The 72,089-nt window shown below is 45.7% G+C and overlaps 1 protein-coding gene across 1 annotated transcript; it reads left to right on the top strand.

Annotated features, from left to right (window-relative positions):
• The first annotated feature begins 29,949 nt into the window (after window positions 1–29,949).
• On the top strand, window positions 29,950–55,306 carry MATN1 (matrilin 1). Its single transcript, XM_053268174.1, has 8 exons — window positions 29,950–30,047; window positions 32,225–32,571; window positions 43,437–43,659; window positions 47,259–47,384; window positions 49,858–50,265; window positions 52,187–52,339; window positions 54,125–54,205; window positions 55,015–55,306. Exons 1-8 carry the CDS (start codon window positions 29,960–29,962, stop codon window positions 55,065–55,067), a joined length of 1,479 nt encoding a protein of 492 aa, XP_053124149.1. The 5' UTR covers window positions 29,950–29,959; the 3' UTR covers window positions 55,068–55,306.
• The last annotated feature ends 16,783 nt before the right edge of the window (window positions 55,307–72,089 follow it).

Genomic DNA, 72,089 nt, shown 5'->3' with positions numbered 1-72,089 from the left:
AAATTCTCATTGACCCCAAATCGGATCCTTTATTTGGGGGGTGATTCGATTCAAGAGCAAATCCTCTATCCCCCCTCCCCCAATTCATCCTGAATCAATTTGAGGTAGACTCAAATTGCACACCCCTCGTGTATAGTAGGTTTTTGTTTTTTAGAAACGTTTTAATGCACCATTGCAAATTGGGCTGCTGCAGGCCTGAGGGCCAGGACAATAAAAGCATGATAAATACTGAAAGTCTTGCAACATTATCACCTATTTTCCATCTCTAGGGGTGTTGATCTTGTGAAAAATCGCATTTGCCCCCCCACCGATGGTACCGACAACCCAACCAGACTCATGTACTAATCTAGTCTACTCTCTTGCTCAGTGCTGAACATCCAGAGCTCGAGCCTCTCCTGGTCGATTCCTAACCAGCTTCTGCTTGAAGATCTTCAGTGAGGGAGAGCCCACCACCTACCTAGACCCTGGGTTCTATTGTCCAACTGCTGAAGCTGTCATTTTTCAGGATATAATAGCTCCCTCCCCAGAGTCTCTAGACATTCCGTCTCTGAGTAGGGAGTGTAAGCACCTTGTTTCTCATGCACATGGATATAAATATATGCACATGAACACTAACAGAACTAGGCAGTAGGCCATCTACCATTCCTCCCACTGCAGCTGCTGAGGTATATTTGGAACTGTTGTCAATGCAGTCTAGGACGATTATGCTTATACTAATGATATACCAAAAACACACACATCCTCCTGGCTTTTAAATCACCTCATGATGGGTAGTTGCAGAGTAAATGAATCTTGCGTACAGAATATGGAATAGAGTCTTCAGCAACGTGTAATCGTATCTGAGGTTGGGGCAGTGATTCTTACATGACAATTGGGCCGTTATGTTCATGTTTCTGTTCGCATCTGTAAAATATCGGAGCATATCCTACCTTCTTGTCTTCTTTTGCACATTTGCTTTCGCTTTGCTTCCATCTTAGACGGGAATAACAAACTTTCCCTGAGAGGATGTTTGTTTCTTCAATCGACCACAGTTTATTATTTTTTAAAATTAAATTTATATCCTCTAGGGAAGGTAGAGTTCTTCTCCAGCCTACACGGGGATGAAACCATTATGGAAGGGCTGCACAACTTCAGCCCCATGGCAGACGTTGGTCTATCACTTCCATCATCCCTGATTATTGGCCACTGTGGCTGAGGATGATGGGAGTTGTAGTCCAACAGCTGGAGGGCCAACGTTGTGCAGACTTCCACTATGGCCTCAAGGCAGCCATGTGAAGTAGTTTAGTGTGAGAGACAGTGAAGGAGTTGGGGATGTCGCTCAGAGATAATTGGCAGTTGAGAGGTCCCATGTTCATCCTTGGCATCTTTACGTAGGGCTGGAAGGGAAAGACTCTGGCCTGAAACCTGAAGAGCCATTGCCAGTTAGTGCAGACAACATTGTGCCTCAGATACATGATTTATCAGCAAGAACCTGCATTTCCCACTGATTTAAGAATATAGGAAGCTGACATATACATAGTCAGACCATTGGTCCATCTAGATCAGTATTGTCCACACCATGGCTGTTCAACTTCAGTCCTCCTGCAGATGTTGGCCTACAGCTCCCATAATCCCTGGCTATTGGCCACTGTGGCTGAGGATTATGGGAGCTGTAGTCCATAAACAGCTGATGGGGGCAAGGTTGAGCAGGACTGGTCTACACAGACTGTCAGCAGCTTCTCCAAGGTTGTAAGCAGGAGTCTCTCTAAGCCCTATCTTGGAGATGCCAGGGAAGGAACTTGGGACCTTCTGCATGCAAGCAGGCAGGTGCTCTTCCCAGAGTGGCCCCATCCCCTAAAGGGGGGATGCTCACAAATGCTCACAAATGTAAAGTAAAGGTAAAGTGTGCTGTCAAGTTGATTTCGACACAGAGCCCTGTGGTTTTCTTTGCTAGAATACAGGAGGGGTTGACCATTGCCTCCTCCCACGTAGTATGAGATGATGCCTTTCAGCATCTTTCTATATTGCTGCTGCCCGATATAGTACCAGTGGGAATTCGAACTGGCAATCTTCTGCTTGTTAGTCAAGCATTTCCCTGCTGCACCACTTAGCCTCCCATTACTATGCAAACCAGGGTAGATCTTGCTTAGCAAAGGGGACAATTCATGCTTACTACCACAAGACCGGTTCTTATGTTCTCATGCACCATGCAAACTTCCTCTGCAGTTTTAAGTTAGGAAGTAACGTACAATGCAAAGTAAGCCTGGTGATGCAACGTACTGAGGATCGTGGGGCTGATTGTGGACGGTAAAAACCATGAGAAATGCAGGAGCTTGAGGCAAAGGCAGAGGCAAATGCTCCCTTTCCTAAGAGGTCTGGTTTTGTTCTCTTCCCGGCTTGACTGCTTTTGCTGCGAGCTCTTCCTAACTGCTACAAAAAGTGAATGTTGCTGAAACATACTTGGCCTGAATTAACCCTGGCCAAAGATAATCAGAGCGAAAAGACTTACACCAATGAAACTCTTCACCCCATCCTCAAGAAATGAGAGAACCAGGCAAGGTGCCAGGATCCTTGAGAAACTGGCCCCATTGAGCTGGCTAAAAAGGAGGGTTGTTGTTGTTTTTGCTTGCATTTCTCCCATGCTTGACTCGTGCTTTTGAAACCATTTGCTTGATTCTGGTCTACTGACTGCAGTAAATGAATGTTCGCTTGAGATTTTATTTAATCTCCATCCTAATTTTATCCCCACAATACTAAAAATGAAGAAAACCATAGAACAGAACCTAGGAAGCTGCCTTCTACCAAGTCAGACCCTTTTCCCATCTTGCTCAGAATTGTATACACTGACTGGCAGCAGCTTCTCCAAAGTTTCAGGCAGGAGTCTTTCACAGCCCTACCTGGAGATGCTGCTAGGGATTGAACCTGGGACCTTCAGCATACCCCTTGCTAACTGAGCAAAGAGGCACCTGTTCAAGTGGCGATTCTCTTGTATTTGGCAGGGGGAGAGCAACTGGCCCTATCCAACCCCAGCACAGCATCCCTCCAGTGGTTATTGTTGTGTCTACCTTATATGTCTAGCTTATGTTTAATTTCAGATGATGAGCCCTTTTTGGGGGACTGGGAGCCATCTTATCTATTTATATAATTATTTAAATGTAAACTGTTTGGTGAATTTGTGTTGAAAAAGTGTGGTGTACATATCCATCGTAGTAGCAGCATGCAACCAGATGCTCTGCCACTGAGCTATGGCCCCATCCCTGAAGGAGAATATCTTGCAGCAGGCAAGGCTCACATGTAGTCACTCATCCAAATGCAAACCAAGGTGACCCCTGCTTAGCAAAGGTGGCAATTCACATTCGCTACCTCAAGACCCGCTCTCAGACTTAAGCGCTTGATTAGAAAGAAAAGTACTGCAACCTTTGCAAGGGGGATGTAGCAGTCCCAAACTCTACTGGGGCGAGGTCTTGATTTCAGAGTGGACTCCACAAAAGCCCCCATACAAACTAGGGATGTGCACGAACCTGTTCGGCATTTTATTCCTAGAATGCCGAACAGGTTCGGAACCCTGCATTTGAACTGATTCAAACACTTGAGCCATGACCTAGGAAAACTAACCCCTGATTTGTATCTCTGGACAAATGCTTTCCCACTCATAACCTTGTAATATTTATAAGACACACACAACACAAATACTGTAATTCAGATGTAAGGAAAAGAACAACCTTCAAAACTCCAGGTCTTTTAAAAATTATATCTCTATACTGCCCCATCTAGTATCCTTGGGTAGTTTGTTTACATCTTGATCATGTTTCTGGATTCTTGAGGTCAAACTACACACTATGAGAAGTGCAATATAGGTCCTTCTGTTTGCTTTTTCCCTCATAAGCTGCAGTCAAATCACTATCCCATAACTTAGGACTGCAGTCGTCCCAGTGTTTACTCCAGTTTAGTAGACTTAGGGCTTTTTCAGACATAAGTTTATGGCATGCTTTTTCAAGTTTCCTCAGTAGTTATGGATTCTAACACACATTTTAAATGCCTGTACTGTACGGTCTTTTGTAGAGTTGCAAGCACTATCCAGCAGGTGGCGCTGTGAAAATAGCACAAGGGCTGTGCTCACTGAAACATGCTAAAGGGAGCATGATGTTTCAATGGTCTGGTTCAGTGAGCACAGCCCCTGTGCTATTTTCACAGTGCCACATGCTGGATAGTACTTGCAGCTCCATCCCTTTTTATTACTACTTTTCACCACCAGCTCTGGACAGCAGGTTGTGCTGCAAAAATAGCACAAGAGCCATGATCTATATATGAGCAGGCCGCTGAAACTTACTAAGAGGGAGCATGAAAATCTACAGATAATGCAAGCATCTGGACTGTGTGAGAGCCTGTAAATAACCACTGAGGAAGCTTTAAAAACCCCGCAATAAACTTATATCTGGAAAAGCCTTTAGGCTTAGTTATGGTAAGCTATCGTTGGGACAGAGGAATGATACCAATGCAGTAAGAGAAGAACTCTCTTACAAGAGAACAGAAAGAGAGAAGAGACAGCATCTTACAGGATTTCTGGGAGGATGTTCCAGGCATATGGAGCAGCAAGGGAGAAAGGGCAGAATATATTCCTTTAATTAGATGTTCTCCCTTCCCTTTATTCCAATTTCGGAAACAGTTTGGGGCAACATATTTTTTAGGAATGAATACAGAAAAAACCCAGGAGGATTCCTCCTCTTGGACCTAGAATCCAAAGGCTTTGGTCTAAGAACATGACGTTGTTCTCTGAGTTGGCCATATATCACTGGAAGGAAGTCAACTTAAACTGGAAGATTCCCCAACATGTACCAGATCACAACGTTTCCTGTAATGTAGTGCCCAAGGAGAATGTAAATGCTATATTTTGCCTTTGGGTACAATCCTAGAGCATTGTTGAGCATAAATGGTACGTTACAATCTGTCTTCCAATGAGGCTGGCTCAGGCTTGGAAGTGTCTCTTTATGTTACATTGTGTGGTGGTGCATTTATTTAGCTGCACAAGGACTTTGACAGCAGTTGCATTCAGAAATCCCCCAAATTTATTAGGAGACACTGAAAAAGTGGAGCGCTTCCTACAAAACACTTGGCAGAACATACTGTATGAATACCTGACTGCACTTCCAAATAATGAGGCATGTATGAAGTCTTGTTTGAAGGCTGCCCCTTGCTGCTCCGTTCTGGCGCAAACTTTCAAACCAGAAGTGATAAATTCATGTAAAGGCACTAAACATGCCTCTCTCTTGCTTTTTCTCACTTTCAATAGGCTGACACTGCCAACCATAACTGGAGAGGAATAGTAAAATATACACAAACATTTCTGCTCAGATCCTCATATGATATTCCCTGTACTTAGGGAATATCAACTGGGGAGTCTGATTCATGAGGTTAGTTCACACGATCGTTATTTGGGTAGGACAAGCATCCTACCCATGTTTGAGAGCTATGTGTGTGCCCACTTTGTGACTGTATGCTTGTAAAAGGCAAGGTAGGAGGCGAGAAAGTCTGTGAGGTTTCTGCTGGGTAGGAGGGCTTTTCTTCCTATCTCATTAAACAGCTGGGTACAGCTGCTGGGTAGCAAGGAGCCCTCCTACCCAGTGGGAGCCTTCCACATGATCACTTCCCCCGTATTTCCTATCGTGCTTTTTACAAGCATACAGTCATAAAATAGGAGCATGCACAGCTCCTGAACTTGGGTAGGATGCTTGCCCTACTTCATTGATGGTCATGAGAACCAGCCTATTCTTTATACAACCAATATGACGAATATTTATATACCACTTTTCAACAAAAGTTCCCAAAGCGGTTTACAAAGAGAAATGAAAATAAATAAAATGGCTATCCTGTCCCCAAAAGGCTCACAATCTAAAAAACAAACATTAGGCAGACAGCAGCAACAGCCACTGGAGGGATGCTGTGCTGGGGGTGGATAGGGCCAGTTGCTCTCCCCCTGCTCAATAAAGTGAATCAGCACTTCAAAAAGGTTTCTCTTTGCTGAGTCAGCAGGGGTTATGTCCTGAATGTGGGAAGAGGGGAGATGCACTGCACCCTCTGCAAAATCTGCTTCTGAACAACATGGTGGCGTCCCAAAGGGGAAAGAGATCACTATAGCTTGAAGTTGTAGTGATCACAACCATTCCATCCAGCCCTTTTGGATGAATCTGTAAGGCTATTCACATGTGTGTGCAAAACCAGGCTAAGGGAGCCCAGACCGGTTTTGCATGCACATGTGAACCACTGGGATCTGGCCGATCTCAGCAGCACCACGGCGGCAAACCCGCCTAAGTAGCTTCCCTTCAAAATGAGGTTGTCCTGATCGTCCTGATCGTCTGTTTACCACACCTTTCCTCCCTCAAACAAGTTTTTCTAGAGTCACCACTAGTAAGGAGTAATGAATCTGTTCCACATCTTTCAAAGCATTTTGGGCCAAAAAATGGATAGTCTTTGGGGGCCTATTAGGCTTTGGCCCAATTCATGCAAACTGTCCTGAGCCAGTTTTGAATAGGCGATATATAAATGAAATATAAAATATATAAATGGTCAGATCATTTTTTAAAATGGTACAGAATTTCCTTGCCCAACCATTGGAAGGAGAACTGGTCTGATGGAAGCAAGCATGAATTGTCCCCTTTGCTAAGCAGAGTCCATCTTGGCTTAACCAAGGTGGACCCCTGGGCATTAATTAAGCCCTGGTCTTACCACAAGTAGGGGAAAAGATTATTTCATTTTCAAGCAATGGGTGCCTCATCAAGCAAGTTCAAGGATCCCACAGAAATGTTACAAACTGAAAAGAATGTCAATTAGTGGCCACCAGAAATGCTTCTCCTCAAACTTCGGCTTACTTTCCATACTGTTCACTGTGTTAAATGTTGTTTCACCTGCAGATGTTTAACGGGACGGTTTATTTTGGCTCACGCTGGCATGACAAGGCGGGGCAGGAGGTGTTTTGCGTGTGACGCTGTGTGAACAGCAAGTAAGCTGTTTTAAATATTTAGGTGTGGTTTTTCAGGCCAATGGGAAGAAAACTGTGCAAGTGAAATAGGCTTCTTGGTTGGCTCAGAGAAATGCTGCGGCTATGTTGAGATTTTATCGTACTCAGGGAGGAAGTTTCCTTCCCACGGCCATTAAACTGATTACTGCCAAGTCACTTGCTCAACTTTTATATGGAGCTCAGTTGGGCTCATATTCTAATTTTGGCCCACTTGAAAGAATTTAATCAGGTTTTCTCTTTTTACTACACCCAGATGCTCTGCAAAGGCTGCATTCTGAATGGAGGCAGGTATGATTAGAATGGAAGCCAGGACGGCTACCATTAATATCAAACTTAGATGTAATCTTACCCCAACAGGATTGACACATCTCATTAGGCGTGGAGCGAGGCTGGTGGCGGCCCCCTGGCCCTGGCCCCGTATCTGATGTCAGATGTGGGGTGTGGTCTCCCTCCCAAATGGGGCTGCACAGCCCCGTTTTGAAGGGAGATCGGTCCATGCTGCATTGGGCAGCACGGGCCAGAGCAACTCTCCCTTCCTTTAAAGGCAGGGAGTGCCATTCCAACCATGCTGCTAATGCAGCGCAGGCTGATCTCCCTCCCAAACGGGGCTGCATGGCCCCGTTTGGGAGGGAGATCAGCCCCACTGCATTGGCAGTGAGGCCAGGAGCGGCTCTCCCTGCCTTTAAAGGGAGAGAGAGTTGCTCCAGCCCACGTTGCCAATGTAGCATGGGCTGATTTCATTTCCAAATGGAGCTGGGCAACCCCGTTTGGGAGCAAAATAACATTCCCCGTGTCTGAAGTCAGATGTGGGGTGAGTGTCAGGGCTGCAAAGCATGGCCCCTGATTGGCAGCGGCCCGGGTTCTTTGAACCCGTTCGCCCAATGGTGGCTCCACCCCTGCCTCTAATCACATGGGTGTGTACCAGTGCTGTCCTTCATCTGGAAGCAGGACTTCTTAAAGTAGAGGCCAGAGCATGGATCAATATCTTCAAATTCTGGCTGAAGCTGGTTTTCCACCCTGCAGGTCTAGATCCACTTGTGATAACTGGAAAAGATGAAGAAGAGGGCAACCAAGATGATCAGGGGCCTAGAGTACCTTTCTTATAAGGCAAGACTACAACACCTGGGGCTTTTTAGTTTAGAAAAAAGACGACTACGGGGAGACATGACAGGATGCATTCCATCCCCAACCATCCATCAGGGGAGAAATGAGGGATTGTGTGTGGGGAGGTAAGTGTCAGCAGCATTCCTCCCCATGCTCCCTCGAGCCCTTTCTCACAGATCATGAGAGAGGGCTCTGTAAGTGCTTTTGGAGGGATGCTCTGCTGGGATGAATAGGGATAGTGGCTCTCCCTCCGAGGTTGCAGGCAGGAGTCTCTCTCAGCCCTATCTTGGAGATGCTGCCAGGGAGGGAACTTGAAACCTGATGCTCTTTCCAGAGTGGCCGCATCCCCTAAGGGGAATATCTTACAGTGCTCACACATGTAGTCTCCAATTCAATTTCAAACCAAGGCAGACCCTGCTTAGTAAAGAGGGCCATCCATGCCCCCCACAAGCCCAGCTCTGCTACTGCCTTTTCTTTCCCCTCAAAATTGAGCAAAGAATGCTTCTACCCCACTGCCTGCCTTGACAGCATAATCTGTGAGTCGTTGCAGACCCTTAGGGGATGGGGCCATAACTGCATCTGCTTTGCATGCAGAAGATCCCCAGTTCATTTGCTGGCATCTACAGGTAGGGCTGGGAAAGATCCTGCCTGAAACCTTTGGAGAGTTGCTGCCAGCCAGGGTAGATGATACTGAGCTAGATGGACCAAGAGTCTGACTCAGTATAAAGCACCTGCCTATGTTCTTATGGAAAAGAATCAGTCAAGCACTTATAGAACCCTCACAGCCCCATTCATTCTGCTGCTGGGCCAAACATGTGAGTGAAGGGAAAAAACAGTGATGAAGGGGAAAAGACTCATCTCCATGTCCTAATTCAGAACACCATGTCCAGAACACACGGGAGAGAATGGAGCCCTGTGTTTCACTGTGTTTATGCCTTCTGATGCTGAGGACAGGAATTCTTTACACAAGGTAGGTTAAGAACATAAGAACATAAGATAAACCCTGCTGGATCAGGCCCAAGGCCCATCTAGTCAAGCCTCCTGTTTCACACAGTGGCCCACCAGATGCCACTGGAAGCCTACAGGCAAGAGTTGAGGGCATGCCCTCTCTCCTGCTGTTACTCCCCTGCAACTGGTATCCAGAGGCATCCTGCCTTTGAGGCTGGAAGTGGCCTTTAGCCTTCCAGCCTGTAGCCAATGATTGACCTCTCCTCCATGAAGTGATCCAAACCCCTCTTAAAGCCATCCAGGTTGTTGTCTGTCACCACATCTTGTGGCAGAGAATTCCACAAGCCAATTATGTGTTGTGTGAAAAAGTACTTCTGTTTGCTGGTCCTAGATTTCTTGGCAATCAAATGCATAGGATGACCCCTGGTTCTAGTGTTATGGGAGAGGGAGAAGAATTTCTCTCTATCCACTTTCTCCACTCCATGCATGATTTTATAGACCTCTATCATGTCTCCCTGCAGTCGTCTTTTTTCTAAACTAAATAGCCTCAGGTGTTGTAGCCTTGCTTCATAAGGAAGCTGCTCTAGGCCCCTGATCATCTTGGTTGCCCTCTTCTGCACCTTTTCCAGTTCTACAATGTCCTTTTTTAGATGTGGTGACCAGAAGTGTACACAGTACTCCAGGTGTTCCCCAGGTCCTTAGCTCTGGATACGCCTCCAGCTACCTGACAGCCTTGAAATGAGCCCCCTTACCTTTTTTTCCTTTGACACCGTGTCATGATCTATCAGCAGTTTCTCCATGGCAGGTGAAAGGGGGTAGAATGCAGAGGTGAGGGTTAAGGTGATCTGGGGGGAATGGAAATAATCTCAAGAGAAGATGTCCATGGCTGGCCCAGGTATTTCAGTGCCTGAGGCACGGGAGGAGAGTTGGTTTTGTGGCCGTGAGCATGAATGGTCTCCTGTGCTAATCAGGATCTACTTTGGTTTGAATTTGGATGGGTGAAAACATGGGAGTGTTGTAAGATATTCCCCTTAGGGTATGGGGCCATAGCTCAGTGGAAGAGCATCTGCTTGCATGCAAGAAGATTACAGTTTTACATCCTGGCATCTCCAGATAGGGCTGAGAGAGACTCCTGCTTGAAACCTTGGAGAAGCCGCTTCCAGTCAGTGTAGACAATACGGAATAGATGTGCCAATGGTCTGACTCAGTAGCAGCACCTTCAGATATTCCCATGTCCACCTTGGGAAGAACTCTTCAATTCTTTGCAAATTTCCCTTTAGGGAATGCTTAGGGATGGAGCCATAGCTCAATGGAAGAGCATCAGATAGCATGCAGAAGGTCCCGGGTTCAAGGTACCAGGTTCAAAGTTAGATTTTTGTTTTGGAATGGTGCTTCCCCCTGCTGGTGAATTTGTGCAAGGCAGCCGAGATTTTTTTTTTAAATTTAAAGGCCATCACTTCAACCCCCACCCCCGTGACTCCATTGGCCCAAATGCAACAGGAGAAGGGGCAGATAAATGTGTTTCAAGGAGAATATGGACACCTCCTGCCTGGAAAACACGTTGCTGTGGACAGAAAATATGAATGGCCACCATCCTACAACAAAGCATTGAACAACCCTTAACTCTCAGTTTGAAATTGTTGCACTATTCTGTTGCACTTTGCAAGGCTTTAACACATCTCGTATTCCAGAAAACACCCAGGTAGGGCTGGGAGAGACTCCTGCCTGAAATCTTGGAGAGCTGCTGCCAGTCAGTGTAGACAATACTGAATGATATGAACCAATAGTGTGACTCAGTACAAGGCAGCTTCCTATGCCCCAAGGTTGCAGATGGTGCCTTGCCTCATGCCCTGGTGGAGGACAGACCCCTTTCAAAGCCAACCCTTGCAAGTGTTGAAAGTGGTGCAGATGGTGGGAAGGAGGGAAGCTTTCAAGCATCTCCCTCTTCTCTCATGCTTCACATCAGCCACTAAGTATAAATCAATGTACATTGGGACAAAATTTCTAGCTTCACATGTACACGGATGGGATACAAATTGGCCATTGTAAAGGTGGCACTGCATTGTCACAATCATGGTGATCCTGGCTAAAGTTAAGCAGAATTGCTGAGCCCTGTAGATGGAGTTGTGAGAATGTAACTTTCCCAGGCAATCCTGATCAAACCACTGTGGTTAAATCATATTTAACCAGGATAGATAACCAGGTTAACTCTCTAACCAGGATCACTCTGATTGTGAGAATGCAGCCCAGGACAGGGATTTTGGGATTGTTGTGGACAATGAAAACCTCAGCTTATGACCAAACTACACATTCAGCCCATTCGCATGTAATGCGAATCCGGAGTTGAATGGGGCCTCAGGTTGAAATTTTTGTACGCCCAGCATTACGTCTGAACACTGTACCACAGTTCCACTCTGCTGCAACCAGAGTTGAGGGATGAAGCTCCTCCCTTGGTCCGGATGCAATTGGTTGCCATGACACCTGAATAATAACTGCGAGAAACTACATTTCTGGTTTAACCAAATGAAGGACAAAGTCTATGTTCACTCCGACTGCAAAACCAGTTTGATAACTTAATTGCTGATTGTGTGACATGAAAGGCCTTGGGTGCTCTCTCTGAGTGGAAAGGTGGGATTAAAAAACAACAACTGCTAATAAGTAAATAAATAAACCTAAATCTATTTACAACAAGGCTGCTTTGAAATACTTGGTTTCGGCTCCAATTTGGAACACCTTTTTTGCTCACTGTTTGTTCACAGAATCTGATCCTCTGCATCAAAAAAGGCTTTCAATATCTTGCTTTCACTGAGCGGTAGCACCATTTATATCCGTTGACCCACTTTTATTTAAGATTTCCTGAAAAATAAACCCAAACTCGCTGTGCAGGAGCATTGTCCATAGCAAATCCTCCCGAGGGCTGGGGTGGGAGGGAGAAATAATATACTTAAATATTTTCCACATAACTGCGGTTGAAATTCTAGGGTGGGCCGGCACTCTCGGTTTCAGACTCCCGGGGACCAGGTATCAGACTTCACTTGACACTCAGGCATGAAAATGGGCCTTGAGGTCTGGCTCAAGCCCAAGCTGGCAACCACAGTATGAAGCCATCGCAGAGATCTGGATCTGCTAGTGAGAGGTACCTGGGGGTGTTACCAATAAAGAATGAGGCACATTATGGGAGACTGCTTTGCACCTGATGATGGTGGGCTGCTGAAGAAAGATGCAATTTGCAGCAAAATTTTTACATGGGGCCTAAATTTTTAGCCCAGCCGAGACTGAGGCACTTCACACAACATGTGTGTAGCACGTGACGGGGTTCTGCGGGGAGAGCAGGCTTAGCCGAGCAGCTAAGGAGCACAGAGCCGGCGGGGTCTGCGGTGATCAGGGGCCATGTGGCCTAGGAGAGACCCCCGAGCCCTGGACGCTACTCGCAGCCTCCCGGTCAGGGGTCTACTACTTGTGTGTTGCCACATACCGCAGCGACACACAAGCACAAAAACAATGTTAATGGAGTGATTGCTCTGTTAACCTCATTTAAGGGGAGGGGGATTCATCGTGGTTAGCTGCCGGAAGCCTCACTGCTCCCGTTGCAGCACACGATCACCACAAAGTGGGCTGGGCTCCCTTAGCCCGCTTTTGGGCGATTGTGGGAATAGCCACACTGTGTCAAATGAGGAAATGGATTTCTCTCTTGGATGCTGGTCTTGTGGTAGCAAGCATGACTTGCTAAGCAGGGTCCACCCTGGTTTGCATTTGAATGGGAGACATGCTTGAACACTGTAAGACATTCCCCTCAGGTGATAGGGCCGCTCTGGGAATAGCAGCTGGGTCCTTCCATGCAGAAGGTTCTAAGTTCCTTCCCTGGCATCTCCAAGACAGGGCTGGAAAAGATTCCTGCCTACAGCCTTGGAGAAGCCACCAGATGGATTTTATGGGAGGAGAGCTGGTCTTCTGGTAGCAAGCATAAATTGTCCCCATTGCACCAGATGACTGTTCAAGGTGCTTGAGGGACACACAGAACAGAACGAGGTAGTAGGGTCCAGAGGTGGACTGTACTACTTCTACCAAAGGGGTGCATACACCATATTTTTCAGGACATGAGAAAAACCTTGCAAATAGAAAAACTGGCACCACACGGGATAGGTCTTGCTACAATTTCTCTCTCTGATATGCCATCTTGGCTTGTGGGATTTGTTTTCTATGGGACACCATTCAACAATAGTGCTCCTATTTGTAGTTAGAATCCACTCTACCATCTTAGGATGGTCACCATCTCATTTTGCTGAATGGGTGGACCACACGTCTGGAGAGGCTAGGTATTAAATGTTCTTCTTGTGACAGCCAGGTCTATAATTTCCCAAGAAGGTATGGACACTGAGCCTTTCACACAGATGGATCTTTTCTTGGTGTGGACAGGCAGAACTACCATTGACCAGACAGGTTCAAGGGACCTGGGCCACCACCCTTCAGGGGCTGCATCTGGAGCCCCAAACACACACCCCACGTCTGATGTCAGATGCGAGGTGTGTGATTTAGCTCCCAAACTAAATTGTCCCCATTTGGGACATAAACCATGCCCCCGCATCTGACATCAGATGGGCGGAGCTAAATGCTCCCAGCATCTGATGCAGGGGACAGGGTTAAAGGGCAATGACGGCAGCAGAACCCGGGTCACCGCTGGCCTCCCTCCACCCCTGAGTGTAGAAATACAAAAATGGAAAGAGCCTTACCTGGCAATTTCTCCCAGAGGGAGAACTCTAGGCCAAGGTCCAGGGCCTCCACAGCCCCTGAGAGGGCCCCAAATCCTCTTTTGTCTGTCCGGGGTGGTGTGGTTGCCTGGCTGAACATGATGATGCTTAATTTGCAGGGGAGGGGGGCCTCTCCGAAGGCCTTTAGGTCCAGGCTCCAAAATTACCTAGGCGTGCCTCTGCTGTCACACAACCCAAGACTGAAACCTCTGTTCTTAACAAGGTTAGAACTTTTCATGGGAGAAGAGTGCCTCTGGTTTTGTAATGCTATTTTTTTTGGCCAGTAAAAAAAATAAATTGCTCTGTGAAATGTGATGTTGGATTTGGAAAAGAGGTTCTGTCCAATGTGAACTTTTGCTCTGGAGTTGCGCCATCAGCTGGTCGAATTTGCTACCACAGCTCCAATTTTCAAAAAGCATAATCAAACCCTGAGACTTAAACATTAAAGAGTTGTATTTAAGTTAAAAGAGCTCAATTAAAAAGTTGAAGAACAATTAAAGAGTTTAGTAGAGAGCCCACCATTTGGCAAACGGCCACACAAAAAGGGTGTCTCTGTGTTAGAGAAGTTAATGGATTAAAAGCTGGGGAAATGGTTGGAGATGCTGCTCTGGAGGGCATCGACTCTTAGCACCAGCAACCCTATTGACTGCTGGGGCATTAGGGAAAAGAGATAGTGAGGAAGGGAATCCCCTCTCTGGCAACACTTTCTCTTCTCTGGAATACGAATACAACGGATATTTATATACTACTTTTCAACAGAAGTTCCCAAAGCGGTTTACATAACAAACAAACAAATAAAATGGCCCCCTGCCCCCAGAGGGCTCACAATCTTAAAAAGAAACATAAGACAGACACCAGCAACAGCCACTGGAGGGATGCTGTGCTGGGGCTGGATAGGGCCAGCTGCTCCCCACTGCTTAATATAAAGAATCACCACTTTGAAAGGTGCCTCTTTTCCCAGTTTGCAGGGCAAATGTCTCACCATTATCAATTTTAATCTTGCATGTATCCTTAGGTCAGGGCTGCACAACATCAGCCCCTCAGCTGTTTTTGGACTACAGTTCCTATCATCCCCAGCCACAGTAGCCAATAGTCAGGTATGATGGGAGCTGTAGTCCAGTGTTTGCAGGAAGGCTGAAGTTTTGCAGCCCTGAGTTAGATTATTGACTTGGGCTTGGATAAATGTGACGCCTACATGGATTCCTTTCATGAATGGTTAATTTGCCCGAGCAGAGGATTTACCAAAGTGAAATTTAAGTTGCTCCACGAGATGGCGACACTCTCCTTGACCATGCAAAGGAAGCAGTTCTCTAGAAGGAACAGGATTCATTTGAGTTTTGAGCCATGCTATACATTTCAACATATGATCTAATGTATGAGTTATTGGCTGACATCCTGCAGACAGGTGTTGTTAGAACTGTGGGAGCTGTTGTGTGCATGTAAAAAAGCATTAATGCAGTTGTAGTAATCTAAAGTTTAGATTAGTTAAAGCATTCATCTAAAGTTGCGCAAGAGTGCTATTGCACAGTGGTGTTATTGCACAAACTATGAACACAGGTTCACGTGTACAACCATTATTCCCAATGACTGTACATTGTACATCTACATTCGTGGAATTCCAGTGTTTGCACAAGCGCGGTCTTGACCCCCGCTTTTTTTTTTTTTAAATGTGGACTGTGCTACCCTCAGGCATGTATTTTTGAGTGGCACAGAGGGGTTCCTGGGAAAGGAGGCATTAAAAATGCCTGCTTTCTACTAGTTGGGGCTGGATTTGACATTGCCTGCACCCACTTACATTCCCACACCTCCCTCTCACGGGGTTCAAAAAAGTCATCGCCTGCAGGGTATATTTGAGAAAATACGGTACACTCCAAAGTCCAGGAAAAGAAAAGGAAAGGAACTGATCTCTCGCAACTCATTCATCTGATGAACTCCTTGGTAAGTTCCTTCCCCTCTGTTTATTTTTTTTATTGCTGTTCACTGGGGTGATACAACCTCATGATACTTCAGCCTTATTTGGGATGTGTTAATATTTATTCAGTGCTGTTTTTCTGTGGTTGGAAGGCGAGCAAGACACATCAAATCCAGTTAAACATTGCAAAGAATGTTTGGTCTGGCATGGGGCTATCAAAGCCTCCGCTCTTCTCTATAAGTCCCGGTGTTCATTTGCATATGGAGGTGATTGTGGGCCTAGTTGAGATGAGGACAAGGCAGCCACCGGCCAGTTGCAGCTTCCTGAGGGATAAAGTGGGGTACACAGCATCTCCTTAGACCGCAACATCTCAAGAAAGGGCAGACAATTTTGTTTCTCAGATTTACAGCTCAGCACGTCATAGGAACAGAGGAAGCTGCCTTGTACCAAGTCAGACCATTGGTCAATCTGGCTCAACATTGTCCACACAAGACTGGATCTCCAACCAATGATCCCAGTGCTTCATTCATATATCTATCTCTATCAGAGCGGGTGGGGAGGGAGATTTAATAAATGCTTTAATTACAGAGAGAGAATAAAATATTTAATAAATGCTTTAATTACAGAGGACAACCCACATCTTAAGATCACTTTGAATCTGCACTTCATCTCAGCCACAAAATTCTTGCCAATAATATTAAAGCAGTAGGCTTGGTTCACAGGAATGGAGCCTGAGCATAAAACAGCACCTAGCTCTAATGCTCTACAAATGTATGAAGCTGCCTTATACAGATCCAGACCATCTAGCCCAGCAGCACCCTCTGTTCTGAGTGGCAGTGATGGCCCAGGTCTCAGGCAGAGGCTCGTTCCCGGCCTGTGGCCTGAGACTGCTTAAAAAAGAAATGTCAGGGATAGGATCTTGGATTTTCTGCTTGCAAAACTGAGTCTGACACCCTTCCAGCCAGACTTTTGTAGATTCTGGGCTTCTTCTCACAACCAAAAGCTGGGTAGGAGGAACATCCATCCAAGCTCCAAGCCCTATGCGTATTCCCAAGAAAGCCGTTGTGTGTCGGCAAAAATCGAGGTAGGAGGAGGGGAAGTGATCCTTGGCTAGCTGCAATCTGGGTAGGATGGCACAGGACATGCTTTTCCTCCACCCTCAATTAGGAATGTGCATGAAATCCAGACAAATTCAATTCGAATCCAAATGAAATTTGAATCAATTCGATTCAGAATGACTGAAAAGAGGGGAGATTTGTTTGAATTGATTCAAATTTGCCCAAATGAATCTCCACTCTTTTCAGTTGTTCCGAATTGAATCAATTTGAATTCACTTCAAATTTGAATAGAATTCAGCTGAATTTCATGCACATCCCTACCCTCGATACAATGCTGGGTACTCTAGATGGGTTGGCCACAATATTAATAATAATAATAATAATAATAATAATAATAATAATAGGTGCAATTCCAAAACAACTTGAAGAACACCTCAACACCATAGGGGCCACAGAAATCACCCTCAGCCAATTACAAAAAGCAACTTTACTGGGAACAGCCTATATTTTGCGACGATATCTATAATAACCAACAGTATTGATGATAAAATTCTTCCATCTCAGGTCCTTGAGAAGGACTAGATGTCTGGATAAAACAAACCAGTTAATAACACCTGTCTGACTGTGTAAACAAGAAATAATCTATATATATATTTCTCCTGGGTGTGCCCAGGAAAAATGTGTCCCGGCAGCCCAGCTGATTGGCTGAGCTGCGGGGGCGCCTGATTGGTCCTGGTGCACACCCAGGAGAATTATGCGAGGCGGTGGAGGCCATGGCTGGGGAGCCAGGCGGGCCCAGCCGCAGAGGCGAGGCGGCGGCGCTCTGACACCGGTGGCGGCAGCGGCGTTCTGGGGCCGGCGGCAGCGGCGTTCTGGGGCCGGCGGCGGCGCTCTGGGGCCGGCGGCGGCGGCACTCTGAGACCGGCGGCGGCGGCGGCGGCCGCACTCTGGGGCCAGCCGCCGGAGAGAAGAGTGCAACAGGAGCCGGTTGGGCCGGCAGGCGGAGCGCCGCCACTGCCGCAAGAAGGAAAAGGGGTGTGTGGAGGGAGGAGGCAGCGGCGGCATGGGGGGGGCGAGGCGGAGGGAGCCGCCGACGGCGGCGGCACGGCTGGCTCTGCCCCCAGTCCCCGAGACGGCAGGGAAAGGCTGTGCCACGCTAGAGGCGCAGATGTTCTGCGCCCGGGCCCACTAGTTACATTTCTAAACCGCCCCATCCGATCCTACCAGATCGCAGCTAGCAGATGATGACTCCCTCTTCCTCCTACCTCAATTTTTGCAGACACAGGGATGTTTCTTGAGAGTATGCACAGGGAATGGAGCCTGGCTGCCCCTAGGCGCTTTCCAGACTAGACCTTACAACGGGGTCAGGACATATCTCGGAAGTGTGCTTCCACACTTCCTGCGTCGTGACACTGCAGTCCCTACACAGACAGCAGGGTGGCGTTCACATTCCCAATGCCTTGTTGCACATTTTATTGCTGCGATATAGAGCAAGGACGCTGTATATCCGGCATGAAAAAGTCCCTTTTTTGGGGGGGGATGTTAGTTGCTGTGAGACTGCCCCTACTGCTGTTTATGTTCCGAAGGTGGCTTGCCCGAATGGAGGCATTTTGCTGCTGATGAGCAGCTAGTCTGTAAAGTGCCCTATTCTGATTTTGGTCATGAAAACCAACCCATTAGGGCCGTCCTCATGACCACAGATTCCTGGGTGTTAACCCAGGGATCTGTGGCCATCTAGGGCAGCGGAATCCCTCTCGACCTAACTGTTCTGAATCTGGGTATCCCCGATGCACTACCCAAGTTAAAACTGAGGTAGGAAACAAAGAAAGCCATCCTACCCTTTTCTTTAAGTTGTCTGTGACACGGGTGCATTTTAAAATGTTCCCAGGCTGCTTTACCAAAGAGTTCTGTAGAAAGCAGGGCCAGTGAGCGGAGAGCTGCTGCGGTACTAAAGGCTGCCTCTCTGCTGCTCCCATAATGCATTGTGGGATATGTGGAGGAGGCCCCAGCTCCTGATTTAATGGAGAATGCCACTGCGGTGTTTGTGTGGGTGCACAAGCTGCAGGACTAAAAGTGTGCCTTCCCTCCGCCCCACCCCTATACAGTCGTGAGAATGAGTCCATCATCTGAATGCATTGAAAGGAGGAATAGGATCATGTATGCCTGAACTTCTGGCTTCCTATTCTGGGTTTGCTGCGTCCTACCTTTATGCTGATGCTCATGCAAATAGCCCCCATTATGTTTCTCAAGGTTTCAGCATATTGCATGAGCCTGACCTACAGAAACTAGACTGAGAGCCAGTGTGGTGTAGTGGTTAGAGCGTTGGACTAGGATCGGGAAGGCCCGGGTTCAAATCCCCATTCAGTCACGAAACTCACTGTGTGACTAAGTCATGTATCTCTCAGCCTAACATACCTCACAGGGTTATTGGGAGAGAAACATAACCATGTACACCGTTTTTATTTAGGGAGGTATCCTGCCGCCCGATTCTTAGTTCTTAAGGAGCCAAGCAGGGATTGAAGCGGGCAGCAGGGAGGTATCCTGCCGCCCGATTGCTCAACTAAATACGGCGCCATTGTTGGGAGGGGTAAGTAAAGGCCCCCCCTTAATGGAACCCCCCACCCGAATCTTGCTGGACCAAACCGCCCGTGTCCGGACCGGTCTGGAGGCCTGTAGAATGGCCTCCGGACCGGTCCGTGCACATCCCTAGTGAGAAGGAGAGTTTGAAGTCTGGAGGTGTTATGCCTTCATGATAGCATATGATAAAGTCACAGAGGAAGACATTAAATTCAAAACACGTTTGACTTACTGGACAAGACTTTAAGAAGACTTCAAATTACTTGGCAACACAGCACTGAACTGACAAGTTTTAAAGAGGATTTTAGCTCATTTGTGAGTACAATTTTACTACGTATACTTTGGGACACATTTACAGAATAGTATTGGTAAATGAATGAGGATGTTTAACATTTTTTTAATATATAATGACCTTAATTTTGTTTTAAGCTGTTCTATGTAGAATTTTTAATTTTGATTATTATTAAAATACACTGCACTGGCTATTCTTCTCCTATTTGTGACTTGTTCATTAATCAAACACACACACCCTTTCATCTTTAATGAGCTACAAAGACATTGGACTAGATGACCAAGGTAGAGCTGAGAGAGACTCCTGCCTGCAGTCTTGGAGAAGCTGCTGCCAGTCTGTGTAGATTACAGAGCTAGATGGACCAATGGTCTGACTCGGTACAAGGCAGCTTCCTAGGTTCCTATGACCGAAGGCTGAAACTTCACTGATTTTAACGTCAGTTGAAGAGACTCCTCCTGTGCCTGAGTCACCTCTCTCAAATTCTTTCCAGGGAGGACCCCAATATCAACGATCTGGAGGAATATATAAAATGCAGTATGCCCCTTAGTAGCTACAAAAACAGAGCCGAGTTTCCTCCATGTGGCCTGCCTTCCTGCCACTGTGGGCTTTCAGTCACAGAGCCTCTGTTTGGCCAGATGGGTGTCTGAAGGCCTTGGAATGCCGATCCGTGAAAGGGGCCACTCAGGATAATGTTGCTGCTTCTCCCGGCCCATATGCCAAACACTCAGGGGCTTTGAGGCAGTACTGGGAGCAATGGCCCAGTTCGGACCACACGATATATTTGTTTTTACACATTGTGAACTAACTTTGGTTACGGTATGTTCAAGCTTGATCAGGAGAACAAGCAGCCTTCTGTATGGAGGAAGGATAAGAAGATTTTGAAATGAAAACATGCTTTTCAAGGAAGGCCCCTTTCCCCCACCCCCCCGGCCCCCACTACTGCTTCTATGTGCCTGGAGGCGACAATTTGCTGCAGCCTGAGCCGGGAGCAGAGGCAAGAGTTGTTTCATTTGGGCACAAAATTCAAAGCCTGCTGTGTCGTGCTCTGATTGGCTGCCAAGGCTGATGGGCAGCCAATGAAGACAGCTGGGTGGAATGATGGCAGAGGCTTATCATCCAGTGCCGAGTGGTTTACACCCCTGAAGAAAACGGCAGAAAAGCAAAGAAAGGCTTAAACCAGGGCTGCACAACTTCAGCCTCCTGCTATCGTTGGACAACAACTCCCATCTTCCCTGAGAACTGGCCACTGGGACTGCAGACGATGGGTGTTGTAGTCTGACCGCAGCTAGTGGGCCAAGGTTGTGCAGCCCTGGCTTAAATGGAAGGTGGAGACATCTATAACTGCGACTACTACTATGAATATTTATATACCGCTTTTCAACAAAAGTCCCCAAAGCGGTTTATGCAGAGAAATAAAAATAAACTAGCTGATCCGGAGCAGAGCATCTGCACCCCTAGTTCTCCCTGTCTCTCTCCCCCACCACATCTTCATTTCGTCTTCAGCCCCAGAACAGACTGGGGCTGAAAGGAGGGGGGGAGAACAGATTGGGGCTGAAGGGAAGGGGGAGAACGGATCAGCTAACAGATCGTGTGTCAGTGCTTCATGGCTGTGCATGGCACCTACACATGAGTAGTCTCCCGACCGGCATCGAGAGGCTCCCCCATAATGTACCACACACACAGTGCATTATGGAAGTTCTGGGGGCCTCCTGGCCTCACAAACCCCGTGCTGGTCAAGCGATCTGCCCAGGGAGAGCGATCTGCCCAGGGATTGCAAAGGAGAGAGGATCGTCTGCGGGGGAGATAAGCATTTCAAGGCTTTCTCCCTTTGCCCATTTTGAACCCTTTCTCCAATTGTGAGAAAGGGCTCAATCACTTTATAGTAACCCACACTATATCAAGAATTAAACGATTGTGTGAACAAGCCTAATGAAAGCCAAAAAGTGGAAGACTGTGGAGGCTTATTTTCACATGCTAACCTGGTTCATACAATTGTTCAAATCTAGTTTAGTGTGGGTTAACATTAGCATGACTGTGTGAATCCGTGCCAAGGTGGGAATCTCAAATTCATCTTGGGTCATAAGCCATCTTGACGTGGGTTTGTACAATCATGTTAATGTTGGTAACCCACATCAAACCTACATTTGAACGATTGTGTGAGCCAGGGCAGTGATTTGAACCAACTAGTGAATTCCTGGCTGCAGGCTTCTAGCCAAATATAGAATCAATGTGCTATGCAGAATTAACAAGCACACCATGCATAAAGAGTCATTTTGTTTTTGAAGCCTAAGATGACTCACAAGTTAAGTTGTGTGTACTTGATCTTTTAAATGGATTCCATGTTTTATGGTCTTACAAAACCAGGTGATCATTTTGCTCTCTGTATTATTTTAGACACCGGGCTGAAAACAGCTCCTCATACAAAGTTGTCTCAAAAAGGTCTTGAAAAATCTGATAAAATGTATGGATTTATTATGAGTTTCCAGTCAGGTCAGAGGCTGGATGCTAGACAGGAAATGATTTTGGTTTTGTGAAAGGTTAGAGGCTTTGGCCAAACCAAACTAAATGTGAACTGACATGAAAACTGCTAATAATAAGTCAAATGGCGGTCGTATCAATGCTCTATTTGAGGCTGATAAAAAGGTCTCTTTCGAGAGTGCTACAGTAACACTGTTTTGCTTTCTGATCTGATTTACTGAAATGACAGCTGGAAACCGAGACTGGGAAACCAGTTCATGAAATGAGAAAGGAGGGCGGGGGTGGGTGGGTGGGTGGAGAAAAAGAAAACCTGCTTATGGCTATTATCACACTTTTTGCTTCCAGAAAAAGGGGACGGGGGAGAGAAATTTTCTGTGACTAACTAACTAACATTGGGACAGGCCTTCCAGACCCACTTTTGACACTGTAATCATGTTCAGCGTTAGGGGTGTGCTGAACCAGTTCACAACGAACCTGGTTCGATTCGAACCGGCCCAGTTCAACCAGTTTGAATTTGAACTGAACCACCGCTGCCAGTTCTATGCACAACCCTATTCAGTGTCTTTATTATAATGTCTGGATAGGACTCTACTGACTTTTAAATCTGTAGAAGACTTGAAAAATATTTAAATTTGTGGATAACAGGCAATTTCAGGGTACATACAGAGTACAGAAGGTGGGGAGAGCATTTGGCAATTACATTTGCTTTGGTAATCTGGAATAATTTGCCCTGCCTGAGCTTTATTATCCGCTTTCCATTTGTGGCATGTTTGAAGTCAGAATTGTAGGCTGCACCTTCTTGGCCATAACCTCTCCTTCCTAGTTGCCTGGCTATGCCCCCTCAATAAATATTCATAGGCATTTCTCCATTTTCATCAGTGAAATGCTGGAGGATGTGCCTATGCAGATGCCGTTCTGTCTCTTCCTCTTAACTGGACTGTGGATCCGTCCATTTGTGATGCTCTCGCCCATCACTCAGCTATCCGCTGCACTATCCTTTTCAAAACATTAAAGCAGTTGTAACACCATCTGTCTTCACAGATGTGATGAGCAGATATACAGATAACAGATAAGAGCCTTGCATGGATCAAAGTGGCTGGGTAGACCTTTTCTCTCCCTTTCCCTTTAGAAAGGAGAGCTGGTCTTGTGGTAGCAAGCATGACTTGTCCCCTTAGCTAAGCAGGGTCCATCCTGGTTGCATATGAATGGGAGACTTGATGTGTGAGCACTGTAAGAGATTCCCCTTAGGGGATGGAGATTCCTGCCTGCAACCTTGGAGAAGCCACTGCCAGTCTCTGTAGAGCAGGGATTCTCAATGTTGGGTCCCCAGATGTTATTGGCCTTCAACTCCCATAATCCCCAGCCCCTGTGGCCTTTGGTTGGGGTTTATGGGAGTTGAAGTCCAATAACATCTGGGGACCCAACGTTGAGAATCCCTGGTGTAGACAATACTGGGTTAAATGGACCAATGATCTGACTCTGACTCAGTATATGGCAGCTTCCTAGTCCCCCTCTCTTTTTTTTAAAGTGTCACCATCGAAGACGGGAGTGAACTGAGGCCTTTGAAGCCAAGCTCAAACTAACGCTGTGGCCCAGGATCCACTGCAGTAGGACATACCAGCCCCTGTGTTTCCAGTCCACCAAGATAAATACCTTCAGGGAGGAATGCAGAGATGTGGCGAATTCATGCTAATTGGCCACCAAGATGGAATAGAAAGAATGGTCAGACGGCTTCCTCCCCTGAGCCAAAACAGCATCATTGACTTGATTTTTTTTTTAAGTCAACCTAAATAAATAGTACGCATAACTTTCTTTCCCTCAAACCACCCCAAATTGGTCAAGGTTTAGCACAATCCTACTAAAACGGAGATGTATTTTTATTCTTTAGCTTGATAACACTGGAACTTCATCCCACGTTCATCACAGCATAGTATCTTTTCCAGTGGCTGTTTGCTGCTGTCTCCCTTGTACCTTGTTTCTAAAAGTTATTGTATACAGGAGACAGTGAGCCCCTTTGGGACAGGGAAGCATCTTTTGGTTTCCTTTCTTTTGTAAGCCATGTTTAGAACTCTTGTTGAAAAGCATTATATAATTGTTCTAGATAAATTAACAACAACAAACAAACAACAACAATAATAGCAGTAGTAATAGTGATAATAATAATGATAATAATAATGATAATAATAATAATAATAATAATAATAATAATAATAATAATAATAAATAAAAGAGATCAATAGAAATATTTTTTCTCATACCTTTTGCTATCTCAACCTCTTTTAGGACCTTTGTTGAAAGGGATCCACAGATTTAGGCTTAGCTCACTAGCTAGCTAGCCAGCCATCTAATGGCACAGCAGGGAAGTGACTTGCCTAGGGAGCCTTTCATTAAAACAGTCCCAACAATCCCTATGTCTAGGTAGAGAAGGTAGCAGTTCATGCCACTAACTAAACTTGGCCTTGTGTTGGTGTGCATTGGGTATTGCCAGAATACACACATTTTCCACTCTGCAGCATGGTGGCTTCCAGAACGGCCCCTCATAACCCATACTTGGGATGTGCAAAAGATTAGACTGAATCGATTTGAATTTGAATCGGATTCTAATCAATTGGACTAGAAACTGCACCGAATGGGATTCATTTGAATTGAATTCAAGCAGATTCGATTCAAGTTTGAATAGGTTCAGTCAAATGCTTTGCACATCCCTAGCTCGTACATTCATGTTACGTTACAAGTGGACTGGGAAAGAATCCGGGAATGCACATTTTCCTTTAGGTAAATTCGATGCAGTGTCCTTTGAAACCCCAGGAGCAAATTATGTTTCATATTTTGAAACCAAACAGGCTTCTTTCCCACACCTCTATAAATACAGATGTCACACATCTGGGTCTGTGCTGCTGCCCCGCCACCTCCCCCCCCACCTTACTTTGTTTTTAAAGCTTTCATGGTTCATGTGTACCACAAACTCTGCTAGTGAAAATCCCACCTCCCCCCCCCCACCCCGCACTGCACCCAGGAATTTATTTATTTATTTTTCTTTGCTAATTAACAGAAAAATGGCACGGTGAAACCTCTCTCTCTCTCTTTTTTCACAGCAAGAACAGCCATAGAGACTTCATTTATAGAAAGATGTGAATGAACGCCATTCATTGCCAGATGTACTGTCTATACCGAAAGGTCTTTGTGTGCAAGGTGGGGGGTGGAGAAGCAAATCCCATTCATACTGTGCTGGAACTGGAGTGCTTGTTCTGTACCTTCAGAGTTCACTTTGTTCCCTGATAATGTTGGTGGAGCTTTACCGGCTTGTGAATAAGCTCTGTATATCCATATATCTCCATATCTATCCATATTACGAATGGTTTATATATCGATATCCATTCTATATCCATATTATTGGAAGAATCATCTAACATCACACATGCATCGAGAGCCAGTGTTGTGTAGCAGTGAGGGGCAAATAAATGGCAAATAAATAAATAGATAGATAGATAGGTAGATAGATAGGAAACCAATAAGTACATAAGTGAAGCCACAATAAATTGTGGCTGGGGGTGATGGGAGTTGTAGTTTGGCAACAGCTGGAGGGCCAGGTTTCCCTGCCCCTGGTTTAGGGTGTTGAACTAGGACCAGGGGGACCTGAGTTCAAATCCCCGTTCAGCCGCGAAACTCACTGGGAGACTCTGGGCCAGTCGCTTATCTCTCAGCCCCACCTACCTCACTAGATTGTTGTGGGGATAAACATAACCATCTACACGAGCCATTGGAGGAAGAGTGGGATATAAATGCAAAAACAAACTAAAAAACAAATACACACAGAGGCTATTCACACGATGGGAGAATATCGGGCTAGCGGGGGCTAGCCCGATTTCCTCTCATCGTGAGAACCAGTCGTTACTTCCGAATAACTACTCATTATGTAGCTTGGCTTCAGGGTAACATGATTGCATCTTGATCCTTGAAAATAATGCTTCGGTTCCAGGGGGGCCAAGCACAAAAAAAGGACTACATGGTCGATGGGTGTGTGTGTGTGTGTGTGTGCGCGCGCATGTGTGTGTGTGTGTGCGCGCAAAGCAGCTCTGTACTTTGCGGAAGGAATCTACTTCCTGCCATTGCTATCATTATTGCCCACAATTCACCTCCCTCAGGGCTCCAGATGAAGCTGCGATGCCAGACCCACTTCCCTAAGTCAATTTTCTGTCACTGAAACCATGGGTAGCTGGAATCCAAAGGCTACAGAGAGGCCAATTTCCAGGCTAATTCAGGGCAAGTTTTGAAATAAACACCAGCCGCATTCGCATGTAACATGGAACATTTTGCTCTCCCCTGCCCCCACACTCCTGTCCGAATTTGGACATAATGGAGAGCTCCCTCTCTGTAGTCAGCAAGACTGCAGAGTGGAGGGGGAACTGGCTGTGCAGGTTTCCTTTTTCCACGAAGGACAGCCCGCACAGCCAATTATGGCCAGAGCTGAGGGAGGAGCTTCCCTCCTCAACTCCAGTTCTAGGGGACACAGCCTACGGTTCTGAATTCGGATGTACTGCAGGCTGCGTCCAACCTCGGGTTGCCGCAACAAAGCTCATACAACCTGAGGGTTCAGATTGGAGTTACAAATCTGAAACCTCGGGTTCATCTCAGCGCCAAACTGCATTCCACACATTCAGATATAACGGCCCATTCAACTGCAGTTCTGCGTTACGGGTGAATGAGGCCACCCTGTCAGCATGCTTCTCTTGCTGCTCATAAAAATGGTGGCAACACTCACCCTGGGGCTACTTCTTGCTAGGCTTAGGCTCCTCTGCCCTCTCTTTCACCTCCACTAGGTTTGATTCAAGAGTGATGGAAAATATAAGTATTTTGCTTATTCATGCAAGCCCATGCATGAATAGGCAACTTTGAAGGCAGCAATCTTATGATCTGGGGCTTATTCTGAATACTTCATTGAGCCAGTATGGTGTGGTGATTAGAATGAGGCTAGAGAGAGCCCAGAGACCTGGGTTCAAATCCCTACTTAGCCATGAAGCTCACTGGTGACCATAGACTCATTCATGGGGGACAAGACCATCAATGAACCTTTTCTCACGATTTGCGAGAAGGGCTTGAAGGGGCAAGCGGAGGAAGCCTCGAAAATCTTACCTCCCCCACATGCGATCCTCTCTTTGTTACTGGGCTGGTAGATTGCTCGCCCAGATGATTGCCAGGTTCTGTGGCAGAAGGGATATTTGGGGGCTGGGAGGCCCCCAGAACTCCCATAACAAGCGATGTGAGTGTGCGGTGCATTATGTGGAGTCTTGTGACACTGGCTGGGAGGCTGCTGGTGTGGGGGTGCAGTGCAGAGCTGTGTGGCCCCAACACACAATCAGTTGACCTGGGCTAATGGCATCTTTGCACCCTTAACCCGGGCAAACAGCCGGGACTCTCTTGTAGGTTTGGTGCTACTGTCGCTGGCCTTCCCTAGCCCAGTTTTGCCTGTGCATGAGAACAGCCTCGTTGACTACTAGTCTTGATGGCTAGAGGCTACCTCCAAGTTCAGAGGCAGGATGCCCCTCAATACCAGTTGCAGGGGAGCAACATCAGGAAAGGACATGCACATACCTCTTGCCTGTAGGCTCCCCAGTGGCATCTGGTGGGCCACTGTGTGAAACAAGATGCTGGACTAGATGGGCCTTGGGCCTGATCCAGCAGGGCTTGTCTTATGTTCTTTGGACTAATCATGCTATCTCAGCTTAACCTGCTTCACGGGGTGGGGATAAGGTGGGGTGGATGTACGCTGCTGTGTAATAAAAATGAACTATTTTCTTCTCCTCCTCCAGGCGTACTGGGAGAGGGGCCAAAAATGCACACCTGATCTTCCGGTGCCTTGATCTGCATGCTATTCTCTCACTTCTTTGGGGGAAATCTTTCTCATACTATTACCCCTCTCCTGCATGATTTCTTGGGAAATAGCTAAAGATATTATTTTCATGAAATGAATGATACATTGATAAAATGAGTATAAAAAGTGTTTTGTTAACAGAAATATTTCACTGAGGAGCAAGTCAAATATTCTGCAGTGTTTGCTGTATGGAAACAATAGAGATGGGGCTGTTGCTCAGTGGCAGAATATCTGCTTTGCACACAAAAGGTCCGAGGTTCAATCCCTGGCAGCATCTCCAGGTAGGGCTGGGAGAAACTGTCACTGGAAACCTTAGAGAGCCATGCATCTCCTTCTCTGTTTGTGTTCAGGAAGGCCTTCAAGGCTCACCTGTTCTCGCAGGCTTTTAATTAGAATTAATTTTAATTTTAATAATTTCTTTTAATAACCGCTTTATGCTATTGTTTTTAATGGTTAGAGTGCTGGACTAGGACCTGGGAGACCCGAGTTCAAATCCCCATTCAGCCATGAGACTAGCTGGGTGACTCTGGGCCAGTCACTTCTCTCTCAGCCTAACCTACTTCACAGGGTTGTTGTGAAAGAGAAACTCAAGTATGTAGTACACTGCTCTGGGCTCCTTGGAGGAAGAGCGGGATAGCAAATGTAGTAAACAAACAAACAAATATTTAATCTGTGTTGACTTTTAAATATTGTTTTAAATTTTATACACTGAGGCGGGTCTCACGATCCGTGAGACCCGCTTTCTGCCAAACTGCAGGGAGAGTGGGCTAAGCCTGCTCTCCCCACTCACGAGTGGGGAGCAGCTGTGAGCAGCTTCCTATGTGAGCAGCTTCCTATGTACATGCAGAGGTGCAACTAGGTAATTTGGGAGCCTGGACCTAAAGGCCTTTGGAGGCCCCTCTCCCCTGCAAATTAAGCACCATCATGCTCGGCCAGGCAACCACACCACCTGGGACAAACTACTACCACTACTACGACGACGAATTTTTTATATACCGCTCCTCAACCAAAGTTTTCAAAGTGTTTTACATAGAAAAATAAACAATACATAAATAAGATGGTCCCCTGTCCCCAAAGGGCTTACAGTCTAAAAAGAAATGTAAGGTTGACACCAGAAACAGCCACTGGAGGGATGCTGTGCTGGGGTTGGATAGGGGAAAATTGCTCTCCCCCTGCTAAACATAAGAGAATTGCCACTTTAAAAGGTGCCTCAATGCTCAGTTAGTAGGATTTGGGGGCACCTGGACTTTGGCCCCAAAGTCCAGGGGTAAGAGCGCCTCTGTGTACATGTGCCTAAAGTATCATTATAGAAATTCCTTTGTTAGTTTCTGAAATCTCTTCCTTCGACCCTATATTGAGTTCTCCCTCTTTTCTCTCAGTTTCCTGTTGCAAAAATCTGCGCACTCCCCCTCTACACCACTAGCAATATGTACACACACACACACACACACACACACACACACACACACGTTTCCCCATGCCCAGATCTTTTTACATTTCATGTGTCTGTACAGTTGTTTGCACAGCCCCCCTGCAGCCCCATCCTGTCCTGTTCCCTTGTGGCTTGGTCCCTCGTTGGCCCAACACACTGGCCCACAGTCTACTGACTGTGGCAGCCTCCAGACCAGATGAAAGCGGGTGATTGGCAGATAAACCCCTTTCTTCAGCTAGATGTGACTGCCGGCACTGTTCAGGTCTCAGATTCCCTGCATTCCAGGTCGCTTTTTATGGCAGCCCACTTCCTAGGCAGGCAATGAAGCTGTTGTGGCAAATCCCGGGTCTGGGACGGGCTAGGGGACCTTTCCTTGTCAATATGCCTCCTTGCACACTTCCACCCCATCTCGTCCCTCCCACCCTCACCCTGCCATCTCCCCGTGTTATAGGCTGGCCTGCTGCCGTTCTGAGGAGTGGCCGGTTAATATCTCAGGGCCAAAGCGAGATCTTGCCACTCAACCCCTGCCTTCCTGAGAGCAATCATGACACTGACGTTTGCTGGCTTCCTGCTCTCTGTGGTGCTCCTCCTTCAGGAGCAAGGAGTTCGCGGGTTCCCTCCTCAGCTCAGAGGTAAGTCATGAGGGGGCATCCGTTCCCAGGTCCTTCCCACTCCCTTAGGCCAGCATGGCAAGGTTAACCGGGCACAGGAGGGAATGAAAACACAGAAAGTGACAGGAAAGTTTGTGAGTTGTGGGAAAGAATATGTTGGACAGTTCTCCCTACCCGATGCAATAACATTTGCAGGGCTCAATGCCCTGCGTCTGCTGGGTTCTTTACTTTGGGAGAGCAGCTGAGATGAAGACATCCACTTAGATTTAACCTTGTGGCAATGTTAACATTTCTCTAGAACTAGCACACAAAGTAAAAGGGTGGTTTGCGAACTCTGCTTGGTTCAGCATCCTGATACTTCGTTCATCCTTCAGACTTTCTGAGGCGTCATTCTTTGAGGATTAGTTCCTGCAGGTTTTGGCTTGGAGTGAGTCAAGTGCCCCAGCAGAATAACCTCTTTGTAAAAGCAAGTCTACTCAGCAAAGTTGTTGCCTATGGTTTTCTCGGTCCTTAGCTTGTGATTCTTGGTTTTTCTGTCTCTGGGATAATCCAGTTCAGCCCTGGAGTTGAAAGTTTAGTCTGTCCAGGCTTGAAGAATACAACTTTGTATGCAAGATGTTGAACCTAGCAAAGAGAAGTCTGAGAAACATAGGAATCTGCCTTCTACCGAGTCAGACCCTTGGTCCATCTAGCTCAGAATTGTCTACACTGACTGGCAATGGCAGTCCAAGATTACAGGCAGGAGACTCTCCCAGCCCTATCTGGAGAAGCCAGGGATTGAACCTGAGACTTTCTGCATGCAAGCAGATGCTCTACCATTAAGCTATGGCCCCTATAATCTTGGGAACATAGGAAGCTGCCTTATAACAAGTCAGACCATAGGTCCATCTAGCTCAGTATTGTCTACCCAGACTGGCAGCAGCTTCTCCAAGGTTGCAGGCTGGAATCTCTCTCAGCCCTATCTTGGAGATGCCAGGGAGGGCACTTGGAACCTTCTACATGCAGGTGCTCTTCCCAGAGCGGCTCCATCCCCTGAGGGGAATCTCTTACAGTGCTCACACATCAAGTCTCCCATTCATATGCAACCAGGGTGGACCCTGCTTAGCTAAGGTGACAAGTCATGATTGCTACCACAAGATCAGCTCTCCTCTACTGTCTCTACTGATTGGCTGTGGCTTTCCAAGATTTCAGGCACAGGTCTCTCCCAGTCCTACCTGGAGATGCCAGAGATTGAACCTGGGACCTCAGATGCTCTTCCACTGAGCTAAGGCCCCATCTCCTAAAGGGAATATCTTACAGTGCTCACAGGTAGTCTCCCATCCCAATGCAAACCATGGCAAACCCTACTTAGCAAAGGGGGCAATCCATGCTTGCTACCACAAAACTTGCTCTCTTCTGTCCTTCCTGAGTTGGAACATTATAGCATCCTTCAAATATCTGGTGTCCCATAGAAGGAGGCAAACACTCTGCTGTGTGGGTTAGATCGAATGGGCTTAAGTTAGGAACATAGGAAGCTGCCTTATACGAAAAACCCCAACTTCAAGTATATGCTGATGGGATCCAAGCTGTCGGTGACGGACCAGGAGAGGGATCTTGGGGTCGTGGTGGACAGCTCGTTGAAAGTGTCGACTCAATGTGCGGCAGCTGTTAAAAAGGCAAATTCAATGCTAGGGATCATTAGAAAGAGGATTTAAAATAAAACGGCTAACATTATAATGCCCTTATACAAAACTATGGTGCGACCACACTTGGAGTACTGCGTACAATTCTGGTCACCACATCTTAAAAAGGACATTGTTGAACTGGAGAAGGTACAGAAGAGGGCAACCAAGATGATCAGGGGCCTAGAGCACCTTTCTTATGAGGCAAGGCTCCAACACCTGGGGCTTTTTAGTTTAGAAAAAAGACGACTGCGGGGAGACATGATAGAGGTCTATAAAATCATGCATGGTGTGGAGAAAGTGGAGAGAGAGAAATTCTTTTCCCTCTCACACAACACTAGAACAAGGGGTCACTCCATGAACAAGGGGTCACTCATGTGAATAGTTCCATTGTTAGCTTTGTTTTCTTTGAGGATCAAACAGTGGGGAAAAATGTTTGCTTTTCAAGATCAGGTGGAAAAGGAGGCTAATCGCCATCTACTTGAGCCTGAAAAGTTGGCAAGCAAGCATCTGTTGCTCTTCCCTCTTTCCACACAGGTGCCCATTGCAGGACAAGGCCTACGGACCTGGTGTTTATCATAGACAGCTCTCGGAGTGTGCGTCCCAATGAATTTGAGCAAGTCAAGGTTTTCCTGTCCCAGGTCATCGAGTCACTGGACGTGGGACCAAATGCTACCCGGGTTGGCGTCATCAATTATGCCAGTGCGGTCAAGAATGAAGTGTCCCTCAAGACTCACCGTACCAAGGCCGGCCTACTGCAAGCTGTTCGCCGGGTTGAGCCCCTCTCCACTGGGACCATGACGGGCCTAGCCATCCAGTTTGCAATCAACAGGGGCTTCAGTGAGGGTGAAGGAGCTAGAGTGCGGTCGCCAGATATTAACAAGGTAGGAATACATTACATTAAGGTAGGCCAGAGGAGGCTGTCTTCCATCTCATTGCCCCCCCCCCACCTCCTCAAAATATAAGCTTGCAGGAACAGGAAGGAAGGAAGGAAGGAAGGGCGACCCCTGGGGGAAAATGTCAAGGCTTATTCACACAATCCTCACTAGGGTGTAGGAGGAATGCCCAGCCAGGGTGGAAGAGCTGGGCATGCTGCCGACTGATGGTCATGTAAATCCCAACAAAAAGGTGAAAGGGATGGAGATTGATCCTCTGGAAGGCAGGAGTGATTGTGTGGGAGGCAGGAGTGATTGTGCGGGAGGCAGGAGCGATCGTGCAGGAGGATGGCTTATTGTCCACCCTCAGTAAAATGCTGTGGAGAGAATCTGTGTAGGGAGTGCCCATCTGACCCACCTCCCACCTCCCATACAATCACTCTCCCTACCTTGTTGACACAACCACCAATTGGTTGTTTACTCAGTCGTCCATCAGGAGCAAACCTGGCTCTCCTACCCTGGCTGGGCACTCCTCCTATCCTGCTGAGAATAATGAGAACCAGCCTACTGTCGTGTAAATGACCCCACTGTGAAACGGATCTGCACCAAATTTGCAAAGGTGGCATCTTTTGTTGGATGTCTGCAAATGACAGACTCCGCATTAGGATTTTATTTTAATGGCCAGTAGAAAGTTTAGGGCTAATCATGGTAGAATACTGAAACAATTTCTCACCTTAACTATACTGGCACTACCAGGCCAGAATAATGAATCTGTGTTTAACTGAGTGAGAGAATTGGACCCCCTAGCTCAATCTGTCTACACTGATTGGCTCTTCAGGGATTCAGAGAGGTGTTTTTCTCAGCCCTCCCGAAAGATGCCAGAGCTTGAGCCTGGGATCTCCTCTCACAAAGCAGATGCTCTATCACTGAACTATAGCCTCCCTAAGCGAATGGAACGACACTGGTATTATCTCAAATATTGAGTCCAGTTCTTTAGGCAGGCCCTGGATTATGTTTATGAGTCTCGTGGTTTTAGGACATATATTTTACCAACCTATATATTGCTGGATAGGCTTGTGCATTTCGATTCGGGTACAAAATGTTTTGTGCTGGAAAATGGCAATTTCTGAGGTTTTGTAACCAAAACAAAATCAAGAATTAAAAAAACAGATATTTTTGTTTCCAAATTGAAATGACTGTGTTTCGGGCAGAATGCTTTGTTCTTCGGAAAAGCATTGTAATTCAAATTGAGTTCTCTGACTCTTTCCACTCCAGCTGAGGCACTGAGTGATTAGCAGAAGATAAGATATGCAAAAACTGTTGAGCATGAATAGTTTAGTTAAGTGTTGTATTCAGTGTGATTGAAATGCAAACTGACCCTTTGCAAACTGATTGCAAAGGGATTTGGAAGACAGCATTTTGAGACAGAAATACCCAAATAACTTTGGGAGCTCAATGCAATTCCAAAGCTCTTTTTAAAAGCCATGGTATAAATTGTGTGGAGAAGCTTTTTGAGAAGCTGGTTAGGAAAGTTCTGAAATTACACAGGTGTTTCTTTCCAAAGGTTTAGAAAGAATCTCTTGACTTGTTCAGGGCTCTTTTGAAGAGCTATTTTGTTTTTATTCTGATTTTTATGAGTTATAGTGGTGTCTAAGTTTTGATGTCCAAGTTGAGCAGTCTAATGTAATTTAGGCCACAATGTAATTTGGTGGGACATGATGTCTAAGCCAGGGGTTCACAACTTTTGCCATTGCAGGGACAGGTCATCCACATGGGATGACAGGAGACAAAAGGAGTGGGGTGGGGAATACACCTGTCAATCTATTGACATCCCCAGGAATCTTAGTTGCTTCTCTCTTTCTTGTAACCATGATCCATGGTTTTGCACTTTCTTAAATGCAGTGATGATAAATCTCAACAATTCTGAACAGTAGGCTGATTTGTCTGGGCTATGGCTCACTCCACTTCAGTTAAATGGACATTTGAAGCTGTTCCATAGTACCTAGGCAGTTTTATTTTATTTTTATTTTTACATTTTATATCCCGCTCTTCCTCCAAGGAGCCCAAAGCAGTGTACTACATACTTAGGTTTCTCCTCAGAACAACCCTGTGAAGTAGGTTAGGCTGAGAGAAGTGACTGGCCCAGAGTCACCCAGCTAGTATCATGGCTGAATGGGGATTTGAACTCGGGTGTCCCCGGTCCTGGTCCAGCACTCTAACCACTACACCACGCTGGCTCATTGGTCTATCTTGCTATCTCAAATGACCTGTGGTCACTGTTCCATGGGGATGGAATGTTTTTATTGAAAGATTGCTTGAATCCACAAATGGGTTGTGCTGCTGTGCTAGTGCCACAGGGAAAGGTTCACACCCGCTGCAAAATTCTCAAATAACTGTGCCAAAAAATTAAGTGTCATTGTTGTTCATCATTCTCTTTACTCTTTCAACTTGTTTATGTGGGGCTTCAGGGGCAAAACAGTGTGTTGGGTGGCAGTGCCCCAAGGGTGGTGCACCCAGATTACAAATAGGGCAAAGGGCTGATTTCTTAGGAATTTTTGAGGTTTACGCATCTTTAAGATTTCCCCCCATAGGGAATAATGGAGGTTTCAGCAGCTCCATAACTCCACCTAGGGTGCACTGGGATGGCCCAAAGAGAGTGGTGTGCCAACCAACCCCCTGGATTGCTAACCCATTGGGGTACTGGGCTTTGTTGTTTCTGAGGTGTTGAGTTTAGATTCTCTGGTAGCAAATGAGATTTTTAATGAAAAACCATGAATCCACTCTCATATGCTACTAGAGAATCTACTTTCTGAACACCTCTAGAACAAAACTCTGTATTTCATGGGTTGGCAACCCATGTGGTTGGTTGGCACCCTATGTGCACTACACCGCCATTTGCTCTGGGCCACCACACTGCCCCTCAAGTGGAGTTATGGGACTGCAGAAACCTCCATTATACCCTACAAGGAAAATCTGAAAGACACATAACTTCATTAATTCTTTAAAAATCAGCCCTTTGCCAAATTCCTCTGAAAAAATTGTGGTAGCTTCCTTGCACCAACTGGGCACTATCACCAACCACACTCCACTCTGGGCCACCCTTTCCCCCCACCCCACGTGAAGCTATACTTTTCCTGAAACCTCCATCATACCCTATGGAGAAAATCTGAAAGACGCGCAAACTTCAAAAATTAACCAAAAATCAGCAGTTTGCCCAATTCCTTTGAATTTTTTGTGGTGGCATCCACTTATTGGGCACTATAACCCCCCACCCACACTTTTGACCACATGACCCATTTTTAAATCTGAATTAATTCAGATTCAGATTCGGGTTAATTTGGATATAAAACAAAACTGGGGTGATTCAGAAGGCTTAATTTTGGACAAAATACAAAATGGGGTTGATTCAGATTTGGTACAAATCGAAACAGAAAAATATACAAAGTGCACAACCCTATTGCTGGATAAACATTGGTGATTTTGCATCCTTCCTATTTAATTCTCCGCACTCCTTAAAGCTGTAATCCTCAATGCTAAGAATGATGAATTGGCTGTATTCCAATGAAACAGAGAACAGATTTTCAGATGGGTTGTTTCTGTGAGATAGCAAGTTCCCGTCTCCTTTTTCAGGCATTTGAAACCTGCAGGACAAAACATTCCCGGTCTCCTTTTTCAGGAACCTGCAGAACCTGCACGACAAAGCATCCTCAGACAGATTTTTCAGGGGACAGAAAAGGTGCAGAAATAATATTGCTATCTCTATCAGAACAAGCCTTTCAGTGCACTAAAAGGAACTTTGCGGACTGTGAAGGCCTTTGCCCTTAAGTACAAAGATAGAAGCACATTTTGCGAGCCACACTCTCATTTTGAAACAAGCATTGTTTAAATTTCACTGTGATAGAGGTTAGGTGCATTCCACCGTCAAGCTCAGTATAATATTATTTTATGAAAGAACAATATGCATCATTGTTAGCATTATTTGGGAGAACAGAAGTGTGGTATCCTCTTGTTTTCTGCACTCCAACTGTGTTGGGAAGAGAACTGGTCTTGTGGTAGCAAGCATGAGTTGTCCCTTTTGCTAAGCAGGGTCTGTCCTGGTTTGCATTTGAATAGGAGACTACATATGAGCACTGTAAGAGATTCCCTTAGGGGATAGGGCCACTCTGGGAAGACAAAGCATCTGCCTGCTTGCATCCAGAAGGATCCAAGTTCCCTCCTTGGCATCTCCCAGAGAGGGCTGAGAGAGACTCCCGCCTGCAACCTTGGAGAAGCTGCTGCCAGTCTGGGCAGACAATACTGAGCTAGAGGGACCAATGGTCTGACTCGGTATGAGGCAACTTCATATGTTCCTATGTTTAGCAGTTCATATTTTCTAGTCTCTGTCCCTGGAAAAGCATTGTCCCTTAAAGGGAAATAGCTGTAGCTCAATAGAAGAATAGAATATTGTCAGTGTTACTGAGCTAAATAGACCACCGGTCAGATTTGCCATTTGGGGATGTCTTATAAAAATGTGTCATGTGATTTCCTGGTATTGTCATTCTCCAGGCTTCCCCTCCTGTCTGAGAGTCTCTAGAAGTGAAATCTTGGTGGGTGGGGTACATTTCATCTCTAATATACATGCTTATCAAAGCCTGTGCATGAACACCAAGGCTGTGTGAATCACCGTTGATTCAATCTGGGGGTCATTTCAGTGCCTTGGACAGGCCTCCAATTTCCTCTGATAGATTTGGTGTGTATGTGTGTGTTGTGTGTGTATGTGTGTAAATGTTGTAATATGTCCCAGCCAGTAGGTGACACTACCGTTTGCTGGAAGTGATACTAAATAGAGATAGAGTCCTATTCTTTATCCTGTCTGTTCCTTTTGTTGATCTTGTTTATTCTTAAAGGTAAAGTGTGCCGTCGAGTCGGTGTCGACTCCTGGCGACCACAGAGCCCTGTGGTATTCTTGGAGTACAGTAAATATGTTTTTATTCTAATGGCTGCTGTCCTCTGAGCTCCCATGACAGGCGGCAGTCCAATTCAATTCACTCACATTTGAAGGTATCACTTTGAATCAGGCTGAAGCTTTGACCTGACCCTTATTTAATACTTATCAGGCCGAATCGGAGGATGATTTCATTTATTTTTGCTCCCAGTTTCAGTTTTTAAGAAGACTTCTGGAACTCCCCTCCCTTCTCAATGAAGTTCTGGGAAAGGTGCAGGGTACGTTGGGAAATGTAGTCTTTTCAGGGGCTGCTGATAAATATTTGCAACAGCAGTGGCACCACTCTTAGCTGGCTGCTGGCATTCTGGAAATGTCATGGTTGGGTGACAAGCGCTGGGCTATGGTGTGTTTAAAGAGCAGGAAAAGTGGCCAGAAAAGCTTAGGAGAAACCATCATGGCTACTGGAGTTATGCTGTACTTTAAAGTAGAAGTGAACAGAGATGGGAAAGTAAGCCCTGGCTGCTACATAGGAACATAGCAAGCTGCCTTCTACTGAGTCAGACCATTGGTCCATTTAACTTGATGAAGCTATTCTGATGATCAGTGGGAAGCAGGCTAAGGGTGCTTAGCCCACTCCTCACCGATCGTCAGACTCACTGGGCTCGCAGCCGAGCCTGGTTCAGTCAAAGCTGGTCACCCGCTTAAGTGGCCCTCCTCTAAGCCCGAGTGAGTGCTCCGCTAACCCGGGCTTTCTGGTCGTAAGTTGCTGCAGTGCGGCTCTGCGCTGTGGCAACTCATGAGTAGACACCCAACTGGGAGTCTCTCCAGCATGCCCTGTGCTTGCTGGAGCAGGGCATGCTGGAGCTTCCGGGGGCCGCGCGGCCGACAAACACCCCAGCCCCCGCTGGCTCTGTGACGGAGCCGGCAGTTGTGTGGGCGGTCGGTGCTGCTCATGTGTGGGGAGAGCGGACTAAGCCTGCTCTCCCCGCAAATCCCCTAGAGGCTCTTTTCACGGATCGTGAGAAGAGCCTCATTATGTATTGTCTACACAGACTGGCAGTGGCTTCCCCAGGGTTGCAGGCAGGAAATTCTTTCAGCCTGATCTTGGAGATGCTGCCAGGGAAGGAACTTGGAACCTGCTGCATGCAAGCACGCAGGTGCTCTTCCCAGAGCAGCCCCATCCCCTAAGGGGAATATCTTACAGTGCTCACATGTAGTCTCCCATTCAAATGCAAACCAGGGTGGACCCTGCTTAGCAAAGGTGACAAATCATGCTTGCTGCCACAAGATGAACTCTCCTCCCATAGGAGAGGAGGAGAGCTGGCCAGCGGAGCTGTAAAAATAGCACTAAGGAGGTGCTCAGCATCTGACCGAGAGCCAAAACTCACATGAAGGGGAAACGGGATTCTTCAGAAGCCCATCCATGCTGTTTGGTCCTGCATGAGAGACCAGCACGAGGTACTGCTGGAGCTGGGGTGGGGAGGGGAGGTCAAGAGAAATGGGAATCTTGAAAAGCCCTTGATGGTGGAAACCAAGGATGGAATGTTGAATCAGGTGCATAAAGTTTTGTAGTGTCATAAAAATGTTAATAAAATTTCATTGCCTAGTGCTTATGAGTCATCCTGTTACCTTTGCACTCATTGGCTCAGATTCTGGAAGGTGGAAGCAGATTTTCTTCTTACTGTGCAAATAAGTAGGAGACTGCTTTTCTTATATGAATATCTACAAGTAAATTCACTACATAGATAGACAGAGATGTTTGGAGTGGCATTTATATGTTGCATCTAGTCTGGCCCGCCAAGAACTAGAAAAACTGATTAGACATCTACCTGCTCAAAATATAAGAGAGCCAGCATGATATAGTGGCTAGAATGTTGAACCAGAACCGGGGAGACCTGAGTTCAAATCCCTAGCCATGAAACTCACTAGGTGACTCTGGGCCAGTCATGTATCTCTCAGCCTAACCTACCTCACAGGGTTATTGTGAGGTTAAACACACACCATGCATGGGCTTCTTGAAGGAAGATAGAATAGAAATGTAAAAATAAATAAAATTCTAGAAAGAGACATTATAAGGATTTATTCCTCCTGGTGTTAGATACAATTCAGAGAAGGATTTTGATGCTGACAATAATTCTCTTTGCAACATCTATTTAATAATATGTTGAGTTGTGGCAGGCGAATTTAGATGTGTTCTAAACTGACATCTCTCTCACGCATAAAGGCAGGGGTGTGCATGAATCAATTTTTGCGATTTGATCTTGAATTGAATTGCAATTTTGAATTGAATTGAATCATGATTTTTTGGCAAATTTTCAATTCAGTTCAGCCGGCAATGCCCGATTCAAACCAGCTGGCAAGATAGATAAATTTATTGGGTCATTGACCAGCAAACCAGCCGGCAATTGCCAGCTGAGCTGAATTGAAAATTTGCCAAAAAAACCACAAAAAAAACCCCCATGATTCACCCATAGGGAACAATGGGGAGCTCAAATCACTGATTGTTCACCATGGGTAGGTTCTAGGGACATCAAGCAGGGTTGGGTGGCAGAGCATGATGGTTGCTACCTACCACCCATCCCACAAAAGAAACAGGCAAGCAGGCAATATTTAATTTAAAAAAAAACTTTCCCCGAAAACCCCATAGGATCCTATGGAGGTTTAGGTTAATTTTTTTTAAAAAAATTACCCACTTGCCCTTCTTTTGTGGGTTGGGTGGTAGGTAGCACCCATCATGCTGTACCACCAATCCACTTTGGTTTCCATACGACCTACCCATGGGGAACAATTGGGTGATTTATGTTCCGCATTGGTCCCTATGGGTAAAATGCAAATTTTTGGTATATTTTTGATTCAATTCATGAGACCAGCTGACAATGGACAGCTGGTTTGATGAATCAATCTGGATTTTGCAATTCAATTCAAGATTGAATTTCAAAAATTGATTCTTGCACACCTCTGCTTTTATGTGTGTGAGAGATGTGAAGCAGAGTGCACTGTGCACACATTTTGCAACCTTGCCTTGAAAAACAACACTGTGAAGCAGCATACACAGTCCCTCCCAACACAGTGCAACACATTTTGCCAAACATACTGTCCAAAGATGGCCAAAAAAGAATCACTGACTGACCCCAGAATCCACTGCCAGCCACAGTGTCTTTTCTGTAGTAACATCATTGGCACAAGTTGTTCTCTCACACACAATTATGACTCTGTCCTTACTTTCAACAGCTGCCACAGCACAGCAGCACCCTTAGCAGCCAGCAAGCATAGCCATAAGATCAACTACAGCAATGTCTTCAGGCACATTTTGATTGAGTGAGTACATCTTGCAGTGCAGAATACAGATTGCAGAGCAGAATATAGCAGTGAGTGAAGCACAGGTTACTCTCAAGGCTGGAGCTCATTGCCTAGAGATGTTTATTTCAGGCGGTATAGAAATATGATTAATTAATTAATTAATTAATTACAGCAATCACCAAGCATGCGCACGCGTGTGCGTGCGCGCGCACACACACACACACACACACACACACACACACACACACACACTCCTGAGCTGCCACTGTCCATTTCTCACCACAACACCATCTCACAAACAGACCAAACCACAACTCAAGGTAGGCATCCATCCATTCATCCAATTTCTGCCTTTGTCAATCTGAGATCCAGAAAAAAACAGATTGTTACATCAGCAATAGGTAGCACAGCATTATACTGAGAAAAGAAAACCACAAAATCAAACCTTCCTTGATTCCTTCCTCATCTCCTGATCTATCTCTGCCTTTGAATACATTTTTAAATTCCCTTCTTTTTAATTCCCCCTTTGTCAATCTGACATCCAGCAAAACAGTTTAGCCGCAATAATATACCCAGTGCTGAGAAAAGAAAATCACACAATCAAACCTCCCTCCCTCCTGTCCTCCTGATGTATCTTCTTCTTGCATAAGGGCTCTCTCTCTCTCTCTGCCTTCTAGTCCCTTTGAATACATTTTGAAATTCCCTCTGAAAGTTTTCTCTCCTCCCCCCCCCCACAGCCAATGGGGCACAGTTCCCATGCCAACACTTGATTTTAATGTTAACAAGCCAACCAAGAAGCAAGGGGATCTCAAGCCAATTGGAAGCCAGACAGAAAACCAGAAAAGGCAGAAAACCAATCAGCAAATGGGGAAAGCCCACCAAAATGGGCGCATGAATCACACAAATTGATTCACGCTGAATTGTGGCTGATTCGAATCGAGCTTGAATCAGTCCCTTCATTTAAGGGATGATTCAATTTGCGATCGGATCAGCAAATTGCACCCAATTTGACGCAAATCAATTCATGTGCAAATCAAATTGCACATCCCAGCGTAAAGGCCACTCTGTATGCAAAGAAATATTGTTCTTTGGGATTTCTCTTTACTAAATTTGTTAAATAAATGGCTCCCTCTACTGGCAACAGGGGGAATTGTATGGCATGATTCTTAATTTTACAAAATGAACTGCATCTATTCTAATCTGCAGTCATGCGTTAAGGAGAACAGACAAAAAAGTAGTACTTCTTCACACGGAGTGAATTTAATATGGAATTCTCTGCCATGGGATGTGGTGATGGCCACTAGCCTAGATGGCTTTAAAAGCGGGTTAGATAAGTTCTTGGAGGACAAATCTATCAATGGCTATTAGTCACGATGGTTATAGGCCATTTCCAGGTTCAGAGAACATAGGAACATAAGAACAGCCCTGCTGGATCAGGACCAAGACCCATCTAGTCCAGCATCCTGTTTCACACAGCGGCCCACCAGATGCCACTGGAAGCTTACAGGCAGGAGTTGAGGGCATGCCCTCTGTTACTCAGAGGCAGGAGGCCTTTGAGTAACAGTTGCTAGGAAGCAACAATGAAAGTGTTTCCCTAAATGCTCTGCCGATGCTTCACTGTTGGGCTTCACTGTTACATCACCCAGAGATGTAAGTTTGGGACAGTGTACAACTATAATTAATAAAAACTAGCTGGTCGGGGTGAGAGCATCTGTGCCTCTAGTTCTCCCCCCTCCTTCCCCCTCTCTCTCGACTCTTCACCCATTCTGATTCCACCCACCCCCGGCCACTGCTGCTGCTTTCTCTCCTGCCACCACCACCATTTTCTTCCTCTCACTTCCCCCCTGCTGCCATTTTCTCCCCCACCAGCTGATGCCTCCATTTTCTCTTCCCCACTGACACCACCATTTTCTTCCCCCCCTCCACCCACATGATTGTCCACCGCCACTTTCCTCTGCTCCTCCCGGCAGTTTGCTCTCGAACTCTCGCAAGAGCGGCCACGCATGTGATTAATGACAGGTACATCTTAGTAGACTTGTTCAAAGAACCCAGACCACCCAGCTCCTGGGGGCCACCTGACTCAGCACTCCCCCTGAACCCCGGCCAGCACTCATTTCCCAGCTGGGTTTGTTGCTTGGTTCTGAGTTCAGGGGTTCTCCTGATATTGAATTTTCAATATGAATATGACAAATGTTTATATACCGCTTTTCAACCAAAGTTCCCAAAGTGGTTTACACAGATATAAATAAAGAAATAAAAAAATGACTCCCTGTACCCAAAGGGCTCACAATCTTAAAAAGAAAGAAAGAAAAAGATAAGGCACAAGCAACAACCACGGGTGGGATGTTGTGCTGGGGATGGATAGGGCCAGTGGCTCTCCCCCTGCTAAATGTAAGAGAATCACCACTTTAAAAAGGTGCCTCTTTGCTCAGTTAGCAGTTTGATAGCAATATCAAAGGACTTGGAGAGGAGGGGAGGCGTAAATCTATTTTGGATTCAGGTAAATATGGTACCATCGTGCTTACATTTTCTGAAGGTGGTGGTGGTTGGGAACTCCTTCATAGGAAGACCTTTTAAAAAAAACCTTTAAAGACCTAAAAAACACCCCTTTTTAAGTCCTTTCAAAAGTTTATCACTCTCTCATCCTCAGGTGGCCATCATCGTGACAGATGGGCGCCCTCAGGATGGTGTGAAGGACGTGTCAGCAAGAGCAAGGGCTCTTGGGATTGAAATCTTCGCCATTGGCGTGGGCCGTGTGGACATGCACACCTTGAGGCAGATGGCCAGTGAACCTCTGGATGACCACGTGGATTATGTGGAGAGCTACAGCGTCATCGAAAAGTTGACCAAGAAGTTCCAAGAAGCTTTCTGTGGTAAGTTCTGAAGAGGCTTCACACTGGGAAGGATTTCCCTTCTGTTTGTGAAGCACGAAACACAGAGCCAATGGATATACTGAGCCCTTTCTCACGATCGGCAAGAAAGGGCTTGAGGGCAAGCAAGGAGGAAGCCTTGAAAAAGCTTACTTCCCTGCAGACAAGCCTGGTCTGTATTGGTCTGGTCTGGTCTGGAGATTGCCCGCCCAGACGTGCAGCTGCTTTCTCGGGCAGCATGGAGGGTCAGGAGCTGGGACATATCATCCTGGCCCCTGGAACTGTCATAACGCACCACATGAGTGTGGGGTGGTGCATTATGGAGATCTCCCCAATGCCGGCTGGGAGCCCCACAGTCTCTCAGCCTCAGCACTGGCAGACGATCGGAAACACGAGGTTAAGGGAGGGCTTACTTCATTATCCTCATGTTGAATGTGGGCTCTGGAGGTGGGCTTTCCTCTGCACCACCATCGGAAGACCCCAGCTCTGAGCAATTCTCATGTGCAGGCAAAACCAAGCTGGGCGTGAGAATAGCCTCATTCTATTTTCATGCACATTTCCCGCAGATTATACATTTTTTGGTTTCCTGTCCAGGGGTGGTGATGCGGGTCATAAGAAGTCATTTTTACACACAATGGAGATCCTGGAGGTGCAAGTCCCTTCCTGTCTCAGTTCTGCCCAGCAGGGTCTTTCGGTGAAGCTCCCAAACACAGTCCGAGGTACAAGGCAGTGGGTAGATATATTGCTTAGGTCATGTGCGCTGTTGCTGGGCCCTGGGATGTGATGATGTGGCTGCTTGCAGAGTGGGCAGCCCAGACTTTTTTGCACTTATCATCTCCATGGGGCCTCGCCACTCTGCAGCATTGCCCTCAAGAAGCCCCAGCATGCCAGAAGCAAGAAGAGAAGGTCAGAGAGCAGCCCCACAGCAGTGAGTCTCATGGGGAGGGCAGCTGAGGTAGCAGGACAGTGCAGGGAATACACAGCTGTGGTATATGCAATATTTTTAAAACATATATGGTCATTTTCCATGATTATACTTGGGTATGGGTTATACCCGTCTGTGGGATATATGTGCAAAAAAATGGTATATAGTGGCCTGGTTGACACAATTGTTCAAATCTAGGTTTAATGTGAGTTACTGACATGCACATATAATTGTGTGGACCTATGCCAAGGTGGTTTACAGCCCAAGATGTATCTCAGATTCCTGCCTTAGTGTGCGTTCACTCAATCACACTTATGTCGGTAACCTACATTAAACCTAGATTTGAACGATTGTGTGAACTGGGCCATTGTTACATGCTCCCACCATTGACAGCGTCATTGTGATAGTAAGACAGGCAATGGCCAACACTGGTGACAGTTTCAGAAATCTTTTGCTCCCCTGCCCCACACTGCCATTTTGAATTGAATTTTCTCCATGGACAATTTTCAGCTCAGTCCTAAAACATGACCTGAAGGGAAAGGATTCAACAGTCTCTCCTCATCCACCCTTCCTTTGCCTCACTGCCTCAAAGCCTGCTGAGTTTGATTTTGGCACATTAAAAAAATGCAGAGAGGGGGAAAAAAAACACTAAACTCTGCATAATATGTGGTTTGAGCTTTATGGTACTGCTCAGTTTCCTCTCATGGGAAATGGCTTCCAGAATGTGATATTTATTCGGGGGGAAAGGCATTGGGGAAGGATTAATTCTCCTTCTCCAGCACTGAATTTCTTATTCTATGCTTTCTATTAATTAAAAAAAAATTGCAGGCAATACTATCACAAGAGATTGCCTCTAGTAGATGACCTTTTACAACCCAGTGTTTAGATTAGCTGTAAGTTATATCAGGAAACTGTTGTGTGCATGGGTCTAGTCCAGAAATTACACTGCATCATGGGTTCATGTTCCTCAGGAGGGTATTGTAATGAACATAATTAATGAGATAAATTCTCAAGATATATACTTCTAGTACAGCTTCTAGCTTCTAGTACAGCATATGTAGGCACAAACATAGACAAAGTTTAAGACATCAAAAGATAGCAATGAATACAAAGGGCATTTCATGAAAGATCATTTCAAGGAGCATAGTTCAAGAAGTTTTGTACTTAAAAACTATAAAGTAAGAAAAGATTCAGGTGGGGAAGCCCAGAGGCAACCTGAATCTCCATCAGAATGTCTACCTTTTAAAATGTAAAATTTAGGATGGGCAAAAGGAAGCACTTTTTCACATATTGAATGCTTAATCTGTGGAACTTACTGCCACAAGATGTGGTGATGGCCACTAGCTTAGATGCAGATGTGGATCATCAGTAAGGTCAGTAAGGGCAGGAGGGGCTATAAGAAAGAAAGAAAGAAAGAAAGAAAGAAAGAAAGAAAGAAAGAAAGAAACTCAAACTTACAGGCACGCAACAAATCCTCCAAACCAGGGAGCTTCCTCCAGCCCCTCCTATGTGCCTGCAACTTCTTGTTTTAGTGTTACTGACTGGAATAGTTGCTGGTCATGCTGTTCCAGCCAGTCTGCATCCTAGGGGGTCTCCTGGCATCGACTACTCCAAGGACTTAAAAAAATAGGTAAAATATACAGCCCCTGAAGCCACAAGATTTGTTCCATGAGACTTGTAACAAGGAAGCTAGAACTGGATCCTGCAATTTGATTTCCAGCAAATTCCAAATCTGTGAGTGCTCCCTGTGATGTTTTTGGTGAATCCATTCCTTGATCCAGGCCAGCTTTTGAATGGGGTTTTAGTTACTTGTATTCCAGTCCTGGGTTAGAGGCGGGGCTAACAAACAGCCAGCAGCAAGAGCACGGAAGGCAGACTGCACTTGCCTCTCTGTACATAATATATATTTAATTCTCTAAGGCATACCCATGGCTAATCCCATGTGTGGCAGCTCTCTTGCAAGAGTTTGGAGAGCTGGTGGATAGGCTAGCCGTGGGATGGGTGGCAGGGAAGAAAATGGTGGTTGTGGCCATGGCTGGCCGGCAAAGAAAATGGTGGCTGGCCAACTGGCCAGAAAGTGGCAGTGGTGATGAGGTGGGGAGAAGAAGTGGGCGGCCGGAAAGGGGGGGGGAGAGAAGAAGAGGGCTGGTCATCCAGCCAGCAGCAGGTGTGTGTGTCGGGGGAGAAGTGGGTGAGGGAGAGAAGAAGCTGGCTGGCTGGCCAGAAAGCCGCAGGGATGGGTGGGGGTAGAAAGGAAAAGGTGGCGGGTAGGTGGGTGGGTTATATTCTATTTCATTAAACTATTAATATTCCTGATTCCACTCCACTGCCTTTTGCTTGCATACCACAACTCTTCCCTTTGGATTTTACACTCCCGCAGAATGTGTTGTGTGAATTCAGAAATTTTTGCCCATCTCAGGTTCTCAGTGTGCCAACTCACCATTTAACTGGGATCATTAACCTTAGGTCAGAAACTGGCTGGTTGATCCTATTTAAATATCAGGGTTTTGTGGTGCGAATCTGGGATTGGTGGAAATATCTGAGATCACATGACATGATAAATCTGGGATTTGCTGGTAATCTTATGTTGCTTTGATTGTATGAATCAGCCCACTGGCTGGATTTTTAAAAAAATAATCCCCAGGATGCTGATGTGTTTTCATTTTGCATTTTACAGCTGTGTCAGACCTCTGCGCCACTGGAGACCACGACTGTCAGCAGATGTGTGTCAGTACAGGCGCATCGTACACATGTGCATGTAGAGAGGGGTTTACACTTAACAGTGATGGGAAAACCTGCAATGGTAAATAGTTCTGTTTTATACTTGGCACAGTGGACCTATATTAATTCCAAATCATGTCAACTGCATGCAAATTTCAAAAGTCAAGGATCTACAACATCGTGTGGCCACATCAGCCTAAGTCCGGCCCACGGCCCCTCCGGTTACGCCCATGTGCGTGATGTCACACAACGGGGGCGTGGCTTGGGCTCTGGAGGAGCCCAGTGTGAACTCCCCCCTCCCGCCCGGGCTCCTGAGAGCCCGAGTGAACTCTCTGTCTGTTATTTCAGACAGCTCTCTGTTTGAGTGAACTCTCCGTTTGTCATTTCTGGAGGGAGATAAAGGGGTAAAAGTCCTATCGGGCAGCCCGTGCTGCCTGAAATAACAGAGAGTTCGCCCAGGCTCTCAGCAGCCCAGGCATGGGAGGGGGGAATTTTGCTTTGGGTTCCTCCTAGCATCCCCAGGTAGGGCTGAGAAAGACTCCTGCGCGAAACCTTGGAGAAGCTGCTGCCAGTCAGTATAGGCAATACTGAGCTAGATAGACCAATAGTCAGCTTCTTATGTTCCTATGCCTGTTCACATCGAAAAATGTCAGATTCAGGGGTGTAGCTATAATTGAGCGGATAGGTTCAAAGAACCCAGGGCTCCCAGCTCCTGAGGGCCTCCCAGATCTACCCTCCCAATTTTCTTCATTATCTCCCTCACTGCAAGGGGCCCCCTCTGCTCTAGCTACAACCCTGGCCAGGTTCCAACAAGAAACGACAGTGACACTGTTGGGAAAGGCCATGTCAGCCCTTCCTAATGGTTATGGCATTTTGTGTCATTTTGGGAATCCAACTTGTCTGTCGAACCGCCTTCCTGATGCTCCTCCTCCCCCTTATCCAGGTCTTTGTACGGCACTGGAGTGCTTCTGGGAAATGGAGTTTTTTCTAAGTCTGCAGCCATGCCTGAAGCCTTAGAAAAAACTCTGTTTCCCAGAAATATTCCTTGTTACCCATGGAAAGGACAGAAGGGTGCTTCTCTTTTAGCTCTTGAGTGGCTCAGGGTGCTTAACTAGCCCTCCTTGCTGGACTCTAAACAGCCAGAGAAGCTGCAGGAAGAATGGATTGTCTCATTCGAAACTTGATGCTTGCAGCCGAGAACAGAACAAGGGATCCACTGAAATATATAAACTTCTTCAGTAAACTAAGAAGCAGTACTCGGAAGAGCATTCATTGGCTCAAACATGACCAACTCAGTTTTAACGCTGAGATTTGGGACGCTTTCATTATATAAAAATGCAGACTAGAGCAAACTCGACACTCTGTGGTGCATGCCATTTAAGATGTCTGTGCCTCCCTTACCTTCTGAGGATTAATGCTTGCCCTCTTGAACAGCCAAAGAGAGCACATAGAGTACTTTCAGACATGAAGGTTAACATGGCCTTTGAGCCTCCTTTCTGTAAGGCATCTGAATGTCTCCTTGTTAGTATGGAAGAGAAAATAAGGGAGGCATTTGCAATTTCACATAGCTGCTTTGGAGAGCTGAAAGGGAGAACCTCTTGGTTGGTTTGGCTGCCTCTGGTACCAATTTGGCTCTTCTCGATTTAGAACGGCCTCTTGTAGTGGCCATTCCATCAGGTCATTATATAAGTTCCTTATGTAACAGTATGAAAGAATCAGTGCCTTAATTTCTTTATTTTCCCCATCTTTCCCTCTCCTCTTTTCCTTCTGTATCATACATTTCAGGTTGTAGACCACTGTTATAGAACATAAAGAGGCTATGCTCATGCTCACCCTAACCCAGGCTAGGGAAACCCAGTCTGGGTTAGGCTGCATGTGAGAACCGCTGGGATGGAGCCTGATCCTGGCAGGGCAGTGCTGTCTAGCCCTGTTCTAAAGCCCGGCTCTTAGCCAGGGTTAAAGGCTTGAGTGCGCCCTTAACCTGGGTGTGGGGATCGTGTGTTTGCTGGGGCTGCGGACACACGATCCCAGAGCCTGGGTTAAGGGTTTTCCATGTTGGAAAATGAGCTTGCTAATGTCTTTAAAAGGTTTTTTTAACAACAACAACAAAACGTTGTTTAAATAGAGAGCTGACTGTTTCAGTACAGATGGCCCTCGTTACCCGTGGTCCCAGTTTCATGTATCCACAGTTGGGTAATAGGGACCCAGTTTCTTTATTTGTGGGGCAAAAATAGGGTTATTTTTGCCCATCTGCAGTTCTTGAGTTGCTGGAAATGACTAGGAACAAAAATCAGAGGATTTAGAAGCTTTAGGGGCATTGCTGGAGAGCTGAATTGCTGGAGAGCAAGGTACTGTGCTTATTTCTGTCCCCCCTGCTTTTTCTTGTGATTTTCAGCACACTTCCGTATGCTTTGGAACCAACCCACCCCAACCCCCATAGAGTTAAGGTTTCATTATCTGCAGTTTTGTTATCCACGGAAATTGGAGGGACTGGAACACTTGTCAATAACGAGCCACCTGTATCTGCATTTTGTTTTCCCCTCCTTTCCCCCCAGCTTGCAGTGGTGGGGCGGCCACGGATCTTGTCTTCCTGATTGATGGATCCAAGAGTGTGAGGCCGGAGAACTTTGAGCTAGTGAAGAAATTCATCAACCAGATCGTGGATTCTCTAGATGTGTCAGACAAAAATGCACATGTGGGCCTAGTCCAATACTCCAGTTCAGTCAGACAGGAATTCCCACTGGGGCAATTCAAGAGCAAGAAGGATATCAAAGCAGCCGTGAGAAAGATGGCCTACATGGAGAAAGGCACCATGACCGGTCAAGCTTTGAAGTACCTCGTTGACAATTCTTTCGCCATCTCCAGTGGGGCAAGGCCTGGTGTCCCCAAGGTAGCAATTGTATTTACAGATGGCCGGTCACAAGATTACATCAACGATGCTGCCAAGAAAGCCAAAGAACTAGGTAAGCTTTCAGAAATGAATCCTAAAATAAGTTGAAAATAGTTTTACATGGGCTGGGCCCTAGTTCAGTGACAGAGCATCTGCTTGCATGCCGATGGTCCCAGGCATCTGCATGCAAGGGCTGGGAAAACTCCTGCCTGAAATTTTGGAGAGGCATTGCTAGTCATTGGGCTTGTTCACACAACCAAATGGGCGGGGGGAGTTGGAGGGAAGGCGGGATCCTATTTTCCGGCTCCCAGATGACCAGAGCCTGTTCATGGCTCTGCCACTCACATGCCTGCAAGAATGGCATGAACAATCTCCATAGCTGAGATTGGGAGGGCGGGAAACCAAGCTGGGTCTTCCAGTATCCCACAATCCACCATGCTAGCAACAGAGAGGCAGCCCTCAGTGCAGAAACAGTGCTCCTCTCCCCAGCGCCGGTGCTACCATTGGGCCAACTAGGCAGCCGCCTAGGGCGCAGACCTCCGAGGGGCACAGAGTGTAGAGTGTCAATGTGCTAAGAGTGTGAGAAACCAGAATAATGAGTAGAAATATGAGGGGGGAAACCAGTTCATTGTTTTCAACACTAACAAAACTGTTAAACTTGATTTATAAATTATAAAGAAAAAATCTACTGAAGATGTTGACAACTTAAGGCCTGCAAGAATTTGGAAAAATATTGATGTATAATGAAAACAAAGATATTGATGCTGAAGATCTATGTTGTGAACCAACTTATAGCAATAGCTTGAAGACTTCCAAAGTCTATGCCACCACAAGGAGTACTTCTCTTCACACTACAACAAAAACTCCTGGATAATGTGCCTAATGCTTCCATTGCTCTAAGGATCCTTCTCACACTTCCAGTATCAGTGGCAAGTGGTGAACGTAGTTTCTCAAAGCTCAAACTTATAAAAACTTACATACACTCAACAATGTTGCAAAAGAGACTAGTTGGCTTGGCAACTATATCAATTGAACATGAACAGGCATCAGCACTTGATCTGATCGAATTGGTGACAACATTTGCAAAGGAAAAGGCATGCAAAGTGAGATTTTGATGTGGTGTTGAGGGTTGTGTTGCCCTTGATGGAGATATACACTCTACCGAGTGCCCTTGTAGTTCAAAATAATTTGTGTGCCAAAATGTTTTCTTTTGTATTTAATAAAAAATTGATGTATTACCTATTCCTGCAATTTAAAATGAATTTAGCAGTTTCAAGTTCTGTGCTTTTCATTTTTTCTAGAAAACATCTGTTTTTGAAAATTGAAGTTGAAATTTTTTTTTGCGGGGGGGGCGTGTTGCAAGTACTTAGCCTTGCCTAGGGTGCAAAGTAGTCTGGCACGGGCCCTGCATCTCCCTGGCCTTGCAAGCCTCAGAACATGGCCACCACCCACATGGGAGCAGTTTAAAAGCAGTGGCGGCACAGAAGGCTGGGCTCTATTTGCCTCCTACCTCCCTTTCAGCCTGGGTAGTGGATCTGGGCTACCCAGGCATGGAGCGGCTGGGTTGGGAGGACTCCCAGCGCTCCAGACAACCAGAGATTCCTGCGTTAATCCTCCTCTAGCGAAGAATATCTGGTTATGAAAACAACCTTAATGTGGGCAGCACTGAACTAGATGGAACAACAGTCTGACCAGATTTTCTGGTCAGATTTTCTATATTCCTTTGAAAATCTGAGAGCCAGCGTGGTGAAGTGGTGACAGTGAATATGAATATGATGAATATTTATATACTTCTTTTCAACAAAAGATCCCAAAGTGAGAAGGAAGGAATGAAGGAAGGAGGAGAGAAGAAATGCACCGTGTCCCTTCTGTGCCCCCCGCTTTCACCCCGGTGCTGCTCCTGCACCTAGTCTAGATGGGAAGAAGCTAATAATAAAGGCTTTTGTTGCTATGTTGCTAATCTCAGGCAGATTAGACATTCTCGTTTGTTTCAGGCTACAAGATGTTTGCTGTTGGAGTGGGCAATGCTGTTGAAGATGAGCTGAAAGAAATTGCCTCCGAGCCCGTAATGGAGCACTACTTCTACACGGCCGATTTCAGAACCATCAACCAAATTGGAAAGAAACTGCAGAGTAAAATCTGTGTCGGTGAGTTTATTATGGATGGTCTATTGTCAATGCAATTCTGAAGAAGAGAGCAGAAGACAAATGCAAGGGGAATGGGTGAAATCTAGATGGGATGGAAACAGAAGCCTCATTTTTGCATTATGTTCAATACACGTATGAGTGTACAGTGTGCACAGGTACAGATCTGTACATATGCAGTCATTCATGAATTATGTTGAACTCAGGTAGAGCGGAACAGTGACCTATAATTCTCAGTAAGGAGCGAAAGGGGGAGCAGGAAATATTTTGAGGGGAGCGCCCTTTACCACTTGTTACCTCTTGGAGTCATCCATGGTACAGACATCTGTGCACTCGTACAACACAATGAGGCTATTCCCATGATTGCCCAAAAGTGGGCTAATGGAGCCCAGTCCTCTTTTGGGCAATCGTGTGCTGCAACAGGAGCTATGTGGCTCCCAGCAGCTAACCTCGTTAACCCCCCTCCCCTTAAACGAGGTTAATGGAGCGATCACTCAGTTAACCTTGTTTTTTAATTGTGTGGCGCTGCAGCGCACAGCGACACATGAGGAGACCCCCAGACAGGAGGCTGCAAGCAGCCTCCCTGGCTTGGAAGTTTCTCCAGGGACATCCTGGAACTTCTGGGGGCCGCACAGCCTCTGATCCCCGCAGCCCCTGCCAGCTCCGTGATGGAGCCAGCAGTTGTGTGGGCAGCCGATCTGGCTGCCCAGGGCTGCCTTTTGATCATCTGCAGGGAGAGTGGGCTAAGCCCACTCTCCCTGCAGACACTGAAGAAGCTCTTCTCACTGATGATGAGAAGAGCTTCAATGAGGTCGTTCACAAAATAATAAACTGTGTTCTACTCGGCTTTGGGAGCTGTGTGTGCTCCCAGTTTTCCATTGTGTGGAAGCAAGGTAGGAGGAACTTGGTTTTTCCTCCTACCTTGCTTCCACACAATCATTTCTATCCAGGTTTTCCTCCTACCTTGCTTTCATACAACTGAAAATTGGGAGCACACACAGCTTCCAAACCTGGGTAGATCACAGTTTTTTGATTGTGTGAATGACCTCAATGTCAGAACAGGACTGGAAAAATCCGTCCATTCCTACTTAGAAGAGAGCTTCAGCTTTCCATATGGGCAGGCTCATGTGGATCATTTTTATCATGGCAGGGTTTTAAAAAAAAATCATTAGGTGCATCACATTTACAATTACAGAGCTGGTCTCATGATCAGTGAGACCCAGTGTGGAAGGGTGAGCAGGAGCCCTGGGTGGCCAGATAGGCCGCCCACACCATTGCCGGCTCTGTGATGGAGCTGGCGGGGGCTGGGGAGCTTGGGTCCGCATGGCCCCTGGAAGCTCCAGTATGCCCTGCACGAGCGCACAGAGCATACTGGGGAGATCCCCTGAGCTGGGAGGTGGCTTTTCGCCTCCCCTCCAGGGGTCTGCTCGTGAGTAACCGTGGTGCAGAGCCGTGCTGCGGCTACTCACGATCTTTAAAACCAGGTTTGCGGAGCGCTCACTCTGCAAACCTGGTTTTAGGGCAGGGGTAGTTAGGTGGGTTACCCGCCTAGGAACCACCGGGCTTGCAGCTGAGCCCGGTGATTCACACGATGGGGTGAAATCGGGCTAGTCTCCGCTAGTCTAATTTCGCCCCATCGTGTGAATAGCCTCACAGACTGCTACACTTGCCTTCTGCTCACAGAAAAAGATGATGCCATTTTGTCCAATGCCTTTGGTTTCTTGGGTGCCCACTGGCACTCCCCCATTAGGGAGAATTCATTCCACACTTTGTTTTTTTCTTCCCCAGAAGAAGATCCATGTGAATGTGAAACCATTGTGAAGTTCCAGACGAAGGTGGATAACCTTATAAAGGCACTGACACGGAAGCATATCCTTTGAAAGCTCTTGGGAATGTGGCATATGTGGATATAGTTTTTTGGAGGGAAAATATTGGCTTCTTAGGTGAGCCAAATGTCCAGGATGCTTGTAAATCAAGCAGCATGGTATTCCTGGTCCTTCTGATCTGGTGATCAGATGCAAAAGGAAGACTCAGCTCTTCTGACTTTAATGCTTGTGTAGAAGGGGGTGGTTTAGTATTTGCAGATTTTCCAACTTGGCGTGATTAGCTGTCATTCATGGCCTTCACCTCTGCAAGATATTGGACATGTAGCAGCATCCCTAGCACAGCTATGGGAGCAGGGAGGGAAGAACAGCTGATCTTGTGGTAGCAGGCATGGATTGTCCCATTTGCGAAGTAGGGTCTGTCCTGGTTTGACTTTGAATGGGTGACTACATGTGGACACTGTCTGCTGTAAGATATTCCTGTGGGGGGTCAGGCTGTAGCTCAGCGGAAGAGCATATGCTTGCATGCAGAAGGTCCCAGGTTCAATCCCTGGCAGCATCTCCAGGTAGGGCTGGGAAAGACTCCTGTCTGCAACCACTTCTACAATCAGTAGAAGCCACTGCCAGTCAGTGTACACAATACTGAGCTAGATGGATCACAGGCCTGATTCTGTATAAGGCATACAGTATGTTCCTATGACTTTTTGGTCTGATCCAGCAAGGCTCTTTACATTTTAGTCAGCTTGTCATTTCTTGCCTTTGGTTCAACTATCTAATGCAGCACAAACATTTGGAGGAACATCTTCTTTCTATACTTTGAAGTAATCCAAGGATTATTCCTTAATTCTTGCTTACTGGAAGCTGTGACGAAAAAGCTTATTGCTCTGGAAAACAGAATCACCGTTTAAAAAACAGGCCCTCTCCCTGCCTCTCCTTCCTAACATAAAATAAACACACCCAGAAGACTTTTACTGATATGAATGGGCAGCTCGTCTGCAGTTCCACAACAGGCTTTATATCTATTTTAATGAAATGACTATTCTACCTGCCTTCCTTCTGAGAGGAAAAGAACACACACACTTAACAGTAGAGTATATGTCATGATAAAGCACAGTAAATCCTTGTGTACCAAACTATGTTAAACTTTCCTGTCATCATAGAATATGCATATAGTAAAATACTGGGAGAAATTGTTTTTATCTAAAGCTTAATATATACATCTATAATGTTTGTAATAAGTACTTTTTATGAGTTCTGTGAATGCTCACTGGGATCATCTGCATCTCCTTGGTTTCTGTGTATCGCCTGGTTTCATTTAAGAAGTGAATTTGATTCATGTGACTCTGAATGTTAAAAGTTGCAAGTGTATAATTGATGCATAAAGCCTGTATCTATAAGTAGATGGAACAGTTAGAGGATATTAATCTGTGGCGTACAGGACGTGATCCTCCTGCTATAAACTCCTACCCATGGTTATTGTAAAGTTCTAGAAGACAGAAGGCAAGTTAAGATCTTCAGGAAATTTCTGCTCACCAACAATAGTGCCTAGTAGGGTCAAGTCTGGCTTTGTTCAATGGTAACAGTCCCTATATCAGGTCAAGTCTGATTTTCTACAATGGACTTATTCATGGACTTCTTGATATTTGCACAAGACAGCTGAACTAGCATGATGGGTTATTACTGGTTTCTGATTCCTTGGCTATACAATTCTCCAGTGTTATTAATGGCCACATCTCAAGCAACCAAAGTTTTATTCGTAACAAAGACAAGTAAACAGTGCCGGCCACTGCAATTTGAAGGGATCCTGGCTATGACGTTTTCCTCATCACTTTGTTAAAGGTAAAGAGTGCCATCAAGTCGATTTCGACTCCTGACGGCCACAGAGCCCTGTGGTTTTCTTTGGTAGAATACAGGAGGGGTTTACCATTGCCTCCTCCAGCGCAGTATGAGATGATGCCTTTCAGCATCTTCCTATATCGCTGCTATCCCTGAATTAGGTGATATTCAAGCCATAGACTGATAAACACACCCCACCCCACCACCCCACCCCGCCCCGGAGGTTCTGTTGTCCCATTAATGGTTTCTGGCCTCCATTGACGGAGAAATCACACCAGGGCATGCAGTGTTACACACATAGACACACAAATCACCACTGTACCCCTCCAAATGTGAGCACAGGTGGTCAGGGTTTGGTTAATTTTGTAGGGGTTTGTATCAGAATATTTATACTTGAGAGTATTAAAAGGCTTTTCAGAATAACACAGATTATTCAGAAATCTCATTCTAAAGAAATGTTTTTGTGTAGAAAATAAATTAAAGTCTGCTGAAAAATCTAGATTGCATTGTTTGGTCGAGTTTTGTTTCTAAATTGATTGTTATTCTTGTGCACAAAATGTAATACACTTTCTTTGAATAGAATGATAGCTTGTCTCATCCCAAAAGGTCATGGTGTGGGCCATGAAAGAAGCAGCTCCCTTCAGAACCTTCTCTTTCTCCTTCTGTTCTAGTAGAAAGTGGAATGATTGTCATTATACTGGCACAGTAGTACCAGTATAGTTAAGATGAGGAAATTGAATTTCCCCAAACAAGTAACAATATACAAAAAGAAGAGAACAATATACAAGGCCCACTCACACGTTATGTTGAACACTCGTACAATGACTGTACAGTGTACACAGGTACAGATCTGTACACTAATACAGTCATTTACAAGTTATGTTGAATACAGGTACAGAAGTAAACTTCCTATCTGCACCATGCATTTAAGAACATACGAATGTAAGAAAAGCCCTACTGGATCATGCCCAAGGCCTATCTAGAGTCAGCGTGGTGTAGTGGTTGGAGTGCTGGACTCGGACCGGAGAGACCCGAGTTCAAATCCCCATTCAGCCATGAAACTAGCTGGGTGACTCTGGGCCAGTCACTTCTCTCTCAGCTTAACCTACTTCACAGGGTTGTTGTGAAAGATAAACTCAAGTGTGTAGTACACTGCTCTGGGCTCCTTGGAGGAAGAACGGTATATAAATGTAAATAAAATAAAATATAATAATAATAATAATTAATATCTAGTCCAGCATTATTAACATGTTGTTCTAGTAAAAGCCAATCTGTCTCCTTTCCTTTCTACAACTGGACTAAATTTAGTCCAAATTGGTTAGGCAGTTCCCAAGTTCGCCCACTTGTGCCGCAAATGTTCATGAGCCTGCCGTCTTGAATCAAGGTGGATTACATAATTACAAACTATGCCCTTGCGGTGTCCCTATGTGTCCCTACACACCTGTAGCAAATTTGGTTCAAATCGGTTAGGTGGTTCACAAGTTAGCCCAACTGTGCCTCAAACGTTCATGTGTCCACCATCTTAAATTGGGGGGGATGACATAATCACAAACCATGCTGTTGAGGTGTCCCTGTGTGTCACTCACTACAACTGTACCAGATTTGGTTCAAATTAGTTAGCCCTCTTACACCTCAAATGTTCATATGTCTACCATCTTAGATCAGGGTGAATGATATCATTACAAACTACGCTATTGAGGTGTCCCTATGTGTCAACTATGTGTCCCTATGTGACAATTGTACCAAATTTGGTCCAAATTGGTTAAACAGTGCATGGGTTAGCCCTCTTATGCCTCAAATTGATTACGAGTCAGCCCTCTTACACCTCTTACCCCACCCCCCCAACTTGGCAAAGAGGCACCTTTTAATGAGGTGATTCTCTTTAGCAGGGGGAGAGTAACTGGCCCTGTCCATCCCCAGCACAGTACCTCCAGTGACTGTTGCTGGTGTCTCTCTTATGTTTCTTTTTAGATTGTGAGCCCTTCGGGGACAGGGTTCCATCTTATTTGTTTGTTATTTCTCCGTGTAAACCGCCCTGAGCCATTTTTGGAAGGGCGGTATAGAAATCGAACCGAATTAATGAAATGTTTACACATCCGCCATCTTGAATCAGGGTGGGTGACATCATCACAAACTATACCATTCAGGTGTCTCTATGAATCATCTTGAATCAGGGTGGGTGACATCATCACAAACTATACCATTCAGGTGTCTCTATGTGTCCTTACAATTGTATCCGACTTGGTTCATATTGGTCCAGGCATTGCGAAGTTGATTGGGGGTGGCAGCGGCGCGCACACACACACACACACACACACACACACACACACACACACACACACACACACACACACACGGAATGCCAGGTGATCTTATAAGCTTACTGGAAAGTAGGCTAATTAAAAAATTATCAAGTAGAAATAAACAATGATGTGAAAGCAAATATGGGTGATGAAAATCCTAAGCATGTGTTCAGGAAATTAATACAATTGTTAAGAAATGGGGCCTAATAACATGAATGGAATATGGAAACAAATGAATTGAAAAATGAATGGAATAACAAAACAAAACAAATTAAAACCTTGCACACCCATAGAATAAGTAACATCTACTTTGGCCCTTATACATAGGGTAGGAATATGGCACTAAAGGTCCAAATAAATATGGAATATGGCACTAAAGGTCCAAATAATTATCAAGTATGCATACTGGGAATGTTACAAATGAAATGTAAAGTTGAATGAACATGCTCTAACCATTGTGGTGGAGCAGTGCCACAATACTGAACAGTCAGAAATCCACTACTGCTATTAGGTTTTTCTTTTGGCTTAGATTAGATGGGTAAACAGAAGTAAATTAATTAATCTCCTCCTCCACATTTTCACTGGTCTAAAATAAGAAAAATATCATGCTTGGCTCCAATGTTAATTAGGCATTGGGCTATGCTACAGAGTTTGGCAGTATAATTAGACTTTATTAAAAGATCTCTTCCTCCCTGCTGATTGTGCCAATAGCAGGAGGATAGGCCCTTCTTTTTGACAAGAGTCGCTTTGCATTCTTCATCTTATGATTACATGTTTATTATGGAAAGAACGGCAGCCCATACAATGAGGAACTCACCCATATGGTGCGGTTGTACAGTTTACAATGGAGAGCTTGGCTCGGCTCATAAACCAGCTCATCATCAAGCATACAAACTGAAACTGGCTGTAGGATGTAAGACTAAATTTGAGATGATCCCTGACTCTGTTAGTGACCCCTTTATAAGGCATAGAGGTCATTCACACAATCAAAAACTGAGGCTATTCATATGACTGCGTGCATGCACAGGGAGGCAGGCAGGCAGGGTTCAACCTACCTTCCCCCAGATGACCGTGCCGAGTCCCTGCAGGGCACAAGCCTTGTGCCCATACAACCAGCACTGCTGAGAGCAGTGAGGGGATTCCCTCAGGGGACAGTCACTCTAGGCGCCCGTCTCGCCAAGGCAGTCACTCTGAGAGCCTGCAGCTCTTGCTAACACATGATCCTCAGCAGCTGGGTTAAGGGCGGATCTTGTCAGCTCTCACAGGCTTGGGCTTGGCTGCTCATGAGAACAGCCTCACTGTGTTCTACCTGGGTTTGGGAGCTGTGTGGGCTCCCAATGTTCAATGGTGTGGAAGCAAAGTAGGAGGCAAAGCTCCTCCCTCTTCCAATGGATCCGCGTCTCCTCTCCCTCCATTCTCCTATCTGCATTTGGACAAACTGGAGAGCTCCCTCTCTGCAGTCAGTGAGACTTCAGAGAGGAGGGGGGACTGGCTGTGCAGGCTTCCTTCTTGCTTGAAGGACAGCCTGCACAGCCAATCACACACACAGAAAGGGAGGAGCTTCCTCCCTCAACTCCAATCCAACAGAATGCAGCCTTCTGTGCTGCATTCAGATATAACGGCGGCAGAATGGAACCCTGGTTATGATCAGTGAAACTCACTGCTAACCAAGGGTTTAGATTGGAGTCTGCTGAGTGAAACATTGGGTTGGTGGAGGAGTGGGACTGGAGTTGCACACACTCAGACATAACAGTAGGGAAACCTCTGCCCCATGCAACTCCAGTTTTGCGTTATGTGCAAATGAGGCCAAATCTCTCTCTCTCTCTCTCTCTCTCTCTCTCTCTCTCTCTCTCATTTGAGTACAATTTTAAGACTCCAGCATGCCCTGTGCAAGCATGCACAGCATGCTGGAGAGACCCCCAAGCCAGGAGGCAGCTTTTCACCCTCCCTCCGGGGGTCTCCTCATGAGTTCCTGTGGTGCGGAGCCACACCGCAGCAACTCATGATCAGAAAAACTGGGTTACTTAAGCGGGTGACCTGCTTACGAACCACCAGGCTCGCAGCCAAGCCCGGTGGTTCTCACGATGGGAGAAAATCGAGCTAGTCTCCGCTAGCCCGATTTTCTCTCATCGTATGAATAGCCTCATTTTCTATTGTCTTTGAATTTTCATGTTGTGAACAGCTTTCATATACAACCAGATTTATTTGTGTAACAGATATGCTAGAGGGACTGACCAGTCAAAAACTAGCATATTAACATGTTTTCAGGCACATTAGGGAGGTTCCCCAGAGGTCAATGAAAAATTGATGATTACCTGTGCTGTCAATCAATACAAAGCAATTGGCACTCTTCCCACAAAAGTTTTCAAACAGACTGGGTGGGGAAATGTTTTCCCACCAGGATTTATCCAGGTAATTGTTGGAAATGTGATAGCAAGGGATTGTCTCTAGCCAGACAATAATGGGCTAATTTTACCTTAACTTCTGAAGGGAGGGGGGATTGATATGTTAATTGATTCCTGCAATCCAGTACACACAGAGAGGACTTCACTCTTCAGCCCAAGCACATACAACCCACTTTCTCATCCAGCATGATTGGGTTTTATTAATTTTTCTCATTTTATGTAAGCTTAAAGTAAAGTTTAGTTGTAGTTATGACTCAGTATGGATTTTTCAGAATGAACTCTGCTAACCATAATTTCAAAAGCTTACCTTTAAGGGGCAAAGCTAGGCCTCTCTTAGCAATCTCTGGTGTGTCCTTTATTGGGGCCTGATAATACTAGGATGCTAAAGAGACTGACATCCAGAACAGCCAAGCTGTGTCCCAGCACAGAGAGGCTGCTCTAAACTCAACCAGAGTGTTTCCAAGCAGAGCATGTGGGGACAGTGGGAGGAACAATTTTTGCTGCTCTTCCCTGCCCCGGAAAGTGCTCCCTGCCTTCCAAAAAGATGTCCCTGAGGGCCACACAGCCCTTAGGGACATATTTTTGGAAGGCAAAGAGCCTTTGCCAGGGCAAGGGAAAGCAGCGAAAATTGCTCTATGCTCCCCCACTCTCATATTCTGCTGCTTGGCAACACTCCAGCTGAGATCAGAGCAGCTTCTCTGTTTAAAAAAAACAGGAGAAGAAACTCTTAAATCAACGAAATATTCTGAATCAGCAGCTTTCCTGGCAAATCAGCCAAGCAGTCAGTGTGCCTATTCAACACAGCTTGAAATGTTTCCTTGATGATCATACCCTCTGAAAAATAAATGTGCAATAAATACATAAGAGAGCATCGGGATCAACTGCAGGAAATACTTCCAAAGATATGTCAACGCTCACTTTTGATATGGCTCTGCAGGTCCCCATTCTGACAGTACTGCTACTTTCCTGTTGTAAATGTTTCTCTCTCAGTGACCACTAGATGGTATCCTTGGAATATAAATAAGGGGATGCTACTTTTCTTTCCAAGGAAGATCAACAATGCCCCCCTCCCCTTAAAAAAAGCCTCCTGTCTCTCCAACCTCCTAGTGGTTAGGCTTGACACTGACAATAATTAAGGATAACACCATTTAGCCTCCTGTCATTTGCACTGAATCAGTAATATTTGATGTCTTTAACCTTTGCATCACACGCACACACACACATATCCCTCCCCCCTCGGCTCCCCCCTCTGCCCCTCAAGCAGCCGTGACTTCAAGAGGAACCGTTTCTGTGTAACACTAAGCGAGAATTTCGCAACTGCCTGGAAGAGAAGCAAGCTACAGAAGGACACCTTAGAAGAGCCTGATGAATTGGTGGTGGTTATTTTTTACTGAGATGCAGAATCAGGTAGAAGGTTCCTAGCATTCCTGATGTGTTTATGAACCATTGATTGGCACTGGAGGGCTATAGGCCACTTCCAGCCTCAAAGGCAGGATGCCTCTGAGTACCAGTTGCAGGGGAGTAACAGCAGGAGAGAGGGCATGCCCTCAACTCCTGCTGTAGGCTTCCAGCAGCATCTGGTGGGCCGCTGTGTGAAACAGAATGCTGGACTAGATGGGCCTTGGGCCTGATCCAGCAGGGCTGTTCTTATGTTCTTATGATTGTGTGAACTGCCCTAGTATTTTCTAAGAAGAATCTGGTACGTTTCTGAATAAGTTTGAAAATGTCAAGCAAGCTTCATTAATAAGGTAGCTAAATTAACATTAATTACCTTACCTCTAAAAGTATTTAATGTATAGTCAAATTGCCATTTTTGTCTACCCTTTGCTCCCCTAGACTAGTTGTTCTAAAGTTGCCCCTACCCCTTCTCCAAGGAGCTCAGAGCGGAGTACATTGTTCTCCCCTTCATTTTACCTTCACAACCACCCTGAGAGGTAGGTTAGTCTCAGAGAAAGTCACTGGACCAGGATGGCCCACTGAACTTCATGGCTAGGTAGAGATGTGAACCACAGCCTCCCCAGTGTAAGCCCAACCCTCTAACCATTATACCACATTGCCTCTCCTTAAAAGTTCAGGTGTCTTGTTCTATTACATTTCTAAATGTTTCTTCCTGAAGGGTTTAGTGTTTCTGCCCAGGTAGAAAGGAAGGAAGGAGAATTCAAAGACAGTGGCCCTTTAGATTGCAACAACAAAAAATGGACAAGTTTAGGAAAAATATAACACATTTCATAGACCTGGGACTCATTTCCAATTCTAATCATGGATGCATTGAAGCTGTGCAGGATTTGCCTTGCCAATCAACATCTTATTCATTTCCCGCTGAACAGGGTGTATCTTTATTCTGTGTCCGTCACTGTCCCCGTCATGTATGGAGATTTTGAAATCAAACGTGCTGAGCTATTTTAGTATTTTTGTTTGGCTCAGGGTAGCGCCTGATGAATAAAAATACCAGATGAGTGAGGAAATTGTTACGGACTGCAGAAGCAATATCCCTGTCTGAGGCAACAATTTGCAGGTGATCCTGGTGTGCAGTATCAGCTATTATAATAATTATTTATATTAACTATCATGATGAAAGAGAACCCAGCTGAGATTATAGTGGCACTAAAGGATGCCTAAACAACACATGGCAAGAAGCAATCATAGTTCCAGGAGGGGGAAAATAATAATCTTGAAGCATTAGTGAAAGGACAAAGGAGGAGAGCGAGATGGGAAGTGATATGCCAAAGGGCTCCGGGCTAAGTTATGTTACATAACTGGGATCTGAGCATTGTTTTACATCAAAATAATCACCAAAAGCATCCCATCACTTCCTCTATGATCTTCAGTTTGAAATCCAGGCTAAAAGTGAGGTAGGAGAACGTGCACACTCTTCCGACCTCACTGCCCAGTCATTTGCAATATCAGTGCTCTCAAAATGGCCACCAGAAGCAGTGGCCATAGAGTCCAAAGTGCAGTATGGACAGGGAGATGAGCCGTGCTGCATTGCATCAGACTGCCTCTCCACTGCCCGCATAGGGCATTGTGGGATATGGAAGGAATTCCTTGCTGCCACTGTGGTGCAAAAAATGACCTCCCACCCGCCCCCTGACCACCCTTTCCCAACCCCATAGGGTTTCCCCTTTGCTTTTAAAGGGGAATCCTTACCAGATACCCCTTTGCAAGCATGCAAAACCACGTCAAAACGGGCGGAACCAGTTCGAAATGGTTCGAAAGTCCGAACCGAACTGCCAGCTGGTTCTAACGAACCAGCTCACAGACCGGCCAGTTCAGTTAGAGTTGAGTTCAAACTTCAATTTAACCGCCTGGAACAGTTCCGTGCACAGCTCTATTCGGGTGCTCTTCCACTGAGTTATGGCCTCATCTCCTATAGTGCTTATATTGAAGTCACCCATCAAAATGCAAACAGGAGTGGACCCTACTGAGCAATTCATGCTCGCTACTGCAAGACCAGGTCTCCTCCTCCATACCAGAACAGGAAATGGACTCCAACCCAAAATTGGAATGCAAAAGTGTTAGTACACATGAAAGCCAGACCCTGATCTTTAGAATGCTCTCCTGGTGGGAATCTGCTCCACTCGTTGCTGCGGCTTTGTATCTTCTGGTTATCTTGTACATGTTTTTTAAAACTTTTAAATTAGATTTGTATTTTCATATTCCATTTTAATTCTTATTGTGCAGTTTCTATAGTTGTATATTGTTTTAAATGTTTTGTAAACCGCCTTGAGATTATTTTAAGGAAAGGTGGTATAAAATCTTTACAATAAATAAAATAAATAAAAATAAGAATGCAGGTCTTGATGATAACTCAAGCAATGCAACTGTGAGTTTCACAGCGTACTCACTCCCCCCACCCTTACCTTTCTTTCGCCTATGCTCCATTAAGTTGTACCTTTTTTTTAGCAGAGAGAGGAATCCGAGATTGTTTGGTAAGTCTTGAAAAATCTGTCTGATCTCTTTGCTCCTCCATTTTGTACTCTCTGTCCAGCCTGAAGCTTGTTTGCTAACAGGAGCTGTTTCTTCTTTCCGACAGGGGCTAAAGACCTTTCTTACCAGTCTGTCTTGGAAGTGCAGCTTATTTGAAAGGTGCCTTCTTGCAGAATTCTAAAGCGATCGGTTTGTGAAGTAAAAGTTCACTTCCTTGCTTTGACAACGGTTAGATCTCCCCACCTTACCTTTCTTTCTCCTCTTTTGGTTTCTAGAAAAAGATAGCATAACTAACTCAAAGTAAAGCTTTGATACTTGTCTTTAAGGTGTCAAAGGAAGCAACAAACAAGATATTTTGCTAGGAAACAAAAGAACCCCATCACTTTTTGTGTGTGGCTTATTGTTTTCCTTCGACCTGTGCTTTACAAGTAAGCTTCGTATTGTCTGTTGAGGCCTTAAAAATAAGAGCTGTTGAAAAGTGGACCACTAAGGTGAGGTTTAAAAAGAAACTTATCATTCCTCATGTTGCTCTCTGAGAACAGAGGAAAAACTCCTAGTTGAGTGAAATCAGAAAAAATGTAGCTTTAATCCTGCAAGAACTTACCGTATTTACCTGAATCCAACATGAGGTTTTTTTTGCAGTTCTTTCCTCTTAAATATAGGGGGTCATCTTGAATGCAGAGTCCCTTTTCTTTTAGATAAATATATACTTAACCTGTATTTAACCTCTATTTTTAAAGGCATCATCTTACATTCAGAGTCACTTTCTATTTGGGTAAATACGCTAACAATGTTCTATTTCATCGGCTCCCAACCCTTTTTTCAGGGTATTGCTTCTGTCACAATCCTTCAGCTCAGGTACCATATGGAGATTTTTAGTGTGTGTGTGTGTCTGTGTGTGTATTTAAGAAAAGAGCAAAAATGCTAAGCTTATGGCTCTTCTATTTAAAATTGTGCTTTATGAGATTGTATTGTATTATCATAGCACGAGGAAGCATTGTCTCAACTTTTTTTTCTTATGCCAAGCTTAAGAGCTAATTCAATGGGGAAATGATTTAGAAACACTTTCCTCCTTTTATTACCCACCTTGCAGCATTTTTACTGCTGGTTAGCTTATTAAAAGGCAAACAATTCTGCAGTAATAGAGTTTATAATTTAGAAGCATGTTTTTGCCTTAGAAAAACAACAATAATAAAGGACACTAGTCAATCATATGTAATTTGTAAGGATGCCATAACATAAGGCTGTTAATGAAGAGTTAAAGGAAGAGACATCTGGATAAATCATGGAGTTTCATGGCAGATTAAAGTTGTGTTTTTCCTCGATCCTGTTAGCTTTATCAGTCGACCCAGAAACATGACAATGAGCCATAAGGATATAAGAACAGCCCGGCTGGATCAGGCCCAAGGCCTGTCGAGTCTAGCAGATGCCTCTGGGGAGCCGACATCACCACATCTCATGGCAAAGAATTCCATAGATTCTCATGACAGGCCAGTCTCATGACATGAGCTGCTTGGGTTGGAGAGAGTTTATCCAAGCCAGAGGAGAGCCGGTCTTGTGGTAGCAAGCATGACTTGTCCCCTTAGCTAAGCAGGGTCTGCCCTGGTTGCATATGAATGGGAGACTTGATATGTGAGCATTGTAAGATATTCCCCTTAGGGGATGGGGCCGCTCTGGGAAGAGCAGAAAGTTCCAAGTTCCCTTCCTGGCTTCTCCAAGTTAGGGCTGAGAGAGAGATTCCTGCCTGCAACCTTGGAGAAGCCACTGCCAGTCTGTGTAGACAATACTGAGCTAGATGGACCTATGGTCTGACTCAGTATCTGGCAGCTTCCTATGTTCCAAGCAGCCTATGTCATCTAGGCCACTGGAAGGCCTTCGGATCCAGCTGATGCTGACCTGAGTAGCCTAGATCTGCTACCCAGGCAAAAGGTGAGGTGGTGGGGAAAGGGGTCTGTCTTACCTCACTGGTTGGGTTTCTGCAGCTCTCCATCCAATCTTGCCATACTGGAATGTGTTCAATCTAAATTCCTGAGAGGGGCCTTACAAGTGCCTTGCTGTGTCTCCAATGCCACTCTACGGCTGGAAACTGGCATGATAAAAGTGGAGACAAAGGTTTGGATGACAGTTCTCAACCACTGGCTCAAATGAGCCCTTTGCCCATGGGGCCTGGCCCCGCTAACCTTGCAAGACAACTTTCAGTCCTCATGGAAACGGGCAATCTCCAATAAAGTGGCACAGCTGGGCTTCTCTCTGTCCATTTTTCTTACAATGCGCTGTGACAAGGCGAAAATGGCCATCAAACAGAGGATTCTAGACACAGAACACCAGACAGATTTAAGTAAGGCGACAGACTTTCTGGCCCCGGACAGTTGTAGCTTTACTGTCTCCCCCTCTGCATATCTGGCACAATTGGAAGTAGCAAGCCACAGAAGGGCATTCACTCTTGCCTGGTGTCATGTCCTTCCCTCGGCCGTTCTGGAAGGCAAATACAAGAAGATCCCATTCACAAGAAGGCTTTTTCCTTGTGACTCTGGGGAGGTGGAAACCATAGACCATGTGCTCCTGTCATGTCCCTTTTATAAAGACAGTTGGGACAGGTTCATATATCCCCTGCTTCTTAAATACCCCGACCGCTCTACTCAAGTCTACACCAAGATGCTGCTCTCAGATCACAATTGGTGCTTCACATATAAAGTTGCCAGATTCTGTGAGGAAGCATGCAAGATCCGCAGGGTCCTGATCGCCAGTTTTATGTAGCCTGTATATATTATTTTAACCACCTTATACTTTTAGTTGCCCTACTTCTAAGAATTCATTTACTCTGTTCATCTTCCTACAGGTTTTAGGCTTAGCCGGTAGCATTTTACTTCACTAATTCCATACAGTTTTTAGAGTTGTATTTTACTATTATAATCGTACTTAGCTTTTAGAGTTATATTTCATTTAGCATGTATTTTATTATATTTCATTTAGCATGTGTTTTATTATATTGTACAGTATCTATACCTTATCCTGTGCTGGTTTTTGACTGTAATAAAGATGATTGATTGATTGGTTGGTTGGTTTTCTGCAGCACCATGGCTCTGAAAATGGCCACTGGGAGTGGGGGAAAGAGGGCAACCCCCCTCCCACAGGTGCCCCCTAGCACCCAGGGTTCAGAAGCATCCCCCCCATCTCTAATCCTAATGGATATATCCAGCAGCTACCGAGGCTAGTAGCCACTGGTAGCCCTATCCTGCATGAATATGTCCAATCCCCCCCCCTTTTAAAAAAAAAACCCCATCTAGACTGGTGACTATCACCAGTCTACATTCAGCACATTTGGTGGCACAAATTCCTAATAATATCATTATCCATTGAAACTATTTTAAATGACCTGCTAACTGAGCAGAGAGGCACCTTTTAAAAGTGGCGATTCTCTTTACTGAGCAGGGGGAGAGCAACTAGTCCTATCCAGCCCCAGCACAGCATCCCTCCAGTGGCTGCTGCTGATGCCTACCTTATGTTGTTTTTTTCAGATGGTGAGTCCTTTGGGGACTGGAAACCATCTTTACCTGCCTGCCTGCCTGCCTGCCTGCCTGCCTGCCTACCTACTCACCTCATGTTTCTTTTTAGATTGTGAGTCCTTTGGGGACAGGGGCAGTGTTCCCTCTAACAGGGATTGCCAGTTGTTATAGATTACAACTCTCAGCATCCCCAACCAAAGGCCACTGCAGCTGGGGATGCTGGGAGCTATAGTGAACAACACCTGGGAATCCCTGTTAAAGGGAACAGTGGACAGGGGACCATCTTATTTATCTATTATTTATTTTTCTATGAGAACTTTGTTGAAGAGCAGTATATAAATATTTGTAGTAGTAGTAGTAGTAGCAGCAGCAGCAGCAGCAGCAGCAGTATCATCTATCTGTCTATCTATCTATCTATCTATCTGGTCACCACATCTAAAGAAGGCCATTGTAGAACTGGAAAAGGTGCAGAAGAGGGCAACCAAGATGATCAGGAGCCTGAAGCACCTTCCTTATGAGGCAAGGCTACAACACCTGGGGCTATTTAGTTTAGAAAAAAGATGACTGCGGGGAGACATGATAGAGGTCTATAAAACCATGTGGAGAAAGTGGATAGAGAGAAATTCCTCTCCCTCTCACATACCACTAGAACTAGGGGTCATCCCATGAAATTGATTGCCGGGAAATCTAGGACCAACACATGGAAGCACTATTCCACACAATGCATAATCAACTTGTGGAATTCTCTGCCACGAGATGTGATGACAGCCAACAGCCTGGATGGCTTTAAGAGGGGTTTGGATAACTTCATGGAGGAGAGGTTTAACAAGGGCTACTAGTTGGAGGGCTATAGGCCACCTCCAGCCTCAAAGGCTCAGGATGCCTCTGAGTACCAGTTGCGGGGGAGTAACAGCAGGGCATGCCCTCAACTCCTGCCTGTGGCTTCCAGTGGCATCTGCTGAGCCACTGTGTGAAACAGGTTGCTGGACTAGATAGGCCTGATCCATCAGGGCTGTTCCTATCTATCTATCTATCTATCTATCTATCTATCTATCTATCTATCTATCTATCTATCTATCTATCTATCTATCATCTAAACCACTTGGGGAACGTCTGTTGAAAAGCAGTATATAAATCTTTGTATTCGTAAATAATCTTCTTCTGTATTTTTAAAAATAATCCAATACTGGTTTTTAGAAAAAGAATCTCACGTTATGAATTCAGCTGACCAAGCAGCTCAGTCCCAGTATGCTGCCAATTTTATGCCCATGCAGTAAGTTCAACTTTTATCTCAAAGGAAATGGAAGAAAAAGGAGGGAGCTGATCTACATACTGCTTGCAAGGAGACGCCTTCATACAGCTGGGGGGTGAGGGTGGGGCTGTGCTAGCAATTCCAATGAAGGAGGGAACAACAGAACAGTATTCATGACCACTCAAATGGTTGGCAGGGTAGGGTAGGTGAAAGATAATAGATACCTTTCTGGATCTGTCAGATTCTAATCTTGATTTCTTCTTTAAAGGCCTTGAAAGCTGTGATTTGGGGCTAATGAAAAGCAACTTGCTGTTAGCTAATCTTGCCATTCTGAATTTTTCTTCCTATGGGATGTTTTATGGGTGACCTTTGCATAAGCACAGACAGCCGTTGCTCTGAAGGGTGAAGCAGGGCTGGGCACAGGACACTAAAGCATTCCAGATGGGAATAGAAATCAATATGTCAGAAAAAAACGAAACAATAAAAGACAATCAGGAAGGAAAATGAAACCCATGTTTTGGCAAATTGGGATAGCTTGTGATGATATATAGGACAGAACAATGACATTTAGAAGCTGCTGTAATATTGTAATGCATGCACATAAATTCAGATCTCTGAGCTCTCATCTACAAATTGAACAGCAGCGCGAGGGCAATTATGATTAGTTACATATCTATCTTAACCTTCCTCCGAGGAGCTCAAGGTGTGTGAGCAAAGGCCACTTGTACTACTGAACCTGTTTTTGGAGCGGGCATGGGGACGACCAATTCCAGGTGAGGGGCTCAGGGTTTGGAGCGACGAGGGGCGCAGTGAAAATAGGGCAGATGTGTCTGAAGAACCCAGGCCTCCTGTGTCCGGAGCTTCCTCGCCCTGCCTCACAGTTAGCCCTGCTAACTGAGCAAAGAGGCACCTTTCCAGAGTGGTGATTCTCCTTATTGAGCAGGGGGAAAGCAACTGGCCCTATCCATCCCCAGCATAGCATCCCTCCAGTGGCTGTTGCTGGAGGGAGGTTTGCTATCTCATGTTTCTTTTTAAGATTGTGAGCCCTTTGGGGACAGGGATCCATCTTTATTTATCATTCTTTCTCTATGTACGCTTTGGAAACTTTTGTTGAAAAGTGGTGTTTATTTATTTAACTAACATATTTTTATACCGCCCACATCCTGCTTCTCTGGGCGGTTTAGTGTTTAAACATTAAATTAATTAGACAATTAAAATCATTAACATGAAAATCATTTTAAAAACCCAACTTTAAAATATTACAACTGTATATCTAACTAAAAGCCTGGGTGAATAAATATGTCTTCAGTGCCTTTTTACAAGTTGCCAGAGACGGGGAGGCTCTGATTTCAACAGGGAGCACATTCCAAAGTCCAGGGGCAGCAATGGAGAAGGCCCACTCCCGAGTCACTGCCAAACACGTTGGCGTCAACTGGAGATGATCCTCTCCAGATGATCCTAACAGGCGATGGGGCTCAAGGTGAAGAAGACATCACTCTCCTCCCCTCCACTGCTGGCCAGCTTGCTAGCGACTCCAGCTGCTGAAGTCCTCTTTGTAGCATGCTGCACTGCCCATTCCCAGGGGTGTGCAGTGCTCCTGCAGCCTGCTGTTACTAGTGATGTGCCCAAACTGGTCTGGAGGCCATTTTAGAGGCCTCCGAACCGGTTCAAATGTGGCCTGGTCTGGGGGTTAGGCGCTGGACTAAGACTAGCTCAGTGGGAGTGTGAAGGAATGAGGCACAATCCTCTTCTCCATTGTATATATGTATAGAACATTGGCTGGTCTCCATGTGAGGTCAAACGTTCAATCATGTTTTTCTATAGTTTCACATTTGGTTTACTTATTTAGAATAGTGGTACCTTACTCCCCACCCCACCCCACCCCCCATCCCAGAAAGACTCAAAGTAGTTCCTCATAAATAATACATTAAAATATGGTGCTAAATAAAATTACAATGCATGCGAGAGAAAGAGAAAGAGAGAGCATCTTCCGACACAGTGGAGTAGGGAGGCCAGCGGTGGTCCATGTGCGACTGCCTCCGCAACCTCTCTCACCTCGCCCCCTGCATCTGATGTCAGACGCAGTTATCATGTAGCCACGCCCCTGTGTCTGACGTCAGACTGGGGGGCGTGTCAGGGCTGTGAGGCACGGCCCCTGAGGGGTGGCAGCCCAGGTTCTTTGAACCCGGTCGCCCAATGGTGGCTCCATCCCTGTTCTGACAGCTAACATGGTCAGCCATCTGATGAGAATTAAGATATGACTATGTGATAATGGAAATCTTTAAAAATCTCAGCTTATTTCAGCCATACATTGATGTCTTAGAATATGTGAGGACAGCAAATAAGAGGGTGGGGTCTAAACATCCATGTGCAAAGCTTACAGCAGGGGTTTTCAAACTTGGGTCCCCATCATCCCCAGGTTTTGGTCATTGAGGTCATGGATGATGCAAGTTCTAGTCCAGGATTTCCCAACCTGTGGTCCTCCAGATGTTGATGAATTACAATTCCCACAATCCCAGCTACAATTTATTGTGGCTGGGGATGCTGGGGGTTGTAGTTCAGCAACATCTGGAGGACCACAGCTTGGGAACCACTGTTCTAGTCCAGCAACATCTGGGGACCCAGGTTTGAGAACCCCGGCTTGCAGATATTCTAAGCATAGATTTCTGTACTTTAATTTAAATACAAAACCACATGCAAT

The sequence above is a fragment of the Hemicordylus capensis genome, chromosome 7, assembly GCF_027244095.1.
Source record: "Hemicordylus capensis ecotype Gifberg chromosome 7, rHemCap1.1.pri, whole genome shotgun sequence".
Lineage (NCBI taxonomy): Eukaryota > Metazoa > Chordata > Lepidosauria > Squamata > Cordylidae > Hemicordylus > Hemicordylus capensis.
The sequence above is the reverse complement of the archived record's forward strand: the minus strand, read 5'-3'. Positions and strand labels throughout refer to the sequence as shown.

Bases quoted from the DNA above. Each gene is read 5' to 3' on its own strand.
- MATN1 (XM_053268174.1), top strand. From the start codon at position 29,960: ATGACACTGACGTTTGCTGGCTTCCTGCTCTCTGTGGTGCTCCTCCTT. The intron at 43,660-47,258 runs GTAAGTTCTGAA...TGCATTTTACAG, and splicing joins GTTCCAAGAAGCTTTCTGTG to CTGTGTCAGACCTCTGCGCC. The intron at 47,385-49,857 runs GTAAATAGTTCT...CTTTCCCCCCAG, and splicing joins TGATGGGAAAACCTGCAATG to CTTGCAGTGGTGGGGCGGCC.